Below are 51,119 nucleotides of genomic sequence, written 5' to 3'. Positions count from 1 at the left end.
ATGCACATGTCAGAATGGAATGTACAATTAGACTGTTTTTACATAGTGGTTTACACTAGCTATTACACATGTCCTAAAAAGTGCATAATAGATTGCTGGTATTCGCCTGAAATGCTTTTTTCTTCTTGAATGTTTGAACACAAGATCTCTCTCTGCTGTGCCACAATGCTGAACTACACTGGAGAGAATTATGCCATGAATATGTGTACCCCTTTTCAGTCCTTATGCCTTCTGCGGTAAACTGCCCCATTTTCCAATACTTTGGCATGTCAATAGGCAATGTTTGAAATGTGTTTTATGTGTGTGTGTGTGTGTGTGTGTGTGACGTGTTTGAGTCTGCTCCCTAGAGTGGATTCGTTTTCACAGCTCTGGTGTAGCAAAGACCAGATTGAATTTGGCATCTATTTTAATCTCAGAAACATGAGAACGGCAGCACAGCAGCCTAATCACCGTCAGAGCATCAAACAGCCCTGCTGAAGGATTTACAGCTCTGTGGTGGGTGATGCTGATGTATGTGTGTGTATGTGTGTGTGTGAGTGAGGGACAGCCAGAGAGAGAAATATGGGCCCTGGATTCTGTGGAGTGACAGCTTTATGTGAGATTTAAGGTCAGGAAGACAGAGGTCTGGTGCTCTACATCCAGTTGCTCCCAAACAATCTATACCCAACATTCCCTACAGCACTCCGCATGCAGTGACCACGGTAGGCGGAGTCAGAGTGAACATCCCCGGCAATACCCAGTTAACACCATCGATCTGTCCGAATGACTCAGGCGCATTCAATCCTGTGCGTTTACGACGACACCACTTCAACATGGCCGCAGCCGTGGTGTGCCTAGAGCACCGTTAAGTGTCGTATCCATAAACGTCGTGCACTTTTTACTTTGTTCCTGGAAATAATAATGATTTCTCAGTCTCTTCGTGGTAACAGAACAATCTCATAATTCCCCGCCAGCTCACTACCTGTGGGGCTAGTGTGCGCGATGTTACTTCTCCAGAGCCAAAACTGACGCTAGATGATGCTATTGCACCAAGGCACCTCACTCAGAGGCCTGTAATTTCGATATGTTTGTTGAATACATGCTAACAATTAGCAATGCGAAATATGGGGATTTAAAAAAAAAAATTCTACTGGCTGAAAAATATCCAATAGGTATTTAACGTAAAGCTATATTTGGAAGTTGGAATTTTCCGACTGGCATATTTGATTGAACTATAGGTATATAGCCGATTGATTCAGTATAGCCCATAATGCCTACGGGTCAAATTCAAAATGATGTAAAAAATATTTTAAATCATTAGACCAACTGCTCACTTTAAAGCAACGGTTTAACATTGTCATGTTTTTCAACATTTCTTTCCTCTGGTTCTTTCCCTTTAATATGGTGGGCAATCCGTTTTTATAGCCTATGCATTATTGCTACACTTGTGCCTGCTCACGCGTCAAGGGGTTTGGGGTAATGAAACAACAGTTTAAAACGGTAACCCGATGCTCCTATATATTCTCTCGGGTGAGATAACGGCATCCTTTTACTCGGGCTACTCAGCAGTGCTTGGCAGCTTCCATCAAGTCATAAATGTAGTTCAGTTCACGTCACCGACAGAATTCACTCAAAGGCTCTTATCTTGGATAAATATTGACTTCCCTGAATTACGGCCCGGGAAGAGACAAATGCATACCTTTCCCGTCGCGTTTTATCACATTTCGGCCTACGCGGAGTAGCCTAACAAAAACACATTCCGTCCAGTGGAATTGGCTTGGTTTAAACAAAGCGGACAAATAACACAACACCTATATAACTCTGTATTAGACACATTACACACGCCAGATAAAGGAATAAAATAGGGTGGCTTACTCATCTACGGCAATGATTAAACGTGCCCACACACCGATTATTAAGCCCCGGGGGTTGCGTGACTTTAAAAAGGGTGCTACCTAAGTGAACTCGTTTTCTGCTCCCATCACAACATACTAAACAGCTCCCAACAAGAAAACTATGAGGGGGATCTCCGCTCCTAAAATAACAGAGGCGAAGACACGAGTTATATGCCTTGTCTTACTTTGTGGTAGCCGCTAGGCCAACACATTCGTCTCTTAAGTAGCTAGTGTGTAGGGGCTACAATAGGTTGCGTTCTACAATTGAACATTTTAAAAGTTGTATTTTTAAATAATACAAAAAAGGTCTGGGCCTATTTGATATGGTTATAACAAATCAAAGTTATTTTGAAATATATTTTTTCATTCATAAAGTGATGCCAGTTTGAGTTCGTGTTTGTGATAGGTCCGTCGCTGGTTCTGGCTGGTCTCTGGTTGGTTTTTTTAATTTGTTGGGGCTGGAATAGGAGTGGGCTGGTTCTCAGAGTGCTTCGACGAAGAGCGCAGAGACTGAAGTTTGCACCAGTTTGCCTTCCAATTCAGTCGGAGTCTCAATTGCAGCGACGCGGCAAGGGACAGACGCACAGTCAGAACTCAGGATACCCATTCAGACTCTGAGGCAAGGTTAAATCTTCCGAAACTGCCACAACGCAACAGAGCTGTAATTCGATTGCCACAACTCCAGAATTGAATCGAGGAATCTATTGAACACTGAAAAGGAAAACTTTGTTCCATTTTTTGTTTGATGTAGTTTAAAAAAATATTATTTATTGTGGTGGTCCTACAATTGTGGGCTGGTGCAACATTAAACCAGTTTCCAACTATTTCCATCATACCTCAGTCTAAAAGGTAAGACGCTTATTCACATAATATTTAATACCCATATGATCACTGTTTTATATAAATATTTCTATAAAACAGATATCATGTGAAGAGAACTTATGACAGTCTAAACCACATTGATTACAAACTTCACTTTCATGCAACATGCTTGCGTTTTTGTAGTAACATACAGTGCTGTTAGTCTATATGGTTTCTGGATCGCTTTTTGGAAAGACAGTTCCATAAAAAATAAAATCAGAGAGGGACTCTCCGAAATAAGAACGGTTGCCTTTGAAACCTCTGCCAGATAGAGGGGAAGGGGTTTTGTGGTTTACAACTCCGGGAAGTTAAGGGTTTCAAACACATTTCAATCAAGCCCGGGCTAGCATGCACTTTTAATTTGGTTTCCATAGTTGGGATGTATTTCACAGGGCACGATGAATGTCGCGTAAAAAGGATGAACTTTCCAGGGAGTTGAAAAGGACACGCGGAAGGCAGTGTCCTCGGGCTCTGGGTATGGCGCCCTGCTTTTTGCTAATAACGGGGTTCCCATGCTCTCGGGGGTGACCGAGCACTTTCCAAAGCCGCCAGACGCAATTCATCAATATGCGTTCTCGCCCTCTCTATAGTGCGTGGCATACATTCTCTTCCCTGGCCCTTTATATTGGTGCTGCCAATGCAACATGACACAAATGTTGCGAGGATTCGGAAATGCATGGGACTTAAGTTTTTGGAATAGTTTTCCTCCATGCGCTCTCCCGCACCTGAAACACACGCACGTTTGAGGACCTGTAAAACTTTTTAAGACACAATATTGAATGTTATAAAAAACAGCAAACTACTTTTGATATTGTCAGAAAATGTGTCATAATGATCCTCTCTTATTCATGTTTCTCTTTCAAAGTCTTTGAGACCGACATTTATTTGAGATGTAATATTCTTTATTGCTAAAACGATTATAAAATACTTATATAAATAACATTTGTAAGGAATTTAGAAGTAAGGAATTTCAAGATCTGTGCTTCCGATATCACCTCATCCATCTCATGGTGAGACGTTTTTTTTCAGTTACAGTCCCATTGGGCTCGTGAGTAGGCTTTAGGCTAATGAGAGACAGACTCAGAATGGGAATTTGAATAACTGTATTTAGTAGCAGAGAGAATCCACACTGCCTCCCGTCTCAGGAGACTGAATCATGAACAAAAGTCTGAAAATGGGAAGGTCTGTGTTGCATACCGTAACTAAACCGTGATTTGCATATGAAAACTCCGGGCTGAAAGAATTCTGCCAGTGTTGCTACAGCCATTTATGCGTCCGGAGAAGTGACGGGCTTCAGTGTATATACAGTCTCCTCGCTGGCTATGCTTTGTGCGAACCGCTGGGCTGGATGTCACGTACTGAGTGTTGCCGGAAGAGTAAGGACATAGAAACAGGTTTTATTCCCTTCTTTCAATTATTCATTATATCCACACCCTCTCCCAGTGTCCACAACATTCACTCTGCAAAGCCCTAATTATGCCTCCTCAAATGGACGCAAGCAGAGGCAGTGTCCGCAGACAGACGGCCATCTCTCTCCTGAAGAAGGAGTCTGTCCTCTGCCCAGCGGAACATAATGGGTACATGATTGACTCATTTCCCACGATGCTGGCCTCTGCCCTTATCGTTGATATGCTGATGGGCAGAGAGTGGACCACTTCTTTCCCATGGGGATTTTGTTTGTGAGCTAATCTTGTGTGATCTTCCCTTCAGTCACAATGACAGCAATGAAGTGCACATCAGTCAGAGGTGCCCCCCACATTTGAATGGCTCATTTGTAGAGCAGTAATAGAAAGTGCCCCTGTGACCTGACCCGCTCCACCCAGCAACATTCCGGGATGCATTGCTAACCACAGGCCTCAAGATGGACCATAACACAGAGAGAGAGAGAGAGAGAGAGAGAGAGAGGGAGGCAGGGATGGAAAATAGGATCCTGTTTCTGAACACACTCTTGTGCCAGCAGCAGGAGTAAGGTCTATGAAGGCTGATGATGATGATGCTGATGTGGACGGTTTAGAGACAGAATGTGACTGATGATGTAGACTTATATAAGATCTGTGTGAGAGAAATTTGACGGTATTAGACACACATACAGAGATAATTATATTCTGCGGTATCTGCACGAACTTAAGTTCTGTTTCTGGATGGCATCCCTAAACCACAGTCTCTAGCAATTCATTAATGAGCTGTTGGGCTCTCCAAGAGCATCAGACCTGCTCTGGGGTCGGCTCTGTGAATGAGTCCAGGTTATGTGGTTGGTTCCCTTAGAGGCTCTTAGACTTAGGCTCTGCCTCTATTCCCTTGGTTGGCCCTGAAGTGACAACATTAATGGAGTCTGCTACTGAAGACCTACTGACCGTAAATCTGCCTTCTGAGCAACTTTAAGAAAACATACAGAGGCTCTGGGTCCTGTTGAGTCCTGCCAGGAGGCTCGCTGGGAGAAATCCGAAATGTCTCTTTATTTGTGTTGAAATTAAAGTGTCTTTTCTTCCCTCCCGTCCTACTAATGAGCTCCATGTGAAGGAGGCAGGAGGTTTACCCCTCCTGACAGGGAGCGGGGGGCTGGGAGGGAAGATTGGCTGGATGGAGAAGGGGACTGGAGCTGGATAGGACATTCGCCTGATGGGGCAGGGGACTGGAGCTGGATAGGACATAGGCTAGGACATTAGCCTGATGGGAGACTGGATGGGACAAGGGGCTGGAGCCTGGGGTTTGAGGACTCAGGCTGCAGAGGGAGGCAGGCAGGGCAACCCAGAGTACATATTGAAGGGATGGTGAGGTGGAAGGGGGTAGAGTAGGGGTAGTCGGGTGTCTAGAATACAGACTTGCAGGCATGCATGATACGACTAACATAGGCAGGCAGGTGCATAGACATGGACTGATGGTTACTATATACATTCACACACACGTTAGCACACTCATATGATATACATGCATGCAGAGGCATTCTCTCTCACAGACACACACACACACACACACACACACACACAAACACACGCAACATCAGTCTTTGATGTTGGACAGTTACGTGGGCTGGTCTACTGCAATGCAGTGTGACTGACAGGCGTTAGCTGCTCTGTTGTGCAGACATGTTCTCTGTCACTCACAAATGTAACTGTACTAGAATTACACGTGCCAGTCCTTGGTGTGTCTGCAGGCTTTATATTGACTGACTGACTGGTGAAATGGGAGTCAGTCAGGCAATATAAACACACACACACACACACAGACTCATCAACTGATCTAGAACAACACAAACACACACACACACACACACACACACACACACACACACACACACACACACACACACACCAATAAACACAAACAATTACCTATAATTGAGCATTGACATCATCACCTCTTTATCATTTAAAGCATGTTGTTTTTTAATGTATCGATTGATTGAATAATTGGTTGATTAAAAAGTTAATAAGAGGATTATTCACTGTGCTATAATCTTGTCATTAGTTGATGCATTTGAATGAACTCGATGACTGAGGCTGTGTCAATGACTGGATCCCCATAAGAGGTGATAGTCAGGTTTAATGTTGTCATTCATACAGTTCTGTTGAAAACATAATAAATGGTAAATAAATGTTTACGTTGGTGTTGCTATAGGTATTCAGGGAGAATTAAATGGATATTTTTGGGGTTAGGCGAATGTTCACAAGCAAATCTATTTTATCATTCCACAATAGCAGGCAGCCTAATGTTCAAGAGCAGTAGGCCCCATATCCACAAGGGAAAAAAATATAATTTGACATTATTCCCTTGAACAAGATTCATAACCTTAATTTCTCCTGTTAGTTGCTCTGGGTAACTGTGTGATAATGACTTATATATAGATCTAATCTACAATATGTTAATATGTATTTATTACTACGGGTTATACAGATGTGACACTCTTTTAATTGCAGCATTGATATCATAAAGTGCTCCAAAGATTTTGTGTATTTTCAGCCCCTCACTTTGAAAGTAGAGCCAAAATGGTGCCCCGGAAACTATGCCATTTAATATAATACTTATTCTGCATTTTATGTGTTATTTCTATCATACAGCATGTTACAAATGTGCATGTGCTTAAGGTTCCGGCCAGTATATTTAATCATGCTTTGCGCATCTAAGCTGTTCCATATCACCCCCCCTCAAAAAGAAAGCTGCCACAATGTCCTATTTAATATGCATTAGAGTTTTTCCTTTAAGGACCGACATCGATTCAAGTTTTGAACAAAGTTCCAGTCAGAGTGAAACTGAAAAATAAATGAATATATAAATAAATATAAAACGGCAGCAAAACAAAGTTGACACGATTGTGGCCGGCTCTGCCTTCAAATTATCCTCCCCCCCAAATTAAGATCATACATTCTCCCTCACTCTAATTAAGCATTAGGCTTTATTTGTTCCAGATGCTTCTTTTTTTGAAGTTTTATTTTGGTAAAGGGAGCTAACTCCACTGGCCTGAGAATGGAAGAGGCAGCCCTGCAGTTTCATGCACAACTATTCCAAATTCCATCCGGTATTCCCATAAGGCCTATAAGGCTTGACACAACCACAAGGTTCAGACATTAGACATTAGCACAGTCAAATCCACCCATTTTAATGTGCAGGTGTCATCTTTCAGCAATGTCTCATACACTGGATGTGTCTGGATGTGGGAACGTTGCATTCAGTGGTATCGCTTCTCAGAAGTGGGATACTGCACCGATGTGACATACTCAAACCCAAGCCGTTGACTTGAATGTGTAACAACACACGCAGTGTGCCAGTGGTTCACTTTAAGTGCATGTTGGGCAAGTCCACATATTGTCTGAAGCATATCGGTCAGGTGATACCAGACTTCTTGTTGAAAGCATCCATAATCAGTCTGATGGTGTCAATGTGTGGCAGGTACTGGAACTCCAGTGCTGTTGTTGAATGGAAAGTGAGATATAGCTCAGTTGAACAGTATACATATCACCTCAGAGCTGTCTCCAGTATTGATAGACATGTCTTTGTTCACCCGACACGCTTCTGAAGTGCACTGAAACAAGCCAAGGAGATATGGATCTCCTGCCTGTGAATCAAACCTCAAAGTACCACTTAGGTGAATTTCCTCCACCCCTCTGAAGCCTGGCAGTTGGACGGGAGACTCAGAACATGGCTGTAGACGGACACACTGACAGGAGCTGTCCGGCTTTTCTCCGGCTTGTGTTGTGAATGGAGGATAATATAGTAATGAAGCCTTGTTTGTAGCATGGAAGGATGTCCAGCCTTGGATTCTCTGGTGTTACTTATCAGTCTCTCAAGAGGGAGGGAGGATAAGAAATGTCTGTTTGACAAGGACATGTAGAGGGAGGGATATGGATGATGTGTGTTTACAAGAGAGAAAGACAAATTAGCTATGTTTGCGGGAGGAAAAGAGTCGAGGAGCTAGAGTGGAAAATAAAAAGGTACAGAGAAAAGGAGGGCAAGAAGGGAGGGAGGGAGGGAGGGATAGGGAGAGGGGTCATTAAAAGGACACACTCTCACTTGCAGTAAATGGCAGTAAAGTATCTGGCTAATCTGCCATCATTACCCTGATTAAATCACCCGGGATTTGACTTTCCCATCAGCTGCAATCAATGTGACCAAATCAATAGACAGAGAATATCTGAGTGATCCTGGGTCTTAGCTGCAAAGACCCAGTCGGCTGAGCCACCTCGGACTGAATAATACGTTAGCTTCTGGTGCCAATGTCTTCTTTCCCTTACCGGGGGAACCTCTCTCATGGACAGTTTTCTATCCCTTTCATCTATCTTTCATTTTATCCATTTACTAGAGAATCGGGCCCCTGTCTAAGTCTTATACACTTTTGTCTTTTTAGCAGTGTAACTCTGCTTTCAGCACACTTAGCACGCATAACTGGAACATTTCTTAATTCCGCTTCCAAGATTTGGTTAACAATTTCAAAGCTCACCCCGTTTCTAACATGCTTTGCACTAGTAGTAGATAACGTCGACCAAGCTGACGGTTTCTGACTGTGTTCTGATGCTCCTTCGTGTGTGTGTGTGTGCTTTGTGCGTCACAGGAGAATGAGGCTGTTTTTCGGACCTCAGGGCTGGCCTCTGGCCATGGCTCTGGTGCTGGGGGTCGTAGTCAGTCAGAAGCTGCCCACGCGAGATGAGGGCCTGTTCCAGATGCAGATCAGAGACAAGACTCTGTTCCACGACTCCTCCGTCATCCCAGATGGAGCGGAGATCAGCGGATACCTGTTCAGGGACACGCCCAAAAGGTAACAAGTCCAGGTGGATGTCAATGTAGCCAACGCTATGAGCGACAGTTAGGTCTACCGCTCCAAACCTACCCGTTCTTTCGGTCTTATCAGATGTATGAAATTAAGTTCTGTATTGATCACGTTCTTTGTGGCGACTTACTGTAAATGGATGAATGGGGAATAAGGGAATGCATTGTAATGTATACCAGAACATGCATTATAGATGTTTATGTGATTGAGGCCATGTCTGCTTACTGTGTCCCAGGCACTCAGACGGCTGTTAAGTTACTTTGGTGTATAATGATTTTAGCCGTTAACCCCTGTAGTAAACCCACGATTATGTAGAATCTCTGTAATTTACCTGGGCACTATTTATTGTGTTAGCAGATACTACTTTGTGGTGGAGGAGGACAACACCCCGCTGTCTGTAACGGTGACTCCGTGTGACGCTCCTCTGGAGTGGACACTCACTCTGCAGGAGCTGCCCGAGGAGGCCAGCGGAGATGGATCAGGTGAACACAAGTTACACTGGAACTTACAGGGATATGATTTATGGCACTATTAGCGAATGTAAATGGGGCTATTGCAATGCAATTAAGTTGTAAAATGTGCGAGTGACTGATGTACAACAAAGTACATAAACAATCATCACAGTAAATCACTGGGATGAACAAGAACTAACATCAACATCAACATTCGATTTATGTGGTTTGGAGTAAACAGAGAAAGTCAGTCAATTTGTGTGGTTGGACAGCGTTGGTGGTCTGCTGTCTTTGGTGGTCTGTGGTATGGTTATTAACCCAGTAGTGCCAGTGTCAAAACCAACCACACCTGATGTCTGGATGGACCACACCTGATGTCTGGAGTCTTTGAAAGGGACACTGTTCTCTAAGTATAACAGACTGCCCTTGGTTGGCCGGCTGGCATGCAGACAAACATAGAGTAAGAGTATAGAGTTTACAACGTAATTAAGCCTTTGTCGTTCTTCCCTCATAAACAGATTTAGATCGCTAAGTACAATAACCTCCCTTGTACATTCCAAACATATACTTCCTTTGACCACCAAAGGCAAGATCATAGAAATAAAATTAATATAAGGGACTTCCCCATTCAAGTCATAAGAAAAATTGAATTTTACATAGTGGGCATTGAAAATGTGACCAGTGGACAGGAAATGAAGCTACAGTCTGGTGTATCTCACTGGATAAGAGCATGGTGCTGGCGTTTTTGAGTCAATTCAGCAGAGGGTCAGTATGAAAATGCATGCACTTACCACTGTAATGTGCTCAGGATAAGAACATCTGCTAAATGTAAAAATGTAATGTATATTTTCACCCTGATGATGAGATGTATGAGTGTTCACTCTGTCATCAGAACGAGCACGGAAGCTGTTAATCAGTGGCACAAAGAGCAATGGGTTATTTAGAATCCCTCCTGCCTTGACCTTGTATCATTAAATCCAGGAAGTACAAGTAGGAAGTGTACCCACCAATCAGTGCTGTGATTTGTTGAATCAATCTAACTAAGATTACAAATTACAAAAATTGACAAAAGTGCATGAGCCAGCTCATTTAGGATAACCTGAATGAACATTCTACATTACCATAAAAAGGATTGCATAAAAATACTAGGCAACCATTGCAAGTGTAACCATATGTTCACCAGTCAAATTTCCATTCTGAGGATCCAAGCCTGTTCTCCTAATTTTATTTCTATACGGAAAACTGACTCGCTCCCTTTCTCTATCTCTCTCAGCCCTCTCATTCTCACACACCCGGACCCTTTTTCTCCATCTGGACAGTATCTTTGAAACACAAGAAATCAATCAACTCCCCAAAGCCCAGTCCCATTAGAGCACAGACATGGACTGCAGCCGTGTTTTTTGGGTGTGCATAAGTGAGAGTGTGGTGTGTGTGTGTAAATGTCTGTTCCAGTGAATAAAGGGGGTCCTTGCCTGATACCACCTGCTTTCCTGAAGTTCTCCGTCCTAACAGATTACAGAATAGAGGCTAATTACTGTGACATAGTAAAACCTCAGTCTGTAACACAAGGCAACTTAACATAACACACAGCAGGCCAGGCAGCTATTCACATAGGCTGAAGGCGATGCACAAGCAGAGCAATGGGCGGCAGGAGCTCGCTCGTTTCCAGTGAACATTGTAAATACACAAATACACAACCTCTGTCTGTTCATCTGTTTGCTCCTCTCACTGCTGCATGTCTCGGCCTCACCTTGGATTTTTTTTGCATTCATCTCGAACACTGTTGAGCCCCCTCTCTGGTTGACAAACATAACATTATGGTTCTTTGCTCAGCTGAAATAAGACCTGCAACTGGCTCCCTCATGGAGAAGCTACAATGTGCCTCTTTGTAGCCTCTTTGTAGCACAGTTTCCCCGGAAGGGCCAAGTGAATGCTGGGCTGTGATCTTTGGGGATGTTTAGAGTGAAAACATGGTTGCTGGCTCGTGAGGGGCTAATCGTCTGTGAGACCCGGAGAGAGCTTCACCATGGCCTCACCAGAATCAACACATTAAATCGTTCCTTTTTTTGCCACCTGCGGAAATGATTTCACTTCAGGGCCAAAATGATTTAAAGTCAGCATCAAGGGAGTTTAGCCAAGTCAATCAGGAAAGCATGTGGTTGCTGATATGAGAGGAAACTCATGTTAAGTCTTCCTTTGACTGTGTGTTCTCCAGGTGGTATCTGATATAGAAGGAACTCATGTCTAGTCTCCCTGTTCCACTGTGTTCTCCAGGTGAGCCAGAACCCTTGGAGCAGCAGAAGCAGCAGCAGGTGACGGTGGATGAGGGTACAGAGCTCTTCTCCTACAAGGGGAATGATGTGGAATCCTACGTGGCCGCCAGCTCCCCCTCAGGCCTCTATCAGCTGGAGCTGCTCTCCACAGAGAAGGACAGCAACTTCAAAGTGTACGCCACCACCACCCCAGAGTCTGACCAGCCCTACCCTGAGCTGCCTTACGATCCTCGGGTGGACGTGACTTCCCTGGGGCGTACCACCGTCACCCTGGCCTGGAAGCCCACCCCCACAGGCATTCTGATGGGACAGCCTGTCCAGTACTGTGTGGTCATCAACAAGGAGCACAACTTCAAAAGCTTGTGTGCCGCTGAGGCTAAGATCAGCGTCGACGACGTCTTCATGGCCGCTCCGAAGCCGGGCCGGGACTTCAGTCCCTTTGACTTTGCCCACTTCGGCTTTGTACCCTCAGACAATGACTTCAACAAAGGCCGTGGTCCCACCAGCAACAAGATCTCCCGCTCCTTCGCAGTCAAGCCCAAGGCCTCAGACATTCAGAAACTCTGCATCGGCAACAAGAACATCTTCACTGTGTCGGACCTGAAGCCAGACACTCAGCACTACTTTGACGTGTTTGCCGTGAACACTGCCACCAACACCAGCACCGCCTACGTGGGTACCTTTGCTCGCACCAAGGAGGAGGCTCGGCAGAAGACGTTGGAGCTGAAGGATGGCAAGGTGTCCGATGTCTTCATCAAGAGGAAAGGCAGCAAATTCATGCGCTTCGCCCCGGTCTCTTCTCATCAGAGGGTCACCCTGTTTGTACATGCCTGTCTGGACTCTGTGCAAGTGCAGGTGAGGCGTGATGGAAAGCTGCTGCTGTCCCAGAATGTTGAGGGGGTACGGCAGTTCCTGCTACGAGGGAAGCCCAAGGCCAAGTACCTGATTCGTATGCGAGGCAGCAGGAAAGGAGCATCCACCCTGAAGGTTCTGGCCACCACAAAGCCCAGCAACAAGCAGCCCTTCCCATCACTGCCCGAGGACACGCGCATCAAAGCCTTTGACAAGCTGCGTACCTGCTCTTCTGCCACAGTGGCTTGGCTAGGAACGCAGGACCGGAACAAATACTGTGTCTACAAAAAAGAGGTGGCCGAGAACTACGGTGAGGAGCAGCGGCGTCGTGAGCAGAACCAGTGCGCTGGGCCGGAAACGCGCAGGAAGTCAGAGAAGGTCCTGTGCAAGTACTTCCACAGCCCCAATCTGCAAAAGGCCGTTACCACGGAAACCATCACAGGGCTAGAGCCGGGCAAAACCTACCTTCTGGACGTTTATGTGGTGGGCCACAGCGGTCACTCAGTCAAATACCAGAGCAAACTGGTGAAAACAAGGAAGTACTGCTAAAAGACTGCACAGAATAAATCTATTATAAATATATATATTAAAAAAGTTTTATTTAACTCTAAGTGATATTCTACTAAGGAGTGTATACAGACTACTCACACAGCTGATGGGCCTGTGGCAGAGACTGAACTGTTTGTAGAGAGAGATATTGTATATTTGTGTTTACATTTCATTGTTGGCACGTTTTTGAGTAACTCATAGCAAGAGGAGCTCTGTTGCTTGTGCGTGGAGTCCGAGTATCTCGATGTCAACAAGGAGACTTCAGAGATTCGGAGAACAGACTGTTTATTCTTGTGCGTCTCTCTGTCACTGCATGACTCTTGCGTTTGTCTGTCATAAGTGTTTGTTCCTTCAGTTTCAATTCCTGTTGACCTGAAGGGAAACAATAGCTACCAGCCTTGTATAGTTCTCTCGGTGCATTATTTACAGTTAGGAGAGATTTAAATTATTTTATACTTCTTTGCCTCTTTTGGTTTGATTGTTTTTATTGATGATGACTATTACTGTTATGAGGAAATAATTGAAATTCTATGAGGAAGTTGTCGTTGTGGAGACATTCCCTTGTGTATCTCAGCCAGTGTGCCCTCTAGAGGCCGTCTGTAAATGTGTTCTGTGCTGGAGGTCTGTGTTATCACTGTATTACTGTGTCACATGTACAGAGTTGTCCTGCCAATATTCATGTACATAAACGCTAAATATAAAACAAGTAATCCCCGTGTCACCCTGGGTGTCAGGTTCTTCTATGGGCTAGTTAACGTCACATGGATGGAGTGTGTCAGGTTCTTCTATGAGTAGGTAAACGTCACATAGATTGAGGGTGTCAGGTTCTTCTACGGGCTAGCTAACGTCACATAGATGGAGAGTGTCAGGTTCTTCTACGGGCTAGCTAACGTAACATAGATAGAGGGTGTCAGGATCTTCTATGGACTAGCTAATGTCACAGATAAATTATGTCAGGTTATTCTAAGGGCTGGTTAATGTCACATAGATGAAGGGTGTCAGATTCTCCTCTGGGCTAGTTATCGTCACATAGATAAAGGATGTCAGGTTCTTCTATGAGCTACTTGACATCACACTAATGGAGGATGCCAAGGTCTTCTATGGGCTAGTTAACGTCACATAGATAAAGGATGCCAGGGTCTTCTATGGGCTAGATAATGTCACATAGATAAAGGATGCCAGGGTCTTCTATGGGCTAGTTAACGTCACATAGATAAAGGATGCCAGGGTCTTCTATGGGCTAGTTAACATCACATAGATAAAGGATGCCAGGGTCTTCTATGGGCTAGTTAACGTCACATAGATAAAGGATGCCAGGGTCTTCTATGGGCTAGTTAACGTCACATAGATAAAGGATGCCTGGGTCTTCTATGGGATAGTTAACATCACATAGATAAAGGATGCCAGGGTCTTCTATGGGCTAGTTAACATCACATAGATAAAGGATGCCAGGGTCTTCTATGGGCTAGTTAACGTCACATAGATAAAGGATGCCAGGGTCTTCTATGGGATAGTTAACATCACATAGATAAAGGATGCCAGGGTCTTCTATGGGTTAGTTAACGTCACATAGATAAAGGATGCCAGGGTCTTCTATGGGCTAGTTAACGTCACATAGATAAAGGATGCCTGGGTCTTCTATGGGCTAGATAATGTCACATAGATAAAGGATGCCAGGGTCTTCTATGGGCTAGTTAACGTCACATAGATAAAGGATGCCAGGGTCTTCTATGGGCTAGTTAACATGTTTATACATTTTACACCAGGCCTATGCCATGTAACCATAATGTGATCCTCGACATAAACGATTACTGACACACACAGACATGTTCCCATGGACATCATGTATCCGGATGCCTGGGACTGCCCAAGTGAATTACTGACACACGGACTTCTATGGGCTACCAAGTGAATTACTGACACACGGACATGTTCCCATGGACATCATGTATCAGGATGCCTGGGACTGCCCAAGTGAATTACTGACACACGGACATGTTCCCATGGACATCATGTATCAGGATGCCTGGGACTGCCCAAGTGAATTACTGACACACGGACATGTTCCCATGGACATCATGTATCAGGATGCCTGGGACTGCCCAAGTGAATTACTGACACACGGACATGTTCCCATGGACATCATGTATCAGGATGCCTGGGACTGCCCAAGTGAATTATTTGGAGGAATATCATTTGCATGTGGCTAAATGTTGTCATATGCTCAGTGTCAAAGGAAGTTTCTCCAGTTCTTAAAGGTGGCGTCGACACCGGTGCAATGTACAGCTTACATCCCATTAGCGTCTGCCACGGTTTAGTTTTCACGTGTTCCAGGATGTAGGGTAAAAGTTTTAACAACACGTACTGTATTTCTATCCACATGTATGAGGCGAGCAGGAGTTCAGCATGCACCAACACAAACCAGGTCACACACACATCCACACGTTGTAATTAACAATGGTCACAGGTGAATGGAAAAGTCATCTCTGTTGTGGCCAAGTCAAACAGCTGTTCCTTGTGAATCTCCATGTTTCCATCACGACCCGGTCCAGAGCAGCAACGCTCAGATTCACAGCCACAGCACCATGTCAATCACACAACCCTGTTCCTGAGGAAGCATAGAAGAGGTTCCACCTGGCTTAGATTAACCTGCTGTTGGCCTGGAATAATGTGGAGGAGCTCCCAGAGAGCTGTGGGAATGTCATGGATAGCCCTGTAAACTCCTACTAATAAAGCTGGTCGGTAGGGACGGCTAATGCTATGCTCTGTGGGTCACACACACACAAGCGGATAAGGTCTGAATGGAAGTAGCTGTTTTTTAATGCACTAGTTACTCAGAAGTATAATAAACAAGCAAATAAACAAACAAACACTCAGACGTCGTTCTTGTTATACACACAGACACATGTCCACACAAACCAAACATAAAAGGAAAACATAAAAGTGTGTGTATACTGGAGCTTATGTCTAGTGGGTTGTTTGTATGTTTACTCTTTAACACGGTAATGACCGTGAAGCTTTGATCTGCGACTTATGTACATAAGCAGCTGAACGAAGAGTGGAGACAGACATTCATGGAGTGCTGGAACGGCGAGACTTGCGCCCCGGACACCCAGCTTTGATCCGTGGCCAGGTTTGGGCATGACTCGCCTGCCCCTCCAATTCACTATGCTGGTGTTGGGAGTTAGCTAGGCCTGGTTTGAGCCTTCTCAAACAATTCTGGAGCAAAGGGCCAGTTTAAAACCACAGGACTGCTAGTTTAGCCCATGGCAGCAGACAGACTGTAATGTATTGTCAGAACCACAATTGCTACAGAATGTATTCGGTTGGAGGTATAATTACAAAAGAGAAATGTCAGTCTCGGTGTGGATGTGATTGTGTGTGTGTGTGTGTAAGAGAGAGAGAGCGCTGTACAGTGAATTGTGTGACTGACCTCAGAGCTCAGTGACACTTTTGGAGAGAGTTTGTGAAGGGGAAATGGCTGCTAGTGTGGCAGGCAGGCCTAAAGACCCACAGAGACAGAAAGTGAAGCATAGCACACACACACACACACACACACACTAACACACAGCCTCTGTTTATGCCGCTCTTGTGTGATTTCAAACTTAAGAAGACTACGGAGCGCTTCTCAGAGATGATAATCCCTTTGGCAGGGAAAGCAGTGAAACCTTAGACACTCTGATGACTAAGCTGTGTGGAGCAGAGTGAGAGCCAGGCACCTAGGCTGTATGAAGAACCAAGACGTGGACTGAGTGGTTTAGTCAGACGATTCGGCGGGATACTTGGGCCAACTTCTACTCTCTCGAAACTTGACACCATAACAAGGGCAGTCTGATGCTCTAAGCTAGTGTAATACAAATCATACACAGGACCACTCAAGCGAAACACCATCGTTGGTGCTTTGCGTCAGTCTGGTGCCCACAGCCGTCCGCAGGACTCTGTGTCCTTACCCTGGGCATACCCAGGGACAGAGAGCCCACCCATCGGCTTCAAACTGACTCCATCTACAAACTTAGCGCGAGAACTCCAATGTATGGTCTATGTACAGCGGCTTCTATGAAACTGAATGAATCGTTTAACCGCTAGTCATTTGCCACCTAGGACTGTATGTGTGGAACGTGTACTAAATCTATGTTGGTTTTGTGTAAACGAATGGACGCATGTGTTATTTTTTCACATGTTGGGTAGGATTGACTTTGTGTGCGTGTTTGTGTTAGTGTGTGTGCGTGATACATAAACATCAAAGGCAACGTGTGATTGTGTGTGATTATTACAGTACAAATGCCCTGTCTCTAGGTCTCCCGTAGGGGTGGTCCCTCACTTCTCTCATGCTCATAAAATCACTCCTAAGTGCCTGTAATTTCTCACGCTTCATCAGTACTGTGATCTCTCTGAAGAACCTCCTCTAAAATCGTCCATTGGGGACCAGAGGTTGACAAACGAAAACATAATTTATCCAGTGACCTCGGAGCTGCAGGAAATGGTTTGCTGGCTTTCTGACGACAACCTTGAAATAGGGGTTTGGGGTGGTGGGGGGCTGAGGGGGATTCTGAAACATAAAACAAAAGGTGGCCTGGCCTCTAAAACCTACAGTATCAGGTTTGGTTGTTTTTTTTAACACAAATCTACACATACATTTTAAAAATCCTGTATGGAACCATTTGTGTGTTTGCCAGACTGAGGTTTCTTTGCAGTGAAAATATTTACTTAGAAAAAAAGAAACTCTCAAAGTATTTATTTCAGTGCAATGCTCTGCCATGTCTTAAATATGGTTTCTGTGCTTTTTGGCTCTCTCAGACGCCATTGGCAGAACACTTAGAGGATGGCATGATCCAAGGTTCCACAGCTCACTGCTCTCTGTGTCTTGGTCCTGTTGTGCCTCTGATGTGCTGCTCCTTTTAGAATTCATTATAAGCTCATGTAGATGTTCTGATCGGACCCTGTTGCTGATCCACCCAAATCTATTAGTCCTAAAGTTTAAACATAATGGCACACAACTTCAATGCTACTTACAGAGGAATCTGCTGTAACATATGACCAGATGAAAAGCCCAGGGAAACCTGTGACCATATTTTGATACTAAGTCTGACTGTGTGTGGTCACTGGTCAACAGTAGGAGACCACTGTTGGCCTGGATCGCCTAGGGGTTGTCGTGAAAGCTGAGTGAAAGTTTATGGGGTGGGGGTCTACAAGGGTCTGAAGAGGGCAAAGGGGAGAAAGGGGTCATGACCTTTAATTGTCTCGGACCTGACACCACAGACCGTGGCGCTGACAGTGAGGTCAGAATGGGACGGGGGCACAGGGTGGGTTTGAGCAGGAGGGGTAGTGGGACTGAGGACACACAAAGATCCTCTCAATCTACCGGTCAGGCCTGTCCTTTCCACTGGAACTTCCCATAGGCCTACAGCTTTTCTATAATGGGAATGAGGTCTTGAAGCACTAGACATTCGGCAGGTGAATTTCAAGGAAAACCTGTCTAGGAAAAAAAGAAAGGGATGATATTTCTGGTCCATCTACTACCAGAAAATGTTGACAAAAAATGGTAAATGACACCATCTTTTTTGTACACTTTCAGAGGGGAGATTCATTCAAAAGCTAAATTTGACACAGAAAGGTAAACAAAAAAAATCAGGAGCCTTTAACAATGGATCCTACCAATGGCGTAGGAGCATGTTGGACAGGGGCGACATGTAGGACAAATCCCCCCTCCCTACAATAAAAAGATCACTTTGCAAACATTTTCAATGCGTCCCCCCAACATGAAACTCTCATACGCCCTGAGATGCTAACAACTGAAACTCATCCTATTTCAAGGAAAGGGAGCACAGATTCATGCCAGTTCACATACAGTCCAATAACCAAGAGCATCATGACTCTGCGGCTCTGTGGTAACTTCCACCGATCATGGGAACCAATCCTGGCAGAGTGGAAGGTGGGGGCCATAATGCTGCAGGAAGTCATTAAGATCAACAAGAGCTACGAACCCCGTAAACAACACTATCACAATGTAGACACCATACTGATTAAAGAGGAAGGAGATTTGTTGAAGGTGGGCATCCAACAACAGACAATATTCAGACGCACCACAGGATCAGTGGGTCTATTTACTCGATTGCACCAGTCTCTCCCGGCTGCGGAGACAATCATCCCGGGGGATGACATGTTCCTCCCTCACTAATGGACTGAGACTGAGTTTGAACAAAGGTCCGATGTATTTGTATACACAGCACTCTCTCATCCCCCCATGTGCTGCCCCACACACACCAACGATGTCTTCATCCAGCGAGGGACACTCTGTTATTAGCGGTTGTGCCCAACTCTGATCTTGACAAAGACAAGGAGGTACGTACTGTTAGATCTTCAGCAGAAAGAGTTCAACTGAGGTAAGAAACGTCATGATATCACAAACACACGTGCAAACATGCAGGAACACCAGAGGCCATAAAGAGAATATGGGGACAGACATTTTATTACAGAAAGATGTTTTTTTTTTTAAAGGTTATTCTAAAGCAGTGGAAATAAAGTTGCTGATTTTGGCTCAGTGTTGGGCCTAGAGCAGTAACTGATATTATACACCCACCGTGAAGCTGTTTCTACTGTTAGGCCAACACTTTAACCTTCTCCCATAAAAGGTTTATGAAACGCTCTGACTATAACTGTCAGTTGTGACACAAACCATGTCCAGGTAAGCTAGTTTGGTAGTGATATGCCAAGCCAAATAGCCTGAATCAACGTTAAACTATAAACAATCCTAAACAGTAATTAATGTCAGCTGTTATGAGCCTATCATGCCTTGTTATTTAATGATCTGAATTAATCAAAGACTAATGTAATGTCATTGTGAACATGTGAATTCAAGTTCCTTAATTATTGTCTGCAATCTTTCAACCTGTCTAATAAGCCTACATTTATCAAAGGCATATTAATAAAATAAAATACATGAACAATACAAATAACATATTGATTCTATCTATGCTCAACTTGAGGTATGTCACAACTGTGTGGTTACCAAAGTTTAAGTGCACAAGCATCCTTCACTAAACATTTACCTCCAGGCTAAGGTTCTGGTAACATAATTTCCACCAATCAGGGCGCTCTGTTACAGTCTCGCAGCAAGCGCAACATGGAAGTTTAACCTGGACCAAATTACGGAGAAGCAACTCGCTGAAAACGCTTCCGTCTGCGCGAAAATAGATATTTATTACATTTCCTACCGACGTAGATTTTTCTAGTCACTTTAGGAATTAATTTAAAGTAATGACAATGTTGGGTATGTATGTCCCAGATAGATTTTCTCTGAAATCCTCTAAGGTCCAGGATGGAATCGGGCTTTACACGGCGAGGCGAGTGAAAAAGGTTTGTTCTTTTGGACAGGACAACTTTGTATGTTTTGGGCATGAAGAAACTTACCAACGTGTGAAACTCATTCGGTGAATCGTAGAAATAGGCAGTTTTCTGTTCGCATTTTGTATTATTTTGCGAGTCGCTCCAAAAATCGTAGCATACCCGAGCAGCTCTGACGTGAAGTGCCACGTAGATACTGAAGCTGAGATTTCTGGACTAGCTCACTGCACAATGCTCACTTAGAACTCTTTACACCGTAACACATTGATACATTGTTTCATTGCATATCGCACCGAACACTTTCTCATATAGGCTAAGTTTCCTATACTGTCATTTAAATGTAATACTCAAAATGAAAAAGGTGTAATATGCTACTATAAGCAACAGTACAATAACGAAGTTGAAAATGTTGCAAGCAAAGTTCAAATAAAGTTACATTCATTTGAAAAAGTTATGACTGCAAAAGAACACATTACCTATTAATTTGGTAATCTCACATTGTTCCAAGCTTTGAACATGAATGCTCCATTCATGCGAAACACGTCTTGACCACACCCCCTTTCGTTGGATGTTTGAACAAGGCTATTATTACTAGAATGTCCAATGCGAAATGTATAGGATTGATTCATGGACAGCACTCATTATAATAATTCTTTATAGTGCTGAGGTAATACTACTACTGCTTCTACTACTGCAAAATACATTTTAGTATCCATTTATCAAGTCTGTCGCATAGCTTATATCTGGCATGCGTTTACATGTAGAAAACTCGGAAGACAATAAAAACGAATATCCCATATCCTAAAATCTTGACAATGTGTGTTTTCTTCAAGGGGGAAAAGTTTGGCCCATTTGCTGGAGAAAAGAAACTGCCAAGTGAGCTGGATGAGACCACGGACACCAGACTGATGTGGGAGGTGATCGTAACCCAATCTACTTCAACTCCTCTTAAACACTTCAGTCACATCATGTCTCGTCATAAGCACAATACATGTGTTAAATAAGTATGGTCTACTGTTTATAATACGTATTTCATTCCGTGTGGGTCTGTCATTTTTTCATTTTGTGGCAGTTCAGATACAATACAGGTGATGCTTAATTGGAGCAGCTGGTGTGGTGCACACACACGTGCACTGCTTGTAGAGTCTTGTTTTTGTAATGTGCCTAAATTCCACCCACGTCTTTTGCCACGTCATTCAGTGTGCCATTATGTTTAAACTTTAATGGCCAATTGGAGGTTTAGAATTTATTTTAAATACAGACAGGTTTTGTGAGATTCTATGTTTATTTGCTGTGTAGCTTACTTTGAATTGACAGTATAATCATCTAGTAACCTATATCTGTCAAGTTATGTTGAATGGAACCACATTGTTTTATATCAAAGGGTTCATGGAAGCTGTGATTTAGTTGGTAAAACCGCATCTCCCGATGAACACAGAGCTAGATATGAGGACGCTGGGTTTGTTTATGTCAGCCAACAATATTCAACCTTCTTGATGGGTACATTTGTTTTCTGTTTCAGGTCCGAGGTAATAAAGGCGATGTGCTTTATGTTCTGGATGCCAGTAACCCTCGGCATGCCAACTGGTTGCGTTTTGTCCATCAGGCGCCATCGCAAGAGGAGAAGAATCTGGCAGCCATCCAGGTACAGACCTTCTCTGGAGATAGTGACACTCTCAGACTGATATATACAGGGACGAAGGCGAAGAGGTCTCTTTATCAGCACACATCTGAGAGGAGAGAGAAAGGGAAAAGAAAGAGGGATTAAGAAATGACGGTGAGACAGAGATGGAAAGAAGCGGGGAGTCAGAGAGAAAGTGGTTTAGGAATAGGAGAGGCGAAGAGATTATAAATAATTAGTTGAGTTGAGAAGGATAGTGTGAGTAAAATCAAGATTGGGAATGTGGTTGTCTTTGTTTTGTCTGCTTGTGCAGGCTTGTAGGGTTGCACCATGTGCTACTGATTGTGCCTGCCATATCAGACGGAGATGTGAAAGTGATTTTGTTTGATGACTGTAGAAAACGAGGCACCTTTCACAGCTGCAAGTATACCTCCCTCTCAAAGTGTCCAACCCTATTAGGAATTCTTCTCTAGTGCCATGTGCAACCGTTATATTGTAACAGATGAACATCCTTCACTTAACAAGAACCATAACTGAAAAATGTCAGTCCCTGTGATTATAATTAGATGAATTATATCCATAAAGCCACAAACACAGAAAACACAGGAATACACAATCAGATCCAGTGGCCAAGGTTATATACACACACACACACACACACACCCAAAAACACACACTGCACTGCTTAGCCTGGGAAATCTCAGCCCTCTAAGAATGTAATTCTTCACTAGAGGAAGGTGAAAACCAGCGTTAGGATGAACAGGACCTAAGGTCCTCTGGCTGTGGTTCGGTCATTAATGCCAGAGTGCTAAAAGTGATCCCTTATTCAAAGGTCATTCGTGTGTGTTGGAGCTCTGTGTTCCATCAAAAGTGACATTTATAGAATTTTGTTCTCTGTTAAATTAATATATATGTGCATTTATGAATCCCAAGCCAAAGGAAATGGACACTTTCATTAGAGTGTGACCTTTCAGGATATGGAAGTTAATGACAACATGTTTAGGATTTGGAAGGTCTGACCTCTGACCTCAATCAAGCCTCTGCAGACGAGTGTCTAGGCTTAATGAGTTCAACCTTCAGCTACCCCCTTTCTCCCTCTGTGTATGTGTGTATGTGAGTGAGAAGAAAGTATTTGTATGTATGCCCGGCTATATTTCTCATTCATATTCAACCGGTGCGCATGATATTACAGTACGCTACCTTCTGTTAATTACCATAGAATGTTGAGTTATCTTACTGGTCTCAGGACGGAGAGAACATCTTCTACCTGGCTGTAGACGACATAGAGACCGACACAGAGCTGCTGATTGGCTACCTGGACAGTGACATGGAGGAGGAGGAGGAGGAGGAGGATGAGGAAATCATAAAAGAAGAAGACGAAAACAGCAAAGAGGCCAAACATCTCGTTGAAATGGGTACATGCATGTTAAAGTAGTACATGGCCAATTTTGAATAGGTCCCAGATAAGTGTGTGAGGTGTGTATTGTAAGTCCATGTTCCTCTGTTTGTGATTGTAGCAGCAGGTGTGTAGTGTGTCTTTGTAATGTCTATGCATTTTTGTGAGTGTGTACAGACCTGGTGATCAAGAAGGAGGACCACCCATGCCTGTTGTGTGAGAGCAGCTTCCCGAGCGAGGAGATCCTTGCGGCCCACCTCCAGAGCCTGCACCAGAGACCGAGCACAGAGGAAAAGGACTACAAGTGCCGAAACTGTGGCAAGAAGTTCCCCATCAGACAAGCCCTACAGCGCCAGTGCGTAGCCTTGCCTTATCTCTGTACTCTGCTTCTATCGAGCTGCACATACACTTCTGTTAAAAAATGTGGGGGTCACTTACATATGTCCTTGTATTGCATGAAAACATAAATTAACTGAGTTTGAATAGAAAATATATAGCAAATGAATACGAAACATTGTCATTGACAATGGTTAGAAATAATGTTTTTTAATTGAAATAATAATTGTGTGCTTCGAACTTGCTTACGGAAGAATCCTCAATTTGCAGATATTACAACCTTTTAGACCTTTGGCATTTTAGTTGTCAGTTTGTTGAGGTAATCTGAAGAGAATTCACCCCAGGCTTCCGTAAGCACCTCCCACAAGTTGGATTTGCTTGATGGTCTCAAGATGCTCCCACAACAGCTCAATAGGGTTGAGATCCCTTGACTGTGCTGGTCACCCCATAATAGACAGAATACTCTTTCTTCCCTAAATAGTTCTTGCATAGTTTGTAGCTGTGCTTTGGGTCATTGTCCTGTTGTAGGAGGAAATTGTGTCTAATCAAGGGAGCCGTCCACAGGGTGTGGCGGCATGGTGCTGCAAAATGGAGTGATAGCCTTCCTTCTTCACAATCCCTTTGACCCTGTTCAAATCTCCCACTTTGCCACCACCAAAGCACCCCCAGACCATCACATTGCCTCCACCATGCTTGACAGATGGTGTCAAGCACTTCTCCAGCATCTTTTCATTTGGTCTGCATCTCACAAATGATTTTCTTTGTGATCTGAACACCTCAAACTTAGATTTGTCTGTCTGTAACACTTTTCCAGTCTTTCTCTGTCCAGTGTCTGTGCTCTTTTGCCCATCTTAATCTTTATTTTTATCGGCCAGTCTGGGATATGGCTTTTTCTTTGCAACTCTGCCTAGAAGGCCAGCATCCTGGAGTCACCTATTCACTGTTCAAGTTGAGACTGGAGTTTTGTCGATACTATTTTGTGTAGCTGCCAATTGAGGACCTTAATTAGACACTCAAATGTGTTTGTCCTCTTGCTCAGTTGTGCACCTTGGCATCCCACTCCTCTTTCTAATCTGCTTAGTGCCAGTTTGTGCTGTTCCGTGAAGGGAGTAGTACACAGCATTGTACAAGATCTTCAGTGTCTTGACAATTTCTCGCATGGATTATCCTTCATTTCTCAGAACAAAAATAGACTAACATGGAAACACAGGACTAATGGTTGCTGATAAAGGGCCTCTGTATGCCCATGTAGATAATCCATTAATACTCAGCCTTTTCCAGGCACAATAGTGATTTATAACTTTTAGTTCTACTCTGTACTTCTGATAAATTTGATGGTATTTTAATGGACAAAAATATGTGCATTTCTTTAAAAAAAAAACAAGGACATTTCTAAGTGACCCTAAACGAACGGCAGTGTAGATATGCAGTGCAACTTTCAGTGTTGGTTGTTTCCTGGTTTGGGACTGTTGCCTTTTACTATATTTCTGTCTATATGCTTTTATCTGACTGAATGAGTTGGTGTCTCCCAGTGTCCTCCACTGCGCCGAGACCCTTGGTCCTTCAGGAGAGCACAGAGCGCATCACCAGTGTTCACTCTGTCACATCACCTTCAGCTCAGAATCCAGGTACACTGCCCAACAGCCCACGTGGTCCCGGCATGGGACATGCTTCAAAAGACCGATGCATGGGACTGTTGCCTTATGGCTATGACTAAATGTGACTGTGTTCCCTGACTGTGTTCCCTGACTGTGTTCCCTGACTGTGTTCCCTGACTGTGTTCCCTATCTGGATTCCTTATCTGGGTTCCCTGTGTGTATTTTCTGTCTGTGGGTGTAGTTATGACCAGCACAAGGAAGCGTGTAGAGGAGATGCCAGATTCATCTGTAAGGCTGAGAGCTGTGGGAAGAGGTTCAAGAGTAAAGATGCCTTGAAGAAACACAAAGGGAACGTCCACACAGGTGGGTACAGACATTGAACCCTTGCTGCCGATGAACAAAAAAATCTTATCAGGTCCCAGATGGTACAGGGGTCTAAGGTTCTCTTTTTAGTTCCCTGGTCTCCAGTCCAGTCTAGGTTTGAGTCTAAAGACATGACACCTAAAGACATGTCTGAGGGAGCAGAGGTTTCTGCAGAGAGTTGCAGAGTTCAGGTTATTCACTGTAATGAATTGGACTTTAATTGTCCAGTAAATCTCTAGATGAGCCCAGAGGTGGAAGACTGTTTTCATTAGTGACCTTGTTATGTTTATGTTATGTCTTGGTTGCCCACAACAGTCGGAAGAGAACAGACATCTGGTAATTGACATTTGACCTCAAGTGATTGGATGTGTGTATGTGTTTTGTTGTGCTTCTGAGGAATTAGGCTTTGCCATGAGGAGAGTGATGATGCTTTTTGCCAACACTGATTACCTGTACCACTTTGGCATAGCAGTTATATCATCACATGATATTGAGAAATTTAGAGCAAGATTGGTCATTATTAATGTTCAATCAATGTGCTTCAGGAAGCTCCAGACGAAAGCTCATGTGCACCATCTGCAACAGGAAGTGCTCCTCCTTACTGAATCTCCAGGAACATCGCAAGGTCAGGCAATTACCTACTACTGTAAATGATATAAGCTCTCAAGGTACCTACCCACCACCTACCTGTCTCACCTACCCACCACCTGACTGTCTCCCTTAGCTGTCTCACCTACCCACCACCTGACTGTCTCCCTTAGTTGCCTCACTTACCGAGAAAGTCACTGTCTCACTTGGCAGTCTCACCTACCACACTGTCTCAACTACCTTGCTGTCTAACCTATCTACTACCTCACTGTCTTACCTACCTCACTGTCTCACTCACCTCACTGTCTCACCTATCTCACAGCTGCAACTATTTCACTGTCTTACCTGTCTATTACATCACTGTTTTATTTAGTTCACTGTCATTCCTCACTGTCTCACCTGCCTCACCTTCTCACCTGCCTCACTGTCTCACCCACCCCCGTCTCACCCACCTCACTGTCTTTCCTTACTGTCTTACCCACCTCACAGTCTCAGCTACCTAGTCATCTTTGTCTCCCCTATCTCATTGTCTCACTCCCTTATCCTGTATTCCTAGACTTGTTTTGATCCTTCAGGGTTCTGTAAGAACTGGGTCGGTGTAATGGCTCCACCTAACCCTCTGGTGTTGGCGCCAGGGTATAGTGGGACGTTTCCTCCATATCCCTCCATCACTCTTTTGTTACCTTCTATTGTATCCCTCTTCCCTCGTTCCAGTTCTCCTGTCCCGCTCTGCTCTTCTCTCAGTAGGAGGTTGGGTTTATGTTAAGGTTGTTACGTTTCAGACCGTGTGACACAGAAGAGAAAGGTTGTTTTTTATTTCACAAGCTCATCCCCACGGACTCTCGTGAAACCTAAGAGGCATGGTGAGCAGACTGTACAGACTATATAGCGCTTTAACCCTGGCGTCAGGATTCTTCCTGTCAGAGATAGACTTAGGAGAAAAAAAAGCTAAATTATTATTATTGCATTATATTTAGAGATTAATGGAGGTAAGGTATTTGCTTCACAAACTCTGGTAAGGCATCTTTATCCTCTTGAAGTTAAATGTCAGGGCAAAAGTATTTTGCAGTGAGTTATTCAATTGTTTTTGCGGTTGGTTTGGCTTCTCATCCAAATGAGTATTTTTTATTCAAGACCATTGAACCCAGCTGGTGTTTGGGTAAGGTTTCATTTTCCCTGTCAACATCGATCCGAAATATAAATCAGCAGCCAATTACCCACTTTAATGGCCTGAAAAGGGTAGTGTGACGATTCATCTTAAAACCATGGTTGTGTTACTGCTGTTAATGGTTCTATGCAGCTGCTTATGAGAACATCTAACCATTCTGGGGAACAACTAAATACCTTGCTGTTAATTGTGTTTTTAGTTAAACTGGTCAAAAGCAAGCTACATTAGAGTTTTTCAGTCCCTACAAAGTATCACTAAGTAATCACTAAGACATGTTTTGATATTTCCAGATCAGATCTCAACCAAACCCCCTGCCAGTTAACCTGGTCTCTGATATATCTTAATGTCAACCTGTTGTATCTTGAAAGGGAGTATAGTACATTCCCGTAATCTGACCTTTTTTGTGCTTCTAGTACCCAGTTTGATTAATTTCATATGGGGCCTATGTAAACTTAGAAAATACTCTTTGTTGTGTTAGTGATGATGTAGTCATGAGAGAGACTATTTCCTTATTGACATGTTAAGTAATAAAGGGAGATTTGGGTCAGTCAGAAACTGTAATTCAGTGAATGCTTTATTATTTACTATGTGATGATGTAGTCTGTTTAGAAATGCGTTAAAAATCATACAAACACACAGCTAATGGGTTGCAGATTACATTGAAATGATCATTGGCTAAGTTTGGAGAAGCCGGAGGAAAAGACAGGGGGGGAAAAATGATTGGACCAAAGTTCTATGGAATGTAAGACATGCAGCTAAGCTTTGAATAATGACACTTTAGAACCTAACATTGTGCTTTGCACAAGAGCGATCAAACTTTCCATAATTATAAGTTTTCACAAAAGCTACTTAAACCTGCCATTATAATTTGCCTGAACTGCTCAATTTTAGTTTTATTATAGAAGCTCTGAGCAGAGGACCTATTTAATCTTAGCATATTCTAGCATTAGGCAGAAGAGCTATTATTACAACCACGAGATCATAGGAGGGATTCAAACTTTTCAGCTTTTTAAATGACATTTTGTGTGCAAACGTCGTTTGGTAAAGAGGAAAAATGTGTCTCTGAATACTCTCTCCCTGGCCGGCAGGTGTGGAAATGGGCCACAGTACACAGTGATCAAAGAAATCCTATCCTTTCATATCACCCCCAATCACTTCTCCGTTACTGTCTGTCTGTCTGCTGCATGCGCCACCAGGTCCACGAGATCTTTGACTGTGCTGCCTGTGATAAGAAATTCATCTCCACCAACCAGCTCAAGCGCCACATGATCACTCACTCAGGTAGGAGTGCTTGCGCGCGCACGCAGACATCGCAGATATCAACATGTAATATCACACCCACTGTCTTTCTGTCGGTCTGTCCCTGATCAGAGAAACGGCCCTACACCTGTGAGATCTGCAGTCGTTCCTTCAAGCGTCTGGACCAGGTGACGGCCCATAAAATCATCCACAGCGAGGACAAGCCCTACAAATGTAAGCTGTGCGGTAAGGAGTTTGCCCACCGGAATGTCTACAAGAACCACAAGAAGGTGAGCACGGAGCGACGAGGGTCATGAAGCTTTTCTCAAGGACAGGACGGTGCAGCTATAGAAAAGGGTGAGATCAGATTAAAAAGGAGGTTATTTAAATTTTCAAGATCTGTTAAAGGAGATAATTTTGACGGTATATGACCGCATAAACAAGCGCAGACATTCAGTATATACACATTAGTAAACACTCAAGCAGACTCTCCCTACTTTAGAGCTAACCTTATTAGCTTAAAACCAGAGGACTCTTCAGTTGTCTCTGGGGCTCTGTGGGGCCCCCACGTCCGAAGACTGCTGTGTTTACCTAAAGGAACGGGGGCGTCATTCAGGCAGACAGGTGGGGGACGAAGCAGTGGCACAGATAAACACAATCCCGTTGAACCTAAGCCCCTCAAGCTACTCGTCTTCATCAGGTCAACATACCAAATCAGCCATGGAGCCTAACCCCCAGCCCGACACTCACACGTCTGATCCCACGTGGACACACAGGCAGGAGGCAGACAGTGGGAACCAATGGGAGAGATGGAGGTTTAGAGAGAGAACAGATGAGATATATTCTGGGGGTGTTAGGATGTTACCTTAGCTTCATTAGATGTTTTACTGTCAGCAACATGATTGACTATAGCAGTCAACTGCTGAAAAAGGTTGTTTTAATATGTTTCAGGGTTGTGCTAGACAGCGCATTCAGACATGTTGCTGTGGTGTGTATGTGATCCATTCAGGCATGTTGCTGTGGTGTGTATGTGATCCATTCAGGCATGTTGCTGTGGTGTGTATGTGATCTATTCAGACATGTTGCTGTGGTGTGTATGTGATCCATTCAGACATGTTGCTGTGGTGTTTATGTGATCCATTCAGACATGTTGCTGTGGTGTGTATGTGATCTATTCAGACATGTTGCTGTGGTGTTTATGTGATCCATTCAGACATGTTGCTGTGGTGTGTATGTGATCCATTCAGACATGTTGCTGTGGTGTGTATGTGATCCATTCAGACATGTTGCTGTGGTGTGTATGTGATCCAGAAGCAGCGGTCCTGACCGCCGGACCACTCTGTAGTCTTAGGAAGAAATATGGCAGTTGATGCGTTCATTGCTATGAGTTGTTCTGGATAAGTAAGAAATGACATGAATGTATGTGTTAAGCAGGGTCACAGCCAGGGGTCAGCCAATATTGATGGCAACCTCAGAATTACTAGGGTTAACTTGTGTGTCATGTCCCTTAACCTTGAATGCTGATGTATTCCTGCTCTTAACCTCTAGATAGCAGTAGTCTGTGTTCGAGTTCGGCGATGCTAGATACTTTAATCCTGAACGCTGGTGTATCCCTGCTCTTAACCTCTAGATAGCAGTAGTCTGTGTTCGAGTTCGGCGATGCTAGATACTTTAATCCTGAACGCTGGTGTATCCCTGCTCTTAACCTCTAGATAGCAGTAGTCTGTGTTCTTGTTCAGCGATGCTAGGTACCTTAACCCTGAAGACTGGTGTATCCCTGCTCTTCCTCCAGACCCACTCTGAGGAGAGGCCCTTCCAGTGTGAGGAGTGCAAAGCCCTGTTCCGCACCCCCTTCTCTCTACAGCGCCACCTCCTCATCCACAACAGTAAGTATGGGTGTGTATGTTTGTTTGGAATATGGAAGGCGGAACAGTACCTGTTTGACTGACAACTGCCACTAGTTCCTGTGTTCAGGGCCCCTACAACTCAGAAGCACACAGTTCCCAAAACGCAGCATGCTCGGGCCTGTTTTTAGCAGCAGGTACTGGGCAAGTCCACAGACTCCTTCTGGTTCTCTGTGGTCCTCCTAATTTTGGATGGCATGTGGCTACAGCCAGATGGAGGTCAGACAGTTAGCCTTTGTAGGATGGAGTCCTTCAGGTTCTCCCAGTCTAGACTGATGACAGAGAGATTGTGAAGCTCAAGGCATTTCCTGCCATTGTCTCTGGAGAGAGATCACTATTCACACATCACTAGGATAGCACTGGGCTTGGTATTATGTATCAGGTGCTAAATTGTGTGTGTGTGTCAGTGCATGTGTGCATGTGTAATGAGAGTAACAGCATGTGGAATGTGTGTGAACGTCTGTATAGGCAGAGAGAGAAAATATATTTGTGTGCGTATGTGTTCACTTATGTGTGTCCCTCATTGTGAGAAAACGAAGCACAGCTGCCATAGCATTTCCACCTTCGATAAAGTTGTTGTTTTAAAATCAGTGGAACACAGATTGGACCTTTGAATAAGGTCAGATGTCACTCTCTGGTAAGGCTCCCACACGAGTGGTCCTCTGGGTGTGTGTATGGGTTTTTGTATCCAAGTGTGTCTGTGCGTGTCCTCGTGTGTGTTTGAAGGCCCTTTCATCTAGTCATAACTAATCTTTGTCTTCGCTGCTTAAAATCTCAGCTTTAAGTTTATATTCTGTCTATGACATTAACATCAACTGAGTTTATTAACAGTTGTCACAATGTGCTTGTACAGATACCCAGCAAAAAAAAACACAAAGAGCAAAAAAAAAATAAGACACTTAAAGCTGAACAGTGGCTTCAATATATTTTTTTCCTCAAAGGTAGGATCCTAGGAACGAACCTAGAAAGGATCCAGGCCCCTAGCAATTGTTTCCTTTTCTTTTTGTGCCGGCTGGAGATTATAAGAGTATACTACCTTTTAAGGCCAAATCATTCCTTTTTCTGTTTAACCCGGTAAGTCAATAGAGGACCCATTCTGATATAAACATTTTAAAATGACCAGTGGTTCATAAAAGTCTTTGCAAATGAATGGAGGTAAGGCTGTTATTTGTATACTGGAGTGGTAATGGACACAGGCCTAACGTTCTTGTGCTGACCATCATGTTCATTCTTCGTAATGGGAGAATGAACACACGTTTGGAGCCAAAGCTGTGTCTGCCAAGCATACACACTCTGTCCAAACCACTTAATGGAAACCAACTCCCCTATAATGGAAAAAAGCACTTCCCAACAATAGCTTCTGTTTTTATGGAGCCACTGAGTTAAGGCGTGAAATATAACATAATGCTTTACTGTATGTGGAAACAGCAGTTTTTAGATCCTTCTGTTTCTGTCCTCTCCTGCCGTGCGTGTTTCCAGGGAGGGATGGAAGATAAACATCATTGTGTGAAAAAGGTACAAGGTAAAGGTAATATAAAGAAGTTCTGAACAGAACATTTTGAAAAGAACATTGCACGGATCAGCGAGGCAAAACATCATGTTCTGTAGGCCAAACCATTCACCTGGAGAAATGGCTTTCAGGGTTATTGTCAGTGGTAGTTATGCTTTTAGAGGCACAACAATGGCTGCCTCTCATTCTCCTCAGAAAAGCTCAGGGCGCAGGACTGAGGGTGACAGGAAGTGTCTCTCCATTGTGTTGCCGTCCTCTTTTGTGCAGGTGAGAGGACGTTTAAGTGTGACCAGTGTGACGCCACCTTCAAGAGGAAAGACACGCTTAACGTGCACATCCAGGTCGTTCATGACGGACACAAGAAGTACAAGTGTGACCTGTGTGAGAAGGCCTTCGTCACCCCCTCGGTTTTGAAGAGCCACAAGAAGGTGAGTCCAGTTCTGTCTTGGAGAAATAATGAAAAGGTATATGAAAAGGAAGATAATATTTTTTTCTGCATGTGAGAATGTCCTTCAGAAGTTATAGGAAAGAATGGAAACTTGCCCTTGCTGTTTTCTTGTAATCTCTCATGTATGCAGGACTGCTTATTTGCCAGAGTATAAGGTCCGCCTCAGCCATTGTTTTCAATGAAGCCCAGTTAACATCAGGCCTCAGTCTGTAAATTACACATGGCATTTAGTCCATTAGCTCCACAGGGTTTTCAAAGCGCAGGACTGATCCCAACGCAGATTACTGGCTCAATCTGCCATTGTCTGTTCATGTTATGGATCAGATCGGGACCAAGCCATTTCTTGGCACACAGCAAAAGAAACGATTCAAACAACATGGCTATAGTACAGTAATGCTCTAGGACAATAGCCTGTCCCGCTATCTGGTTGGCTGGTTTTTCAGACTCTGCCGAGACAGGGCACTTTTCTAACACTGATTAAAGACAGGTAGCTGAGCCCAGAGACCTGACTGGGACTGAACACTGAACAACAGCCTATTCAAAAGGAGAGCCCTATATAGGGAGCAGGAGGCCGTGTGGACCACAGCCCAGAGGTCTGATGGGGGACTTCAGAAAGACACTGAGTACAATACAGAGACCACTTTTACCTTCCATTTCCCATTGCACTCACGGCTGGAGAGTAGGGACAGTCTCAATGCTATCATCTGCATTCGTTTCTCTCCAGATGCTTTTGTCATTGTTTATTGCTTTTACTTTGGCAGGTTGATCTGAAATGAACTGTAACGATATGTTTCTCTGGCAGAGCTATTGGTGTTTCTCTCAGAGCACTCTTAAATGAATGCAAACGTCATCCCTACAGGCAGATATGTCCTTACTCCGAGGCCTAAACCCATATTAGCTCCTAAACAAAATATTGTTGAGTATGGAGATGCACAAAAAGGTCTTTCTATTAGAGATCACCAATCATCCATGTACAGTAGAAGATATCAACGTGATGTCTAGCAAACAACCTGCCCAAAAACATATAAACAAGTCATTACTGTCATGTAAAGCCGAACTGCGCATGTGCAGACCTCAAATCAAAGGCACTTGTTTCTTAAAAATAAATTTGTGGCAAATAATTCCTTTTCGGTTTGTCTTTTTTACTGTAGTTCTAGCACTCAAAGTTTCAGCTATTTAAGTCTTTGGCTCAAATCTTGAAATCTTAAGTCATTTGTCTTTAGATTTCAAGAACCCTCTTTGCCTAAACCCTAAAGCTTCTGTGTTGGAGATTGTTTGTTTGAGATGGCAAGGTTATTACCAGATTGCTTACGCTGGACCAATCATCAAGATCTCAGATGAATAGGGTAGGGTACAGATGATGTATCTTAATTTAAATCAGTTTCATACAGCAAGAAAAGGAACACTGCAAAAACAACAAACGGGGTAATATATTTTTAAATGATCATGTTGAACTGACAAACTTTAGCTGTCGTTTTAAACCTTACATACACTACACATTTCTTACCGTACAGTAAAATTCCTACAACAACAGGATGTTGGACATCTGTTCACAGTTTTTTCACTCCTCACCGCATTTGTTTGCATTTTTTATTTGTGTTTTAAGAAATGGAGGAGGTGTTAGCCAAGTTACTAATGCCACATCCATAATATCCATATTAAAAAGCGGGTGTTATGATTACCTTTAACCCTGATAAATTCCCAAGGTCCAGTTTGGAACATGATGTTCCCTAATGAAAACTATGTAGCCTTTTATGAAGTAAGAATACCAGTCAAGTTTCTCCATGTTGTACAAACAACCAACCCAACAACGATGAGGCATCTGGGAGACATCTGTCTGTGTGAAGGGAAGGGCTTATGTAACCTAACGCCAGTGGCGTGGACGCAGGGGGCGACATGGGGGAAGGACAGAAGAGGAAGGTGAGAAGGAAAAGTGGTATTCCCGTCTGTATTGTTGCACTGCTCTTTAAACAGTCAATCTGAATGGAAGAGAGGAAGTAAAGCAGAATGAAGGAGGAGAAAGAGAGGGGTGAGACTCTTCTAGCCTTGCTGGGGGGTGCAGCACACTCCACTCTTTGCATGCATTCTCCTCTGTGTGTACAAACCAGTTTCCCCTTACAGGAGCTCAGAGAAAAGACTGACCTTAGTTTGTTTGAGGAGCGAGGGCCAGGAGGAAGAGAGGAATGCGGGCAGAGTAGATCTCTCTTCTCCGCCCTGCTCTTCTCTCTCAAACTCCTGGGTTTTTGAATGTAATGATAGGCCTTGAATCGTTTGGATTCCTTAATCCAGGAGGCGACTGCAACAACTCTGGAGGGTTCCCATGTAGAGCCTGCACCATTCCGAGTAGAGCCTGCGGCGTTCCGAGTAGAGGCTCTGTAGGGCTCAGAGCAGAGCCAGCATTATTCTGATTACAGCCAGCAGAGTTCTCAGGAACACCTGTGTCTAGCAACAGCATGTACACTCATCTCTAGCACAACTTTGGTCTGGCCTCTTAGTTGGCGTAGATGTGTTGAACATGACCTCTGGTTAAATGACAGATATCAAATGTTTGTCTGATGACCACCCTTGAAGTCCCCCTGGAATTTGGAGCTTTTTAGTGACATTAGATAATTTGATAAAGATATAAATGGGACACAACCATGGGGCATTTAACTGGACTGTACCTTCAGTAGTCTCTCTGTTTAGTACCTAAGAGTGCAAGCAGAGGTCGGAGTATCTCAGTATTCTTAATGCACTACCAATGTGTGCTCTGTAATAATAAACAGATGTGAGCCTCCTGAATGTTACAATTGTCTTTCCTAAATACCAACAATGTGTTCTCCGATCATTTCCATACCAGACGCACACAGGGGAAAAGGAGAAGATCTGCCCATACTGCGGACAAAAGTTTGCCAGCAACGGCACTTTGAGGGTCCACATCCGCAGCCATACAGGTCAGTAGCCCTGTTGTAACAGATCAGTAGCCCTGTTGTAACAGATCAGTAGCCCTGTTGTAACAGATCAGTAGCCCTGTTGTAACAGATCAGTAGCCCTGTTGTAACAGATCAGTAGCCCTGTTGTAACAGATCAGTAGCCCTGCCCTAACAGGTCAGTAGCCCTGCCCTAACAGGTCAGTAGCCCTGCCGTAACAGGTCAGTAGCCCTGCCGTAACAGGTCAGTAGCCCTGCCGTAACAGGTCAGTAGCCCTGCCGTAACAGGTCAGTAGCCCTGCCGTAACAGGTCAGTAGCCCTTTTGTAACAGGTCAGTAGCCCTTTTGTAACAGGTCAGTAGCCCTGCTGTAACAGGTCAGTAGCCCTGCTGTAACAGGTCAGTAGCCCTACCGTAACAGATCAGTAGCCCTGCCCTAACAGGTAATTTGGACACATTTGTCTTTATTGTCATTACTCTCAAGTGAAATGAATCATCTTTCATTGATTGCCACATGAAACGGTGAGAGAAAAAGACCAGTCTAATCCACTAGATCCACATTAGTCTAGCCCACAGAGGTCTAGAAGACCAGGCTAGTTCACTAGATCCACATTAGTCTAGCACCCGGAGTTCTAAAAGACCAGTCTAATCCACTAGATCCACATTATTCTAACCCCCAGAGTTTTAGAAGACCAGTATAGTCCACTAGATCCACATTAGTCTAACCCTCAAGAGTGCTAACACTATCCCAGAATGGATGTTCATTAAACTTCCTTTAACTGGAGAGCTACACATTCCAGTTTGTTTCCTTACCAACAGACTATTGCACAGACCTGGCACAGCCACACACTCCCTTTATCTAGCCTCTTTCCCTCTCTCCACATCTCTCTCCTTCTTTCTTCCTTTCTTTTGCCAGAAGTCTTTTTGGTTTATTTCTCTCTCCGTCTTTCCTTACCTAGATTTCCTGCTCTCCCGTTATCCTCACATCCCTCCTCCTCTTGTGCTCGCTGTCTGTGAGATTGAATCCTCACTCCGGTCTACTCTGCTTGTTGTCATGCCACAGATACATCAGCTGAAATCCTCTCAAGCTAAGTAGCTCCCAGCAAACAATGGTGATTTCCTTTCCCCAATCCCTTAATCTCTAGAATGTGTTAGCAGCTATAGTTCTAAAGATTTTCCGCAGGCTTTTCTGCCATTGAGATCCAAAGCACACACAATCAGTGCTATCAAAACCATCAGTACTATCACTGTCAACCATCCCAATTAATGAATCCTGTCTGATTATCCAATCATAGCTACCTCATCAGCACTCTAAGATTAAGCAATCAAAATGCCAATGGATAGTTTTATAATGAGAATTTTGTCCATTTAGTCTTCTTTAAAATATTTATTAGCATAATACTTACTAGTCTTACCGATTTTGGTAAGGATTTAGTCTGACGTTTTCATTGCCAGCTCATCCACTATAGGTTCTACAGCATGAAAAGATGTGGGTGTATGTGTGTGTTTATGTGTGTGTGTGTGGGGGGGGGGGGGGGCATGGAGTAGTCTGATTGTATTTATTTAGAATAAACAAAAGAGCTGGCCGTGGGGGAATGCAGGGGGAGGGGTGGGAGAAAACATCCAGCAGGGTGACCCTTCACCCCGGCCGGCTGTAAATCTGTCTACTCGTTCTATAGCCCAGAACTCCCTGGTCTAAGCTTTTGTTGTCTCTTGCAAAACAAAATGCAATTTAGGAAACGTGTGAGTTATTCTTAAAATGAACGACGACAAAAGTCTAAACAACGCTGATGTTGTTCTCACGCGTTGATGACTCACTGGTTGGGTGTACTGTCCCTCCAGTAGCAATCTGAAGTGTTAGTGTAGCATAATGCATTTAATATTAAGGGAATGCCTTCTATGGTGTTAGCGTAGCATAATGCATTTCATATAAAGGGAATGCCTTGTGTGGGTGTATAAAGGGTGTGCCATCAGCTGACTCAGTCGTTAAGGTATTTTAATTGGGGCGAGTCTCTCTCTTCTAGCGGCCTTTGACTTCAATGCAGGGATGACGGAGGAGGGACTAGAGCATTGCAAACTTTAAGTACAGTTCAAGAAGCAGGGATCAGGTTCTGTAAGACACATTTCCTGTGTTCTCTGCCAAAGATGTTTATAAAAGGCTTGTGTTGTCTAAGTGCTTAACTAGGTGTAGTTAATGTGGCAGCCTCTGTAAGTAAACCTGGCTCCTCTTCCTGTCAATAATCTCTTGAAAGGAACTCCAGCGGAGGTTAAAGGCCTGTGTGTCCACAGCCTCTCTGGATGGTACAGTGTTAAAGGCTGGCATTGTTTGTTTTCCCACTGTCTCAACACTGGAAAAGCACAGCGCCACTTTCACCTGGTCAACACTAAACTCCCTGGGTGCTTTGTAAGGTTTTCACAGCGGTTTTCCCCTGTGGCTTTTGCTTGACGCTGGTCTATGCTGTTTCCGATGATCACTATTTGTTATGGTCACAGAAATAAAATAAAAACCCTAATGACAATTGTTATTAAGCCATCACATGCATTTGTTGGAAAGCATTATTTGGCAGGCACCATGGGATTTATCTGGTAATTGATTCCCACACATTCTAACAGCCAGACGGGGTTGGGCGTTACTTCTCACAAGAGTTGATGTCATGGGCATTTTGGCGACACGATCCACCTTACAGAGGAGGGAGCCTTCCTTGTCAATCACAATCATACTCCATCTCTGAACCAATCACAGCTTTTCCATTTTAACCTGGAAAAAGGAGAGAAGAGGGGTGTTGTTGCGGTTTAATGAATCATACGTTTCATGTTGGCATATGACTGGTGTAAATGCAAATGACCATAAATAGATAATAGGTATGAGTTTTAACAGTGTGCAGTGTATTATGGTATATGGCAGTCCTCCAGTTGGCTAAGTTGCTTACCCCAAAGAAAATGTTTACAGAACTGAGTGTTTGAGTGTCAATGACATCATGGCATAAGTGTCGTAGTTTGGTCCTCACAAACAGTCACCATTATAGAGTCACCCAGTTTACACAATTTACTCTCTCTAAACAGAGAAGCTCTTTGTGTGGGATTTTTTTAATTAGTGTCTGGAATTGTAACATTTAAGGTTCCAAATGTATGAGGTTGAAAAAATAATTAGCTGGCATTACATACAGTAGAATTGTGAACTTTGCGTTTATTGGTGAAACGGGGTCAATGAGATGGGGAGGAGTTGTCCGTTTTGGTTTAAAAACCCTGTTCTCAGTGTAAGAGAGGACAGTGAACCAACGGTGTCCTTCCGCCCCACCCCGCTGCATGAAGATGTGGTACTGAATGTCAATGTAGAGACAGTAAAGCATATGTCTTTAGTTTCCTCTGTGCGGTCGGAACAGATTGAGGAGTAGTGTTGTCTATTAGACTGAAGACAGTAGATGATTATAAGGGACAGGTACCCTGTTGGAGACCAGTGTCTTCACAGCTGTTAAGTATGCAGTAGTCTGTCTCGGCACAACATGATTCAGATGCGTTTCTAATGTACATCTGGCAGTCCTCTGGGACCACTGAAGGACCTCTGACTTGGGGCTGTCTGTCTCAGTGTTTCGGTCAGCCAGCGGTGACATGATGTCATTTACATGTCTTGGGTACAGGAAGTCTGAAAAGGACAGTCTCCTCTAGTGGCAGGTGGCTCTCATTTGCTCCTCATCTTCCTCATCGGTCTCGTCCTTTCTCACGCTAACAGCAGTTTGCTCCAAAATGTTGTTTGCTAAAGTTTGTTTCAAATTGTGGAGTGTGTGTGTGTGTTTGGGGTGAATGTTCTCTGATACAGGTTCCCTCACATGGGCCGCTTTAAGAGAAACGATTCAGGAAGTGAATATCTCTTGAGGCCCTGTCCATAATGGAAAAGGTCAAGTGTAAAGTTGTTGGGCGTTTCTTGGGCTGATCAAAGGCAAATCGCTTATTGGCTAAAACAGATCGATATCACATTACCTCAGTGGCCCCTGTCGGCATGCAGAGGGACAGGGAAGGAGAGGGGGCCGAGACAGCTAGTGTCTGGCTGGACTGGAGGAAACCAGGAATTCATTTCTGATGGACAGAGCTAATGTCTTTCAGACCAGAGCCTGAAGCTACAAAACGTCTCTGTAACACGAACATTGCGCGGCAGGCATGCGACGAGCAAGACCATCTGCTTACCAGGCACACACACTATCATACACAGAGACAACCACACTCACACACACACACGCTACCACAAGCACACATTGGCAGGGGTGCCAAACGGATCGATTAGCAGACAAGGGGTGTGAGAGGCCCATGGGGGCGGCAGGGTCACAGGCAGACAGTGTCCCATTTCAGCACATGCTAAATCAGTTAGCATCTCCACACAAAGCCCAGGCCCCCCACCCCTGTCCCCACATAATCCCCAAACAATCTCACTCCATCTAGATAATAAGTGGATGATTTCCAATTACCGACAGGACCTAGTGCCTCGCGTATGATACCTCACCGGATCAAGGAAATTACTCCTGAAAGGATCTCCGCTGGTTCTGCAGCACCGCTGCTCCTCTGATGCAAGCAGGCCTCGTAAATGTCGGAGCTGATCCATTCTAAGGATTCTGGGTTTCGGGCGGTTGTAATATAGAGAGGTGGTTCGGTTTCAGGGGGCACGGAGCTCAAACAGCTGGGGTTGTGTGTCAGTCAAGTGTTAGAAGGGCAGAATGTTACCTGACTTTAATGCATGTCCGATCATGGAGACAGTATTGTACCCTCCTGTTACGATGGCGTGGAGCCCAACTCTGCAGCGTGATGGTGTCCGTACTGAATATCAACTTGCAGCCTCTCCAACCGAATGTGTGTTTTTGTGTATTTCAAAGGGTTTGGGTTAATGCAGAAGACACGTTTCCAACACATATGGTGAAATAAAGTATATTTCAGCCTGCTCTGACAGCCTGCTCTGAGGGATGCGCTTGAAGCAACAGAGCAGACATGGTCACAGCCCGCTAGCACAACGTACCGGCCATATTGGAACCCACCAAGGCCTTCCGCAGGGATCCCCAAGGCTCTTCCTTAACCCGATACTCCACAATGCTACAAAACAGACTTCATTTTCAGTCTTTTCACAACATCTGGGATTCAGATTTTCCTGTTTGTCAACAAAGGCCTCCTAGAGGCTGAAACTGATCAGAAGGGTGAATTGTTTGTGAATATGTGATTCTGTATATACTGGTACAAGAGAAGTGTTGTTAACCCTTTACAACAGTGGTTAGGATGAGGTAGGACTGTATTGCTCTGTCCCTCCCTGGGCATTCAACTTCAGCAGGTCAGGATAGCAAAGTGATGGCTAGTGTGGCTTTAATTCGGCTGTACTGGGAGTGAAGAAATGCACATACACCCCTGAGTTAGACAAAACAGAATTAACAGATCGGATGCTGAGACATTCATGTCTGTTTTTTATTTAATTTTTTTAAATGAGTGATTCTCTAATGGAGCCTTGCTCATTGGTGTTCCTCTGAGTCAACATTTCTGTCTTCCGGGAGACACAGCTCATTAACCTTAATGCATACAGTATCTCAACATCATCGTCAAGTCCTCCTCTAATTAAAACCACTGTTTTTGTCACAAGTCACCAAAGAGATCCCGCAACAGCAAAGTGGATTAGAAATTAGGTTGTGGTTCACGCACAGACACACGCGCACGCACACACACACACACACAAACACAAACACCACACACAGACAACAAACACACGCCCACAGATGACACACCCAATTCCATGCATGCATATAGAACACGCACAACCTGAACACACACGTCTCTCATCTTAACATTTTATTACGTTACCCTTCTGCCATTTCCCCTTGGAGCTGTGCTACTTCCTTCAGCGAGAGCAGCTCTTATTCTGTGGGGAATTCTTCTGTCCGAAATACCGTGATTCCATTATCCCAGAAATGAGCCCAATTACATGATTTGTCTTTAGTTCCATACCTCAGTGTTTCCTTGTGTTAACTGGGCATGATGGTTAGGGAGTAGTTACCAGAACTTACCTTGGGTTTCTGTGAAAGAAATATTCTGCACTAGTAACGTAGCTATGGTTGGACCTGAACATACTGTTCTAAGTATTGTAGTGTTTCCTTAGTATATTCTAGGTTCCCTCGTATTCTGTAGGTTAGTAATCAGTGCTGCTGGTGCTATCTGGCCTAAGGATCAGCTTAAGGGTAAACAGATCCACGTGTCTGCTGGCCGTTTGACTGACAGCCTGTCACATCCTCTTTGCCGTTGCTCTGAGCGTGCTCAGATAGAATCTCTGGGCGTTAGGCTGGCCTGCCTTTGATGCAGTGGGCCTGGGCTCAGTGTTGGTTCTTGTGGGTTCTTCCTCTGGGACCAGGGTCTGTCATGTAGTAATAATAATCACGTAATTATTTCCTCAGATTAATCTCTGGCCAGATTTGTGTGTAACATTTAATGGATTCAGATAAGAGAAATTAGTATTTTATTAAACTTGTGTTGTGGGGGTTCTGTTTAGTTTGAATGTAATGGAAATGTGTTTAGTAATAAAAATGTTATTGTCCATTAAGTATATCTTTGACTCCTGACATTGAAACAATAAAACACACATAAACATAACCATGCTAAAACAGACATTAAAAATAACCCTGCTGCAACAAACATTAAAATGCTTAATCACTGGCCAGTGGGGGTCTTCAGGTTTCATGGTTTATTTGTCAAATGCACCGAACAACACAGCGTCATCCTGTACAATTAAATTCTTATGACATAGTTAAGTATATAAGGAAAAATATTGCTAGACAGAAAATAAGGAACAATATACATAACACTATACTATCAGCAATTTAAAAAAGAGTACTGTAAATTAGCAGCAATCTGGGTAGTATTTTGATAGAGCAGCAATCTGGTTAGTATTATTGAACATTTAGAAATGGCAAGTATGGCAGTAAGACCTAGCAGCAGTTGATAGAGTTATTGAAATATTAGATACATATGAGTGCAATAAGCTTATGAATTGTGGCATAGCACACTACAACTAAGTGGTGAGAATTAAGAAGAAAATGTACACACAACTTTAAATATATCAACAGGATGATGCGATTATATCTGCGATCATATACCATATCAAATGCGATCATATCTAGGAACATCTACTTGTGTTGGGTAAACAATGTTTGAACATTACCCTGGTCATACAAGTGCTGGGTAGATGCTCTATTTAAACATTATCATGGTCATACTAGTATGGGGTAGATGCCCTATTTACACAATCATGGTCAAATTAGTGTTGGGTAGATGCTCTATTTAAACATTTTCCTGGTCATACTAGTATTGGGTGGAAGCTATGTTTAAACATTTTCCTGGTTATGCTAGTATTGGGTGGAAGCTCTGTTTAAACATTTTCCTGGTTATGCTAGTATTGGGTGGAAGCTCTGTTTAAACATTTTCCTGGTTATGCTAGTATTGGGTAGATGCCGTATAAAAAATAAATCCTGGTCATACTAGTATTAGGTAGATGCTCAGTTTAAACTTGATCATGGTCATGCTAGTATTGGGTAGGCGTGAGCATATGTGCGTTCTAGTAATGAATAATGATGTAGTCTTTGTTGTTTCATAGTGTTTTTCCTACTTCCTAGTGTGTATACCAGTGTGTGCTTAACTACTTCATCTTTACATTGGCTGTGTAGCCAGTGCTGTCTCTTCCATTCTCCCTGCAATCTAACCATCCAGGTTTGTGTTCTGCAGGAGAGCGTCCATACCAGTGCCCTTACTGTGACAAAGCATTCAGCAAGAATGACGGACTGAAGATGCACATCCGCACCCACACACGGGTGAGTGTCCTTTTCACACCCACGCCCACGCCCACAGCCACACCCACGCCCACGCCTACAGCCACACCCACGCCCACACCCACGCCCACAGCCACACCCACGCCCACACCCACGCCCACCACAACATTTCTCTTCATTACAGAAACAGTTTGAGGAGTTGGTGTTACCCATGTGGAAGGTATTACCTTTCCCTCCTCATACCTGTGTGTATGTATGAGTGTGAGAGAGATCCCTCACAGGTATATTTCTAGATGTGAATGTAACCTGTCATGAGAGCCTGTTTTCGTTGATGGCTGTTTTTGTTGACGGACAGTTAACATCCAAACCAGCTGGCCATAGGATATAACGTCAGAGCACAACACGACTTATGATGTATTCAATAAGCCACATGAGGTATTGTTTAACATCTTTTAAAAATGTAGGAAGATCTACACATGCTACCTTGGGTTGTGTTTGGCTGTGTGTGTGAATGAAAGTCTCAAGTGTCCATAAATGTGTATCGTTCCCTGTCCGACGCCTTTAGTTGATCTGTAACATAGCACAGAGAAGAGAGAGAGAGAGGAAAACGAGAGGAGAGAGAAGAGGAGAAAGTATTGTGCCGTCTTGCCAATCACTCTCTTGCTCTGCAGACATGAGCATGAAAAGTATTTTTTTCACTGTGAGCTGATTCCAGGACACTCCGCCTAAAATACTCATAATAATACTGATACTACTTCATAGAGTTATATTACTGTAGATGGTTGAAAAGAACATGTTCGCATGAAATAGCATATATCTCATAGCAGACAGTGAGTACATTCCTGAGTAGGATCTAAAACCAGTCAGAGTTTCTCAGTGTATTCTTTGAGGCCGACAGTGACGTGTTGAGCTTTGCTGCCCCATCAACCATCATGACTTTACTCCAGTAGTTGATTTTAAATCACACACTGACGGATTACTACACTCAAATGGAATGTTTTTAAACCAGCTCATTTAAACACTCACATACACATATACTGTACAATGTCTTTGGAAATTATCCCTTTCTTCAGATCATGTTGTGTTATAGACTTTTTTTTAATACTGATTACATTTTTAACTGATTCAATTTTTTGATATACACACACAATCCACCAAAATTAAAAAACAGAGACATGCTTTTTTGAATTTGTGCCATATTACTGAAAATGAAGAACTGAAATAACTTGTATTCCGACCCTTTGACATGACACTCCATATTGTGCTCAGATGCATTCTGTGCCTGTTGATCAATGCTCTGATTGTCCTTCAGGTCTTTATGGTACAGACAAGACGAAAGTAATTCCTGAGTAAAAGGAATATTACATGCTGCCTGAAGGACTATGAGGGCATAGAGAGGGAAAAGATTCTATGTGATGATGAGACCAAAATCAAACGATTAGGCTTAAATGACAGTAAAGCATGGTGATGGGAGCATCATGCAATGGGGATACTTCACAGCAATGGCAACTGGGAGATTGTCAGGATTGAGGGAATGATAGAGCAAAATACAGAGAGGTCCTTGAAGAAAATTTGACCCAAAGAGCCCATGACCTCAGACTGGATTTATCAACCCAAAGCACAAAGCCAAGGCAACACTGGAGTGGCTTTGGGACCAGTCTTCACATGTGCCAAGCTGGTGGAGGCGTACCCAAGAAGACTCAAAGCTGTGATCACTGTCAAAGGCACTTCTACAAAGTACTGAGTAAAGGGTCTTAATACTTATACATATTTTTTTTTCTTCAATGAATTGGCACATATTTCTAATGTGTTTTCATTTTGTCATTATTGGGTTTTGTGAGTACTTTGTGTGTTTTAAGTTGTAATTTTTCTGTTGTGTTGATTGTGTATACTGCTATCTTGGTCAGGGCAAACTTGTAAAATTAATTCAAATAATGAAAAAACAATGCATAATTAGCATTGATGAGCATGTAAATGTAGGCAGACTCAGAGCTTGGCAGAGTTGGTTTAGGAAACGCATGGAAAAACTGATGGTCTCTCGTGAGGTCATTTCCTGCTTGTTTCTTTGCATTATTTCTCTACCCGCTGATGTTACCCCCCTCTTCTCTACCCGCTGATGTTACCCCCCTCTTCTCTACCCGCTGATGTTACCCCCCTCTTCTCTACCCGCTGATGTTACCCCCCTCTTCTCTACCCGCTGATGTTACCCCCCTCTTCTCTACCTGCTGATGTTACCCCCCTCTTCTCTACCCGCTGATGTTACCCCCCTCTTCTCTACCCGCTGATGTTACCCCCCTCTTCTCTACCCGCTGATGTTACCCCCCTCTTCTCTACCCGCTGATGTTACCCCCCTCTTCTCTACACGCTGATGTTACCCCCCCTCTTCTCTACCCGCTGATGTTACCCCCCTCTTCTCTACCCGCTGATGTTACCCCCCCTCTTCTCTACCCGCTGATGTTACCCCCCCTCTTCTCTACCCACTGATGTTACCCCCCTCTTCTCTACCTGCTGATGTTACCCTCCTCTTCTCTACCTGCTGATGTTATCCCCCTCTTCTTTTAGCTTTCCATGAGCTGTGTCTGTGTGTTTTGATTACCGTATGCATGTTTCATGTACTGTATTTATCATGTTTCACATGATGGTTAATTTGTAAGGGCAGGACTGGAAGGTCTTGTTGACATGTTTCAGGTACGTTTCCTGTTTGCTCAAGCCAATATAATTACGGCGGCTCACTCTGAATCTGCTCTGCAGGTACGTTACAGTGGAAACGGGCAGCTGGTGGGACTGGCTCACTCCTCCCATTCACTAGTGAAAACTTGATGAAATGCTAATGTTTGAATTGAGAGACGGCTTTGTTGCGCCTCTGTCTTTGCTCAGAGCAGCGTGACGGCAGCAAAGAAATATGGGTAGAGCTGTGACGAGCAGCAGAGAGCTGGAAGATGAAGTCATTCGCTAGTCAGCAGAACAAATGTCATTTGGCTGAAGGAGCTACAGCAGTGTTAATACAGAGTTCAGGGATGGATGTGTATAGTCGCGTGTTTATCCCACAGCCTACACCAGCGGCAACTACAATAGAACACATGTGAGTTCTGCAACTCTGCTGACATCTTGCCTGGTCAAAGAAAAGAAAAACCTATTCTGCGATGGTGACAAGAGTGATCTGGCTGTAAGCACGCTAACTAACTCCCTCCCACTCTCTCTCTGTGGGGGGGCCATGCTCGGGTTTGTTTGACTTTGGCCCAGAGTTCTGATAGTACCACCAGACCCTTCTAAACTCTTCTGTTTTCATTTAAGAAAAGCGTTTGAAAGGGTTCCACTGTAGCACTCCTCTGTTGGTCAGATACAGCAGTTCCCTGTTAGTCCGCCGGAGCGGCTTTCTGAGGGGCGCACCACAGCACGGAGAGGTGGGATCACTTTAGATGGGTATTAGCATAATGGCAGTTGCTTCACCATGTTGTTAATTCATCTCCAGGCTGTTCAGAGTCATTGGAGCCCAGGTCTAGGGTCAGGGTCAGGGATTAGCGGCTGAGGTTTGATTTTGGATTGGGTAGCCAGGGATGGTCACACACCATGTGGCCATGTTGCTTTAGAGACACGTTTGATTTGAAACGGGATCCTCCGGCCTCCCGCACAATAAATAAACAACGCCTTATAACACGACTGACTGCTGACTGGCCAGAATCAGAGGTGATCTGGTCAGAGGGTCGTGTCGAAGGTCACCAGAGTGAACAGCTGCTGAAGAATGGCAGTCCCCAGGTACAGATGTTAGATGTTACTGGGGTCGCAGTGAGGCATTCTGGGACCTCTGCATCATCTTTTCCCATCCATGTGCTTTCTGACCCCTGAACTTTAACCCTGTTTAGTTTTCTGTATGCCATTCAGAAGGATGTTTTCCCAAAGTGGGGAAATTGATGCTTTATTAGCGGAGTGATACCCATTAAACTAGCAGATTTCACTGTCACTTTACAACACACAGAACGCCACTTATGTTCTAGTTCGGTTTCACACACACTCACATACTCATGCACACAAACCCACTGGCAGACATGTGCATTGAACCTGATCTTTACCTCCTTTTGTTTCCTCTGTCACTGGGCACTCCTTGTCCCGCCCACATGATAGCTCTTTTCCCAGGACCCTAACTTCCTGCATTCACCCCTTTCCCATGACAACTGAGCCTTAAACGGGGCTTTTGCTATCAGCAAGACTTGTCAAAAAGAGCCACCCCATGACTGACTCGACAAGGAACTGAGTCTGGCAAACTCTGTGTTTTTTCTTGAGTTCTCTTAACCAAACCTTCAAGTGTCAACACTAAGTCAGGCACCCATCAAGTCTGCCACTACAGTAAGCTGTCCACACACTCACATGAAGAGACACAGAAAGAGTAACACACCCACCGAGCGATAGCTGCTCTGAGTGACACCCAGACAGGCCTCTATGAGCCACAGAGGAAATGTTCTTTGGTAAACTGATGAGGTGTGGAGACAGGAGTGATATTCTACAGCCCAGTGATGCCTGTTCAAAGAGATTTTCTGTCCTGTGTTTTCCTTACGATTTAGAGAGACTCATATGTTCCTTATGCTGGTCATTTCCTTCCTACTGCCCGGGCTGTACTAGCTCTTATTTCACGTCTTCATGAACTCACTGGGGGGAGCGTCTGGGTGTGAAGGGAAAGGATATGAGTGAATGTCTGTGTGACATGTTATGAGTGTAATTGCTAAATGCTTTGAACCGCCGTCTCTGTTTGAGTACAGTTTATTGATGTGTCTGTATATACTGACGGGCTGTGGGTTGAGCGTTTGTCCGTTTGTAAAGTGTGTATCCGTGTTGTGCCCACAGGAGAAGCCATACAAATGCAGCGAGTGTAACAAGGCGTTCAGTCAGAAGAGAGGTCTGGATGAGCACATGAGGACCCACACCGGAGAAAAACCCTTCCAGTGTGATGTGAGTGCTCAACCCACCGTAGCCAGGACCTTCAACTAGAACTCCTAATGGTGGATGTGTGTCTGTGGAAATGCTAGCTCTGCTCAGCCGGTCCTGGCCCCGGGCCAGATGCGGGCTAAAACTCAATATGAGTGAGATAAAGATCACTCTCTTCAGCAAAATACCTAGTCTGCTGATCTCCCCTAAACACATTGAGTGGATCAGAGGGAGAAATGACTTGTCTGTTTATAATACCGCAGCGGTAATAATGATTGTCAGAGAGAAATGCGCCACCGAGGATCCCTGCTCATGCTCTGGAAGGATCATTTAAGACATGCTCAAGTCTTGGGATCTCCCTCCCTTTCCTCTTACCATGTCTGGAAATGAAAAACATCTTTCCTTCCCCAAGTTTTTAGTCTGTTTTACAGAACAACCGCAACTGTGTCTTTATAAGTCAAGAGAGCTTTAAATCCAATGAAATTGGCGGTTTCCTTACCCTCAAAGCTGTTGGACATGATGGGTCTTTTAAGCCCAGAGTGGCTGGGTTAGCATGAGGGGATTTGAGAACGAAGGATGGTTGTGTTATCAGCTAAAACCATCTCATTATTGTAATAATTTCAAGGCTGAGGTTTAGTTCAGTTCATGGGAAGGCATTGTTCTCTCAGTATCTGTGTCTGAATGTCTGAGCAGTTTTTCTTTGCTATCTCTGGCCATCATTGTCGTCTATTGCGGATTTGCTTAAACCAAGTAGGTGACGTGTTCACAAAAGAAAGCATGACCTTTCAGCATTATGTTGAACCTCAAGGCACTTTTGCACTTTGTACAGAGGAGTCTTTAGTGCAAAGAGACACACTTGGAAGCAGTAAGTATGTGTGTCGAACTGCTGTGCTCATGCTTATGCAGAATTAATATGATTGATGCTGTAAAATTGAGTTGTTTGTAGGCTGTTAAATGGGTAATTTGTGATGGATGTTTAGTTTAATTTATCCCCCTTCTCTTTATAATTTCAGCCCGAAATCCTTCTCTCATGTAATTTACAGTAAAAACTAAGTGTGTTTTAGGAAGCTGGCCTCATAGCTAGATTGTGCACTGTAGCATCCACCTTTAATTCAGTAAGGTCTATCAGAATCCAAGTACGACATTGATTTGTAAAGCAAATAATGAATTTAAGTTGGGATTATTGTAAACCCCAACAGAGTGTAAACACATCTGTCTGTTCTTCTGTCCACTGGATCTCCCCACACCTAGCTTCCAGTGTTTTGTACTGTGTTCTGTTTTTATTGTATTAAAAGCCCTTTGAACGTGACCGTTAATTATTCCGTCTCTGGTCTCTGTTCGCTGTAGGTGTGTGATCTGTCATTCAGCCTGAAGAAGATGCTGAGCAGACACAAGCTGACCCACAACCCCAACCGGCCCATGGCTGAGTGCTCGCTGTGCCATAAGAAGTTCACCCGGAATGACTACCTCAAAGTGCACATGGAGAATGTTCATGGGGAGACGGAGGGCTAAGGGAATCTACTGTATCTCATCGTTTACTAAAGATATATACGACATTATTTACAGTGTTATACATACAGTATGGCCTGATATGAATTTCAGATGTAGCAATAAGCAGTATTTTTCTCTATTAAATATTATATATATAATATACAAACATGCATATAAATATGGAAACCTCCTGATTTCAATGTTTAAACATATCCTGTACATTTGAAAGATATGAAATGTAGATATTACATTCACAGGGACTTTTGGACAATGCATAAAACATGGTTCTGATCTGCTTCCAGTATGTCCCTCTGTCCCTGTTTACAGTTTACATTACGTTAACGTCTAATATGATATTTTGGGTGTGGCGTTTCCAGACAGTGCAGCACAATACAACAACCAGGCTGGCTCAAAAAGCCTCAAGCCTACTTCCGTGCTTCTTAGTGCCTGCCTCAAGCTCGCCGTACAGTGTCTTTGCCACCTTCTCAGGTTTCCCACTGCCACAACTATGCTTGTGACCAGTTAAAAACTTTCCAAAGAGTTTCCAAGCCAAAGATGTTTACCAAATACAGACAAGCCCACACATTGTCTGGAAATGCAATGAATTCCTTATTATCTGGAAATGCAATGAATTCCTTATTACTGTTGTCAAGTTACTGTTAAGAGCCACAATGTTTTATGTCTTTGATATCCGCAGAGTTTTATATGGCTTTTTCATATACCAATGGACCCGACAGTTTCTTTGTGTTTACAGTGTTGTTTTTGTAATCATGTATGTTAAAAGGATTAATGTACTGTATTCAATGGATGGTGCAATTATGAATGTTCCTCTGTTCTGTTTATATTACCAGACCCATAGACGTTCTATGTTCCACAGGCGTTCACATGTTCCGTCTCTAACTGTTCACCTCAAACTGTGAATGTTCCACATTACACTTCCATGTTGAAACGTACTTCATAAAAAAGCATGTTGCTTAACCTTTACGACCATTTACTTAATAGTTAATGCTGAGTAGATTTTGCCTTGGGTTAACTGTTGACGTTTGGGGTATTTCAGAAACACTTTGAGAGTTGATTAAAGTTGTTCACTTTGTTGTTGTTAATTTAACCCTTATTCTGGGCTTGGCCTGGAGCCTGTAGTAATTGAAGTGTGTGGTTTATTCTTTGCTCCGAAGCCACAGTCGCCATTCGGATCACCACTGCGCCTCATCTCTCCAGTTCCTGATTTAAAGCCGCACACTAAAGAAGCTCTCAGATGGTTGCCCGACTCGCTGCTCTCTTCTGTCTATAAAGACACTCAGTCGTTTCTCACAGTCATCCACTGCCGATGCTCCTGAATGTCTCGAAGGCGTTGGTTCGAATGGTTTACTGAGTCTGT

The 51,119-nt window shown here is 43.8% G+C and overlaps 2 protein-coding genes across 6 annotated transcripts; both read left to right on the top strand.

Annotated features, from left to right (window-relative positions):
- Positions 1-2,215: 2,215 nt before the first annotated feature.
- On the top strand, positions 2,216-13,833 carry ndnf (neuron-derived neurotrophic factor). Of its 2 annotated transcripts, none has more exons than XM_010872134.5 (4): positions 2,216-2,723; positions 8,782-8,985; positions 9,352-9,479; positions 11,724-13,833. In XM_010872134.5, the coding sequence occupies exons 2-4, from the start codon at positions 8,786-8,788 to the stop codon at positions 13,121-13,123; spliced, it is 1,728 nt and encodes a 575-aa protein (XP_010870436.4). In that variant the 5' UTR covers positions 2,216-2,723; positions 8,782-8,785; the 3' UTR covers positions 13,124-13,833. The 2 variants fall into 2 exon arrangements, with proteins under 2 accessions (XP_010870436.4, XP_010870437.4); XM_010872135.5 differs by having other exon boundaries at positions 2,218-2,723; positions 9,355-9,479.
- Positions 13,834-20,221: 6,388 nt separating this feature from the next.
- prdm5 (PR domain containing 5) lies at positions 20,222-50,725 on the top strand. 4 transcript variants are annotated; one of them, XM_010872131.4, is made up of 16 exons: positions 20,229-20,479; positions 21,301-21,384; positions 21,990-22,112; positions 23,335-23,503; positions 23,662-23,839; positions 25,353-25,448; positions 25,660-25,781; positions 26,327-26,406; positions 28,734-28,818; positions 28,909-29,066; positions 30,569-30,662; positions 32,458-32,618; positions 35,478-35,571; positions 43,287-43,372; positions 48,170-48,274; positions 49,598-50,725. In XM_010872131.4, the coding sequence occupies exons 1-16, from the start codon at positions 20,381-20,383 to the stop codon at positions 49,760-49,762; spliced, it is 1,899 nt and encodes a 632-aa protein (XP_010870433.2). In that variant the 5' UTR covers positions 20,229-20,380; the 3' UTR covers positions 49,763-50,725. The 4 variants fall into 4 exon arrangements, with proteins under 4 accessions (XP_010870435.2, XP_010870433.2, XP_010870432.2 ...); XM_010872130.4 differs by having other exon boundaries at positions 23,653-23,839; XM_010872133.3 differs by lacking the exons at positions 48,170-48,274; positions 49,598-50,725 and adding an exon at positions 36,506-36,658 and having other exon boundaries at positions 20,222-20,479; positions 23,653-23,839; positions 43,287-43,373.
- Positions 50,726-51,119: the final 394 nt, after the last annotated feature.

The sequence above is a fragment of the Esox lucius genome, chromosome 8 (assembly GCF_011004845.1).
Source record: "Esox lucius isolate fEsoLuc1 chromosome 8, fEsoLuc1.pri, whole genome shotgun sequence".
NCBI classification, from domain to species: domain Eukaryota; kingdom Metazoa; phylum Chordata; class Actinopteri; order Esociformes; family Esocidae; genus Esox; species Esox lucius.
This window is presented reverse-complemented; position numbering and strand designations above follow the sequence as displayed.

Excerpts from the sequence above, each read along its gene's own strand:
- ndnf (XM_010872134.5), top strand. The coding sequence starts at position 8,786 with ATGAGGCTGTTTTTCGGACCTCAGGGCTGGCCTCTGGCCATGGCTCTG. Across the intron at positions 8,986-9,351 it reads TTCAGGGACACGCCCAAAAG|CAGATACTACTTTGTGGTGG; the intron begins GTAACAAGTCCA and ends TTATTGTGTTAG. Across the intron at positions 9,480-11,723 it reads GGCCAGCGGAGATGGATCAG|GTGAGCCAGAACCCTTGGAG; the intron begins GTGAACACAAGT and ends TGTGTTCTCCAG.
- prdm5 (XM_010872130.4), top strand. The coding sequence starts at position 20,381 with ATGACAATGTTGGGTATGTATGTCCCAGATAGATTTTCTCTGAAATCC. Across the intron at positions 35,572-43,286 it reads CCACATCCGCAGCCATACAG|GAGAGCGTCCATACCAGTGC; the intron begins GTCAGTAGCCCT and ends TGTGTTCTGCAG. Across the intron at positions 48,275-49,597 it reads AAAAACCCTTCCAGTGTGAT|GTGTGTGATCTGTCATTCAG; the intron begins GTGAGTGCTCAA and ends TGTTCGCTGTAG.